Source organism: Muntiacus reevesi, chromosome 1 (assembly GCF_963930625.1).
Source record: "Muntiacus reevesi chromosome 1, mMunRee1.1, whole genome shotgun sequence".
Lineage (NCBI taxonomy): Eukaryota > Metazoa > Chordata > Mammalia > Artiodactyla > Cervidae > Muntiacus > Muntiacus reevesi.
Genome location: NC_089249.1, coordinates 220,138,028 through 220,210,116, shown reverse-complemented (window position 1 = coordinate 220,210,116; position 72,089 = coordinate 220,138,028). Strand labels below are relative to the sequence as shown.

Sequence of the window (72,089 nt, the reverse complement as noted above, 5' to 3'; positions counted from 1 at the left end):
GTCTTCCAGTTCCCCCTTCCTGACAAAAGCACATTGGTTTGGGTCTAGGTGGCTTCTCGGTGGTCTGTCCAGTTTTCTTGGTTCTCCAAGGTCCCCTCGAGGTGGTGGGTGAATCAGAACAGCCAAGAGCTGCATTTTCTTTATTACCTCTTATCCTTATTGACTTCCTCCATCAAGTTTCAGTAGTTACAGACCTTAAAGGCCTCCTCTACCAAGGTTGATGATGGGGTTTGGGACCCAGCCTCAAGCTTTTGTAATTTTCTCTGGATATCAGGAGTAGCCTGGGTCATAAAATGCATCGAATATAGTGTCCTCCACTCTGCAGACTCAGGGTCTGTACTGGTGTAATTCCTTAATGCCTCTATCACCTGGCTCAGGAAGAATGCTGAGTTCTCATCTTTTCCTTGTGTAATCTCTCCTACTTTAACATAGTATAGTGTTCTTTAAAAAGTCATTCACTAAGTCTGTAAGTCAGGCATTGCAGCCCAAAGTATTAATACAGGAAAGTAAAACATATCCATGTAAAGAATTGTTAATATATTCAAATGTCTGCAGCAGGTTTACTTGCTGCAGTCAAAAACTGGGAACTCAAATATGGATAAACAAATGAATGGACAAATAGTGGTATATCCACAGAACGTATTTCTCATCAATATAAGAAAAAACTAACTACTCGCTGATAACTATGTCACATAAGGGCACCTGAGAGGAAGAGCATAAACACTTTATGACTTTAATCATATGCAATTTTAGACAATTAAAATTTATCTAAAGAAAAACAAATCAATGACTGACTAGAGGTCAGAGTGACATCAATGAAGGAAACAAGGTAAATATGAAGGTAGATAGGTTTTCTATGGATGTGACAATGGTTTCATGGATTTATATGAATGTCAAAACTTATCAAAATATGTATTTTAACTATGTGCATTTTATTGCATGTATTTTTATGTTATTGAAACAAAATATTTAAAATAAAATCTGTATTTCTTACTATTTTAAAAAAATCTCCTATATTGACTTCACCACTTTCTTCCTCATGCCTTGGGAGGGACACCTTGCCTCAATGGTCAAAAATATAAGTAAGCAATGAGGAGTGTTCCCAACATGACTCAACAGGAATATTGTCACAAAGTCTGTTATTCACTGAAAAGATATCCCTTCTCTCTATCCTCCTTTTTCTGTCTGCACAGAAATGACCTTTAGGAGGATAGCCCAGAGAGGCTACAGAAACCACAAAATTTTCAGATTATTTTCTCTCATAATGCCCTTTGCTAATACAAGATGCACAATGTAGGAGGCCTGAGAATTTCTGTACATGGTCATTCTTCACAGCCACAATGATTGGAATGCTGTGAAGGCCCCTTTAAATGGGCACATCCAACCAGCTTGTAATCGTGTCCTCTTCCCACTATTAATCCAGTGTTTTCTGTAACAATTACCATTTCCCCTATAATCTTACAACTAGTGATGCTACCTATAGAATTCTGCACATGAGGGCACATGGCTCTGCTGCAGGGCCTGGGAGAATATGTTCCTCATCATTGCTGAGTGCAAGGTGATAGCCCCTGTGAACAAGACAGCTTCATGTTACTCTCGGAAGCATTGAAGGTTGTCACCATGACTACTCCTTCCTTAGGTTGATCTCTGAACCCAGAAAACATGACCTTCAGGTCACACAGTGGAACCCAGAAAATTTTGTAGTCTTTCTTTGGAAGCCTTGGGCAAGCAGAGTTCTCTGGGCCAAAAATAGGGTCATGTCAGACCCAGAGAGAAACCACGAATTGATCTGTGGTTCAATGTGCCACCTCCTGGAAAAGAAAAGAGAGGTTTCCAGTACCTAGTCTGGTGAGTTTTATAACCAGAGAAGAAACTATTTTTAAGGATTCTACCACAAGAGAAACCCAGAAATGTACAACAGAATACCAGTGACAAAGAAAACCCCGACTAATAATAACATTATTAAACAGAACATATCAGCTGAAAATAAATAGCAAAGATGTAAGTAGGTGTCTACTGATTCCTATATAAAAGCAGCAATGCAAAACTCTAAGGAATATCAAAATCAAAAAAACATGCTACTGTAAATAGTACTGCATTGTACATTGGGGTACGTGTATCTCTTTCAATTCTGGTTTCCTGGGGTTTATGCCCAGCAGTGAAATTGCTGGATCATATGGGAGTTTTATTCCCAGTTTTTTAAGAAATCTTTGCACTGTTCTCTATAGTGGGTGTACCAGTTTGCATTCCCACCAACTGTGTAAGAGGAAGCAACTTAGATGTCCATTGACAAATGAATGGATAAGGATGCTGTGGTACACAATGGATTACAACTCAGCTATAAAAAGGAATACATTTGAGTCAGTTCTAATGAGGTGAATAAACCAGGGATCTATTTTACAGAGTGAAGTAAGTCAGAAAGAGAAAGGCAAATACTGTATATTGATGAATATATATGGAACTTAGAAAGACAGTAATGATCCTACATGCAGGGCAGCAAAGGAAACATAGATGGACTCAGTGGGAGAAGGCAAGGGTAAGACAATTTGAGAGAATCGTGTATTACCATATGTAAAATAGATGACCAAAGCAAGCCTGATGCGTGAAGCAAGGCACCCATAGCCAGTGAGTGCTCTGGGACAACCCAGAAGGATAGGGTAGGGAGGGAGGTAGGAAAGGGTTTCAGGGTGGACACATATATACCTTTGGGTGATTCATGTTGATGTATGGCAAAACCCATCACAATATTGTAAAGTATCCTACAATTAAAACAAGTTAATTAAAAAAAATAAAATACAGAAAGAAAAAAAGAATTAAAAAAAACCAGAATATGCAAAGTGAAAATTAGAATTCTTCTTCTTCTTGTTTTTTTTTTTTTTTTTTTGCAGTTAGGTTGTTTTTTTTTTTTTTTTTTTTTATCCAAGTCTGAAATAGATCTTTGAAAAGGCAAAGGGAAAGCATGGTTCAACATAAATGGTTTTTGCTTCCTGTGGTTTTCTCAGGAATGACAAATGTGATAAAGTGATGCTAAACCACATTGGCTTTGTCTTTGTTGATGCTGTAAATAGTACTAGTCACAATAAATGGATCTTATTTTGTTGTGTAAAATATAATTTGGATGCTAAATAAACAATTTTCACATTGCTGACCAAAAAGAAAAAAAGAAAACACGAAGGGAAAGACAGTAACTCTCTAATAACTGAACTAAAAAGAAAAGAATCTGAGATCTCCTGATAAAGCATTGAAAATTGTTCTTTTGAAGACTTTCAATGAGTTACAAGGAAACTCAGAAGACAATTTAATTCAATCACAAATAATGCATTTTCTGGATAAAATTTTTACCAAAAAGGTAAAACTCATAGAAAAAAAGAGGCAGAAATTCTGAATAATAAACAGCTCAATGAATGAAATGAAACATGCAATAGGGAGCATCTACAGTAATATACAGTAATATACAGTGAGTTAGATGACAGAAAATGAAATTATTAAGGTGGAGACAAACAAATAAAAATGAATAGAAAGGAATGAATAATGCTTATGTGTTATACAGGAATCTATCAAAAAGTAAATATGATGGTAAATACTATTCCATAAGAAGGGAAGAAGAAATAACCAGAAAATTTATTTAAAGAAATAATAAATAATACATAAATAAAGTTGAGGGCTTGATGGATAGCTCAGTGGTGAGGAATCCATCTGCCAAGGCAGAAGACACAGGTTTGATCCTTGATCCAGGAAGATTCCACATGCTGCAGAGCAGTTAAATCCGTGCACCACAACTACTGATCCCAGGCTCTAGAGCCCAGGATCTGCAACTACTGAGCCCATGTACCTCAGCTACTAACACCTGCACATCCTAGGGTCTGTGCTCTGCAACTAAAGTCACCACATTGAGAAGCCTGCACACCACAGTTAGAGACTAGCCCCATTCTCTGCAACTAGAGAAAAGTCCATGCAGCAATGAAGATCCAGCACAGCAATAAATAAGTAAATAAATACAAGTATAAAAAGAAGAAATAGGCTCTCAAGAGGCTTTTCCGATGCCACAGTTTGAAAGCATGCAAACTGATGATGACATCATTCTGTGACCTGGGATTAGTAGCAGGAGCTCCCAAGGCTGTAATTTGAAGTCTCACTCATGGGATGGATACACAACCCAGGACCCTTTTTCCAACTGGGACTCCAGACTGCTGTTACTCAGGACTTCCCAGCACTGTTCAAGACTGGATATAGATTTCAGTCCAACTTGGTGATGTATACTCTATTACTTCTATTTCTTTTTAAAAATAATTGTATATATAAATTAAGTCAAATAATCCTCTATTAAATATTGAAATTGCTTTTTGTGTGTAACAAGTGGTTTCTTTTGTTAGTGAATCCTTAGAACCTAAAACAAAGGTAAAACTTTTGGCAAAACAAACATTCCACTCTCTCTTGGTCTTTGTGATTTTTGCTAAGAAATTCACTAGAACTACCAGGCAAAAAATTTTGAAATAAGTCTTAGAGCTGAAATGAAAAGACACTAACTTGCAACAAAATACTATGCAAAATTAGTGTAAACACCAACATTTTCCAACTGGACAAAAAATTGAAGAAGAGGAAACATTTTTAAACTCATTTCATGAAACTAGCACTACCCTGAAACAAAAGCCTGATAAAGACTCTACAAGAAATCTCTAGACCAATACCCCTGAATAATATACATGCAAATAAAAAAAAAAAAATTAGCAAGCCAAGTTCAACAATATATGAAAAAGATTATACATAATGAGTGGGATTTATCCATGGGATATAAGAATGGTTTAACATAGACAAATCAACAGATGTGATACCTCAGTATTCTGACCTGGAGAATTCCATGGACAGTGACCATGGGGTCACAAAGAGTCAGACACAACTGAGCAACTTTCACTTTCACTTTCATAATTAAAACCTTCAATAAATCATATGTAGAAGAAATATACCTCAATACGTGAAACATCATATATGACAAACCCACAGCTGACATACTCAACAGTAAACATTTGGAAGAATTACTTCAAGATCAGGAAAAAACCAAGGCTGCCCACTCTCAAAAATCGAATTCATAATAATGAAAGTTCTAGCCACAACAATGAGGCAACACAAAGAAATAAATGACATTCAAATCAGAAAAAGAGAAGAAAAATTATCCTTTTTTACAGTTGATATGAATTTATATAGAGAAGATCCTAAAGATTCAACCAAAACATTGGTAGGAGCACTTAATTAATTCAGTAAACTTAACGGATATTAAATCAATGTACAGAAATATGACGTGTTTCTAAACACTAAAAAAAGAAAAATCTGAAAAAAGACATAAAACTAACCTGCTTTCAATAGCGTCAAAAGCAATTAAAAAATTATAATTAAATTTCCAATTGGAAGACTGGCTCTGTGAAAGCTATAGGAACTTGATGAAAAAATTGAAGAATACACAAATAGAAAATTGTGCATGTTCATCCACTGGAAGAATTAATATTGTTAAAATGCTCATACTACCATAATTCATTTATATATTCAATATGATCCCTATCAAAATTATTCAGATAAATAGGGAAAATAATCTCAAATTTTATATAGAAACATAAAAAATTGGCTCAAATGGTAAAGAATCTGCCAGCAATGCAGGAGAGCTGAGCTCCATCTCTGGTTTGGGAAGATCCCCTGGAGAAGAGAATAGGTTTCCACTCCAGTATTCTTGACTGGAGAATCCCATGGGCAGAGGAGCCTAACAGGCTTCAGTCCACGAGGTAGTAAAGAATCAGACATGACTGAACTACTGAGCATAGCATAAAGCAATCCAAATAGCCAAAGGAATCATGAGAGAGAAAAACAATAAAAACAGAATAGCATGCTTCTTATTTTATTCTATATTGAAAAGCTATAGTAATTAAACAGTAAAAACTGGCATAAAAATAGACATGTGGGGCAAAGAAACAGAATGAAGAGCCCAGGATAAATAAATCCACCCCCTCAACATGATACTGATATTGCAGCATAGTCAAGAACATTCAAAGGGAAAAATATTAGTCTCTTCAACAAATAGTGCTGGAAAAAAACCTGGTTAACTACAGCAGAAAAAGAAAATTGGATCCCTATATTTAACAACTCACAAAATTTAACTTAAAATTGATTATAGACTTAAATGTCCTGAGATAATAAAACTTCTGGAAAAAAAACTTAGAAAGCTTTTTTACATTGGACTAAGTGATGATTTATATATATATATATACACACATATATATGTATATATAAAACACCAAAAGTAAAAACTACAAAAGTAATAATAAAAAGTGGGACACTAGCAAATAAAATATTCTCCACAGCAAACAACAAAAAACAAGATGCAAACCTATGGGATGGGAGAAAATATTTTTAATCCATATATCAGATAAGAAGATAATATCCAAAATACATAAAATTTTCATGCAACCCAAGCATTTAAAAAACCAACAATCCAATTTAAAAATGAGCAGAAGAACTAAATAGACAGTTTTTCCAAAGAATGCATATGAATGGATCCAGTTCCTTGAAAAAGCTCTTAACATCACTGGCTATCAAGGAAATGCAAATGAGATATCATGTCACATCCATTAGAATGCTATCATCAAGAAGACAAGAGAAAAAAAAATTAGCAAAAATATAGAGCTATGAGAAAATACATACTATTGGTGGAAATTCATGGAAAACAGTATTGAGGTTCCTCAAAAAATTAAAAACAGAACTACTACTATATGATCCATCAATTCTATTTTAGGGTATAAAGGAAATGAAAATGGAAGTTTGAAGAGATATATGTGTGCCCATATTCATTAAATCACTCACAGTAGCCCAGATAAGGCAACAACCCAAGTGTCCATTAAGCACAAAATATTTACAATGAGATAGCACTGGAACCCTCAGTAGTAATGCTGAATGTTGAAAGACAAAGTGGGCAAGGATACCCTCCTAATCATGAGGAGAAATTATTCTCATCCTAGAAGTATACACTTAACTAAACTTCTGCCACATAAGAAGATGAAACTATGTTATTTCCAGACAAGCAAATTCAATGAAATTTTATCCAATGCACCTTGTTTAGGAACCCATTTGCGGGGAGCGGCCTGAACCAAAAAGCTGGCTCTGGGAGCTGCCTTGATCCTCAAGGGTCTGTTCGCAGACATAGCTCTCTGTCCCGCCACCCCTCTCTGGAATTTATTATCTAAGTTAATCTTAAAGAACATTTGTAAGCCTGAATGCACACATGACGCAGATGGATTAGCCTTTCACGACCACCCTTAAGATAAAAGGGATGCCTTTTGTGTTATCAGAGAGTTCTGGTGATTGTTATCTCAAAGTGATGTTTATGGAAAAATATTTTCCCTTCTTAAGATTCTCTTCTTGGTTTAGTATAAATGTAACCCTGAGAAATAAAGAATTATCGCTGACTGCAGCGATCCTCTCGACCCCATCTGTTCTGTGTCTTTATTTCTTAGCCTAAAGGAACGCGTCGTGTTGCTTGCTGAAATCTTCCGGCTGGCCCGGCACCTATTGAAGGATATGCTCAACTAAAATGAGGGAGCTGAAAAAAAAAAAGGAGGATAGATTAACATAGAGACATCAAGGGATCCAAGGGAGAGAATTAACGGTGGAGGATTCTCCCAGGAGGAGCTGTGTGCTGGTGAGCCTCAGGCAAGCAGTCTGGGTGAAGAGCAGGGGGAGAGAGGCTACAGAACAGATGGCCTAGGAAGAAGAAATCAGAAACATTCTAAAGTATTCACAATATCCAGAAAATACTTATTAGTAATAAGGTACTTAAGGCAGAAAAATAAATAAACAAGTCTGATACTTGATTAATTCTGGAAAGAAGTTAGAAAAGCAATAAAACAGCATTGAAAGGAAACATAACCACAGTGCTACAAATGACTTTAATGTCAATACATATACCATCTTAATAATATAAATATTGAATGTTAATACAATAAAATTAGTGGAGTCATAATTTTTATTGCTAGGAGAATCATATGTCTGTGTAGCAGTCATGAGTGGAAGACACCTAAATCAATATCACTCGTAGTCAAATTTGTGCCAGTTATTTGTCTGTGGACACACAGCTTCAAAGCTACCATGCTTACTCTTCTCTTTGATGATGGGACAGAGATTCAGTGAATTATAGCTGATCCTTGAACAATGTAGGAGCTAGGAGCACTGATCCTCTGTGCAGCTGAAAATTCAAATATAATTTATAGTCAACCTGTATGTAGGTTCTGTTTCAGCAACAGTATATCCTGCAGTGCTGCAGTATTTACTATTATTACCCACTTATAAGTGAACCTGTTAGTTCACACAGGCATTGTTCAAGGGTCAACTGTCATTACTCTGGATTCATTACTAGTTTCATATTAAATTCTCTCAAAAGATAGTGCCAAAAAGATCAAAAGGAAAGAAGACAAGGGAAGAAAGTTCTGTGGTTATCTCTACATCCATCTTATTCTTTCAACACTTCAGCACCTATATGACCAATTCCATGTATTAATTTTCTTCTTTTTGAAAAAGATTGTTTATGTATACACTAAATTATAAGCCATGTGAAGGAAAGACTTTTTTTTCTCTGCATTATACTGTAACCCCCCAGCACAGTACCTCATAGTTAATAAAATTACATGAACGGTTTTGTAGAGTAACATAGAAATTGTTTCATTACTATTAATTACATTATATATAATTATGCTCTTTCTGTATATAATTGCTAGTTACAAATTTAAGACAAATAAACGAATCATGCTGTTCAATAAAATAAGAAATCCCAAGTTACCATTTACATTTTTGTCACTCTAAGTTTACGTTTCTTACTGTTTTATCTTATGAGGTAGATTTATAAATATTTGTAAATTTACTGTATGTGGACCTATCTACTTTTAAGTATGACATAATCAAGTCATTTCTTGAGTGTATCATTATAGCGTGGATATCTAATTGAGATTAAATGTATTAGAATGTATTTCTTTACACATATTTCTAGTTGAAGGAATAAATATTTGGGCACAGAAATGAGAATACCTATGGACTTCCAGGGTAAACACTGCTTTAGAAATTCTGATAAACCTCAGGATTTAGAACAGAATTCTATGTGAAATTAATGCAAGCATAGAAATCAACTGTGATGACTTAATTTTTTTGTCAACTTAACTGGGTCATGGGGTGCCCAGGTTAAATATTATTTCTGAGTTTGTCTGAGAGTCTTTCTACATGAGGTTGGCATTTGAATTGGTGGATGAGTAAAACATATTGCCTTCCAAGATGAAAGTGGGAATAATTCAATCCATTCAGGACCTGAGTAGAACTGAAAGGCAAAGGAATGAAGAACCCACCCTCTGACTGACTATTTGATACAGGACATTGGTGTTCACCTGCTAGGATTAGGATTTTTACCAGCAGCTCTCTTGGGCCTCTACTTTGTAGATGAGAGATTATGGGAGTTCTCAGCCTCTGTAGACATGTGAACCAGTTTCTTAAACTAACTCTTTCTTTATCTGGCTCTCTCCCTCCCTCTCTCTTTCTGGACAAGTAGATAAAGGGAATATCTACTTGAAATACTTCTGTATATATGTGTAGAATATCTCTATCTCTAGCTAGCTATCCAACCTGTATTGGTTTTATTTCTTGAAAGAACCCAGATTAATGCACTAATACAACTAATACATAAACTCTTTGAATGCTTTCATAAAAACCTCAAAATACCCTGTACCAACAGATTGACTGATTACTGCAAAGTAACTCCTGGAAACTGAGAATCTTTTCTATTAACGTTAGAACATATGCCACACCAACTCTGGATATCTAGGTCAGGTGGCTTAAAAACACTGCATTCCCAACATTTGTAGTGATCTGCACTTTGTCTCAGATTTCTATGACTTCCCAGAGCGCTTAGTTTCCTGTTGTCATTTCTTACCTCTTACTCCTTGTGGTCCAGATAGCATTTAATATAAAATATTTGATTCCTTCTTTTATCCAAACATTTTTAGAGTTGGAGGATTCCTTTTTCTAGTCAAAAAGATACGTTTTTGTCCCTGCCATCATGTCTTCATTCCAGTGAACCCCATGTTATTGCTTTTCCCTGATTCACATACACATATACACAAACTTACACACTTTATGCAAGACAATTTACTAAGCAATCAAACATACATTCATATAAGGACTTCCTTTCATATGTAAAGTTTAACTAAAATATAAAATGCATAAAAAATGCAAAAATGTTGGTTATACCATAAATTAACACAAAGTATATATTCTCATTTATTCACCACTTGAATTAAAAAAAATGAAAATATTACCAACACTCAGAAGTTCTTCTCATGTGCCACTGAGTCATCAAATGTAATTAGGATCCTGACTTATAGCTTGGCTTTCTCCTAAGTGTTAAGCTTCGGTATATGCTCTGTACACACCCATCTGTTCATCTGAGTGTATGTTAGAGGAAATGTGTCATGCAGCCTACATTTGGGTCTCTCAGCCCTCTTGTCCCAATGCCACCTCTGCAGAGGTTTCCAGCTGGCTCTGTTAATCTTTTTCTCCAAGACTGGTTATCAGCTAGAGCGTAGTCCTCATCCCAGGCCACTGACTTTCCTGGCATCGGGAGCATAAAGCATTGGGGCACTGATACTTGATTATCAAATAGTATGTTTAAGTAAAACATACTAATCATTGGCAAATTATTTTGTAAATTTAAAGGTTCATATGAGAAAAAAATTTAGTGACAACAAGATAGAATTCATGCAATGAAATCATACACTTCCATTTTAAAACTATAAGTAATTTTTAATGATGTCTTAAATATGCATGCTGGAATTGTATTCAGGTAAAATAAATGTGAAGCACTCAAAAATTTTATAGAACAGAGCCACAAATAAATCTACTCCAAAAAATCCCTTTACCAATGTAGTATTTTGTATAACTTTCTTTTAACTAAAATAAAAAGAAGGCACTTGCCTTAGAAATATATTTAAGCCAATAAACTTCTCTTACATTGACAATTACAGAAATATATCTGGAGAAAAAGAGAAAAGAAAAAAATATATTGTATCTTTCTAATTACCTCTAGAGTAATATGAAGCAAAATTGAAGCAGACCAGAGCCTGGTGGAGAGGTCAGCTATACTAACTCTAATAGATTATTGACAGCTCACAGCTCAGGATTCTTACTCAGAACCACTAAGAATATTATCATTCCAATTAATCTTTCCTCCTCCCCAGTGTGTTGACATATAATGAGTCAATTATTTCAGTGAAGAGTCCAGGCACTGAGGATGGTACACTGTCCATAACCCCTAGGACTCACACTCCGTATATCACTCTAGAGCTTGAGTCCTTAATTGCAATGGACCCTGGGCCTTAGGGACATTAATAATGATGATGACACTGATGATAACAACGCAAATAAGAACTATGATCCAGGAAAAATATCTACTTATATTACACATTTAATGCTTATGCAAATAAAGAAACTGAATCACAAATAGGGTATTACTATACCCAAGCTGTAAAGTTGGAGTTGAGATGCTTATCTATGCTCTGAAAGACAGAAAACTACTTCCTCTAATGATGATGTTAACCAAAAATCTACTTAATGCAGAAAAATGTTTAATAAAACAAGTAAAGCAAAATCAGTATCAATCTTCCAAAAATACCCTTAGTGTTATTTTATTTTTTAAAATTTTATTTCCCTGCTTTAAGGAATACATCAAGGATATAAGGTGTAGCTTTAGAATAATGTCATGTTGTTAATTATCCACAAGGTGGCAGAAAGATAATGCCAAATTTGTTCCATAGTAACACCTTTTGGTGGTCTCCATAGAATCTGAACATAATTCCTTGGGGATTAAAAAAAAATTATCCATATTTATTTCCTGTTGAGAAAGATCAGTAAGCCAAGATGTAACAGGGAGACATACGAAAGTCTGATACAATTACAAACAGTTCTTAGTTTATTATTTCTGGAGAAGGAAATGGCAACCCAATCCAGGATTCTCGCCTGGAGGATTCCATGACAGAGGAACCTGGTGGGTTACAGTCCATGGAGTTGCAAAGAGTCAGACAACTGAGCGAGTAACACAATTAGTTTCTTACCTGACTATAAGCTACTTCATAAATTAATAGAACCTCCTGGTATGCTTGGCTTCCCTGGTGGCTCGGCAGTAAAGAATTCACCTGTGATGCAGGAGACATGAGTTCAATCCCTGGGTCAGGAAGATGCCCTGAAGAAGGAAATGGCAACCCAGTCCAATATTCTTGCCTGAGAAATTCCATGGACAGAGAAGCCTGGCGATCTCCACAGTCCATGGGGTCGCAAGGGTCGGACACAACTTAGAGACTAAACCAGCACCTGAAACTCTCACTAGAGTGCTTTGGGACCAGAAGTCAAAGGTAGGAGTTCCATTATCTCACTAGGGAAAAATCACAGACTCAGACAACCTCAGGTGTAAGAAGCTTCTCCCTCTTCTTGAGTGAAAAAAAAAAAAAAAAAAAAAAAGATTGGTATACAGCTGGTTTACAATACTGGGTTACATTCTGTGCATAAAAAGTGAATCAGTTATACATATACATATATCCAGCTCTTTTAGGTTCTTTCCCATGTAGGGTCATTACTTAATATTAAGTAGAGTTCCTTGTGCTATACAGTAGGTCCTAATTTTTAGGTTATATATTTTTATTAACAGTAGTGTGTATATGTGAATTCTAATCTTCCAATTTATCAGTCCCCACCTTTCCCACCTAGTAACCATAAATTGTTTTCAATATCTTTAAATCTATTTCTATTTTGTAAATAAGCTATTTACCATTTATTTTAGGATCCCTAAAAGCAATATCTTACAATATTTCTCCTTCTCTGAATTATCTCACTTAGTATGACAATCTCTAGATATATCTAAGTTGTTGTAAATGACATTATTTCATTATATTTTTTGTGGCCAAGCCATATTCCATTGTATATGTGTAAAAAATCTTCTTGATTAATTCCTTTGTTGATGAACATTTAGATTGTTTCTATATCCTCACTATAGTGTTGCAATGATTATTGGAGTGCAAGTATCTTTATGGTTTTCTCCAGGTCCATGCCCAGGAATGGGATTGCTCGATAATATGGTAGCTCTATTTTTAGTCTTTTAAGGAACCACCGTACTGTTCTCCATATTGTCTGTACCACTTAACGTTCCCAACAACAGTGTAGGAGGATTCCCTTTTCTTCAAACCCTCTGTAGCATTTATTGTTTTTAGATTATATAGTGATACATCATTGTAGTTTTGCTGTGTGTTTTGTTAATAATTAGTGATGTTGAACATCTCATGTGTTTATTGCCATCTGTATGTCTTCTTTAGAGAAATGTCTAATTAGGTCTTCAATTCTTTTTTAAAATTGGGTTGTTTGTTTATTTTTTGATATGGAACTGCATAAGCAGTTTGCATATTTTGGAGATTAATTCCCTGTTAGTTGCTTAATGGGAAAATATTTTCTCCAGTTTTGTGGGTTGTCTTTTTGTTTTTGTTATGGTTCCCTTTGCCATGTAAAAGCTTCTGAATTTCATTAGATCCCATTTGATTTTATTTTTGGCTTAAAACTCAACATTTAAAAAACAAAGATCATGACATCTGGTCCCATCACTTCATGACAAATAGGTGGGGAAACAATGGAAACAGTGAAAGACTTTATTTTATTGGGTTCCAAAATCATTGAAGATGGTGATTGCAGCCATAAAATTAAAATATGCTTGCTCCTTGGAAGAAAATCTCTGATTAATCTAGACAGCATATTAAAAAGTAGAGACATTACTTTGTCAACAAGTGTTCATTTAGTCAAAACTATGGTTTTTCCAGTAGTCATGTATGGATGTGAAAGTTGAACCATAAAGAAGGCTGAATGCTGAAGAGTTGATGCTATTGAATTGTGGTGTTGGAGAAGACTCCTGAGAGTCCTTGGACTGCAAGATCAAAACAGTCAATCCTAAAGGAAATCAATCCTGAATATTCATTGGAAGGACTGATGCTGAAGCTCTAGTACTTTGGACACCTGATGAGAATAGTCAACTCATTGATAAAGACCCTGATGCTGGGAAAGATGGAAGGCAGGAGGAGAAGGGGATGACAGAGGATGAGATGATTGGATGGTATCACTGACTCAATGGACATAAGTTTGAGCAAGTTCTGGGAGACGGTGAAGGACAGGGAAGCCTGTCATACTGAAGTCCATGAGGTTGCAAAGAGTCAGACATGACTAAGCAATGGAACAGCAACAATCACATCAATTGCTTTGCATCTTTAGAAGAATCCTTGGAAGCCTGGGATAAATCCTATTTGATTGTGGTGTATGATCCTTTCAATGTGTTGTTGGATTAAGTTTCCTGGTATTTTCTTGAGGATTTCTGTGTCTATGTTCATTAATGATACTGGCCTGTAATTTTCTTTTTTTTTGATATCTTTGTCTGATTTTTAGTATCATGATGATGGTGTCCTTGTGGAATATACTTGGGAGTATTCCTTTCTCTGAAACTTTTTGAAAGAGTTTCAGAAGGATAGGTTCTAACTCTTTCATAACTATTTGATAGAATTCTATGAAGCCTGGGCATTTTTGTTTGAATTTTTAAATCACAGTTTCAATTTCAGTACTTTTGATTTGCCTATATTTTGGATTTCTTCCATGGTTTTGTCTTGAAAGGTTGTATCTTTCTCAAAACTTGCCCATTTCTTTTAGGTTGTCCATTTTATTGACGTATAGTTGCTTGTAGTAGTCTCATGATCCTTTGAATTTCTGTGATGTCCATCATAAATCTTTTTTCACTTCTAATTTTATTGATTTGAGTCCTCTCTTTTTTTTTTTTTTAAATTAATGGGTCTGGCTGAAGGTTTATAGATTTTGTTTATCTGCTAGAAGAGCAGCTTTTAGCTTCACTGATCTTTATTACTATTTTTTCATCTCTATTTCATTTATTTCCACTCTGATCTTTATGATTTTTTTCCTTCTGCTCGTTTTGGGTTTTGTTTGTTGTAATGTAATGGTGACAAGGTGACTTGAAGGAATTGATCAAAAAATATATTTCTGTATGCCATCAATAACTGCAATAGTACAATTCTAGGTATGGGAATGAAATGTTGTTTCTGAATCATGCAAAGATGCCGGGGTTCTTGGCCTCCAGAGGAGAAGAATTCAATCTGGGGCCAGAGACAAGGCTGGATCGCTCAGAGCTTTTGTGCAATAAAGTTTTATTAAAGTATAAAGGAGATAGAGAAATCTTCTGACATAGACATCAGAAGGGGGTAGAAAGAGTACCCCCTTGCTAGCTTTAGCACTGGAATTATATACTCTCAAATTAGTTATTACAGTGAATCAAAAGAATGTCTAGTAATTGTAAAGACCTCACTAGACCTACTCCCATGATTTACATTCTGAGATAACAGAATTAGCCAGAAGGGTTTTTCCAGAGACTGTCCTCAAGCAGGATACATTATTATTATATAATCCTAAGGAATGCAGAGGGGAAAAAAGTTTGTCCTTTCTTCCTCCTTGAGAATTCCAGACCGCTCTCTCCATGGGGACCCCTAGATTTCTTATCAACCTGCCTAGGAATTGACTCTTTCAAGAAGAAGCAACAAGGGAAACTATCTCCTGGATCTTAATAGGTTAAAAGATAGAGGATCCAGAGAACCTTTTATTAACTATCAATGAACCTGATCTGGATATTAACACCTGGAGTGATATATCAATAAGAACTTTTGCCTGATCTGAGATGAACCTCCCAGCAAGCACTGAAGGGAAAAACAAAAAACTCATGAAATGTTTCCCAAATATGGTTTAATTTCTGACCATGGGGAGGGACTATGAAATGAAATATTTCCTTCTATATCAGTAAACAAGAACGGCACAGCCATCAGGGGTTCCAGCACAGAAATGTAAATTTCTGTGCTCAGGAAAGCAGTACTTGACTATCCAGCTGCCATCAGTCTCTTCCCCTCAGTAAGGTCTGAGGAGCGGAAGGGCAGGGGATAGTGAGAAGGAACAAAAGGCAGCTATCTGCCCCATCTGCCATCCCTTGTATTAAGCAAGGAATTAAGGCTATGAACAATCAAGAAGCAGGATCTGATCCAGGTAACTGAAATGCATATGAAAATAATTAATTTGGTGAGCTAAGGTGCTTGAATCTTCTCATACATAGAAGAGTGCTGAATTCCTTGAGATATCTGGTTTTTCTAAATTAACAGACTGCTTCCCTCACCTCCGCCCACCTGTTGCAACCTTCTGTGTATCCTGAATTCTTTCTACCCTCCTCAAACAAGCCTCTCAGGGTCACTCGTAATGCCCACACCCTGCCACCCTCACCCCAAATGTTGCCTCCTGTTTCTGGGGACCACTGATGACCATCTTGTTAGGTCTCCTGTTTGGCTCCTGTCTATTTAATCTCTGAGAGGAGCAAACAGTTTCAAACTAAAATGCTGTTATTACAAAGGTGAATGCTGGTTTCAGTCAAGGCAAAAAAAATACCTTGACTTGTATCAGGTAGAGAGAGACTTCTGCTCTACTAGTCAGGCCTATGCCCATGCACAGCAGGAAGAAGTTACATGAGAAGGAGACCTCCACCCCAGCTCCCAAGAAGTATCTTGAGTATAAAGTCTCTTAGGGGGAAGTTGTTAGGGGAAACACACTGATTGAAACCTCCCACCCTGGCCAGGTACCATAGTAACCATTTGCATGAGTTGTTTTACGACATGAGGTCCTGGTAAGGAACAGGGAACTAATAAGCCTCCACCAACCAGAAGAGTTTGGGAAAGGTCAAAAGGAGACACTACCTGTCTGACCACCTCACATAATCCTTCTCTCTGGCATCCATCTTGGCTGAACAAGGCCTGCACCACCAGGAAGGACACTGAGTCAGAATTATTGGCTAAAGACAACCTGAAAACTAATCCCATCACCATAAAACCTGAAACTGCAAGCCATGAGCACAGATGTTCTCCTGGGTTCCCTTACCCTCCTGCTCTCCACCCGGGTGCCCTTTCCCAATAAAATATCTTGCTTTGTCAGCATGTGTCTCCTTGGACAATTCTTTTCTGAGTGTTAGACAAGAGCCCAGTCTTGGGCCCTGGAAGGGGTCCTCCTTCCTACAACAAAAATGCCCCCAAAATAAAACACTCTCTACTTTCAGGTTATGATTATATATTTTAGTCAACAAATGTGAGTATATAACAAAGAGTAACTCTAATAAGTGTGAATTCTTACTGTTTGGTCTTTCCATTTGTGCCTTTGGAAGATATCAATGAAACTTTTGAGTACATTGTGGAAAATGCAGAAGAAAACTTCAATGACCTAATGGATTATGTTGAAGATTTGGGGAAGCATATGTCTATGCCAGGTATGGCATAAACAGAAATGACCGGAAGTTCTAAGATTTCCATCAGAAACTTAGAATCATTATTATACTGGCACTGAGTGGCAATCTCAGGATAAACAATGCAGGGGAAGGTGGTACAGAAAATTTTAAGAGTTGATAATAGTGCATCACCCTTCAATTTAGAGATTTATTGAAGTATTGTAAGACAAACAGCAAGAGGATAAACAAATTATAACTCATGTTCTTGTTGATCATACTTAAATATAGCCTACAACTTTATGATGATACTGACAAAATTAAATTTGCATAACCAGGAATTATTAACAGATATAACAAATATATAAAGCAAATAATCAGCTTTACATATACTTGAGAGCAATTCCTCATCAACTTAAAGAAAACCTTGCCAAACTTCATGAGGAAGAAGAACAAGAATAAATGTGAAAAGCAAAATTTATCATGACTATAATAAAAATAATGTAAATAAAGTTTTTACAAACTGGAATTCATGTATTATTTGGCAAATCATGGACGAAATGTCTCAATGGATGCTTTGGACAGAATCCAATTTCAAGAACCATTTTGACATGGACTGATTATCCCAATGGATATTTTAGAAAGGACCAAATATAAACATTTTGGTGTAGATTAACATCTTAATGTTTTGAACGGGACAAAATGTTCTGCAAAAAAAGCTTAGAGCTTATGGTAGAGACACTATTTTGCACCAAATGAGAATCCGAATTGTCATTAGAGAGGCCATCACAAAAAAACAGATTAATGCCTAGATGTGTTGGAGTGTGTTGTTAACTCCTAAAGATAAATAATTGTCATGTTGGTGGGACAGGATGTTACTCAATAATTACAAATCACAACAGGTTTTATAGTAAGCTCTGTTACTGCTACTGCTAAGTCACTTCAGTCGTGTCCAACTCTGTGCGACCCCCATCCCTGGGATTCTCCAGGCAAGAACACTGGAGTGGGTTGCCACTTCCTTCTCCAATGCATAAAAGTGAAAAGTGAAAGTGAAGTCACTCAGTCATGTCTGAGTCTTCGCGACCCCATGGACTGCAGCCTACCAGGCTCCTTCATCCATGGGTTTTCCAGGCAAGAGTACTGGAGTGGGGTGCCATTGCCTTCTCCAATAGTAAGCTCTAGATGAACTCAAGTGTTGGTTATAAAGCCTTTAATGTCACAAAGAGAACAATTCAGTGAAACAAACTATAACCAATTATTCTATGTTGCAAAATTTAAGTATTAAAAAACATAGATGAGTACAATATGTTTTATTAATACTTAGATTATTACTGCTAAGTCTGTAGAAATAGTGATGGCAATTGTTTTTTTCTGTTCCCCTTGTCATTGTTGTTGCCATAATTAACTGTAGGTAGCACATTGCATGCTTACTATTTGCATGTTACCTTGCACTTATTGGACTATCTTGAGGTACACTTATTGGACTATCTGACAAGCATACTGATGATAAATCTATAAATCAATCCCAGTTGAGAGTCTTAAGCATACCCTACAATCTTAATATTTCTCCCTTTCTTATTTACTGACCTGCATCTCAAAAATGCCTTCTTCACATCTCAAATTTTTAACAATCCTTCTGTTCTTGTGAAATAGAAGCTTTCATTGATTTTAAATACACTGAGAAAATAGAAGTTATCAGAAGAGATATCAGAAGATGAGAGCCATTAAAATGACTCTCTACTTTTAAATGGCTTTCTATGCTCTTTAATATCTCAAGAGTCATCACTCTGGAAGAAGCTTCTTCTATTTTTTTTTTTTTTTTTTTGTCTATTATTAATTTACTTTTTGTATCTAATTGTTAACTTAAACATACCTGAAACATCTCACAACAATAACAAAACACATTTAAGCCTCTTTCTAACTACTGCTCTTTTTATCTGATCAAATTTTCAAAACAATAAATAAATAAAGGAGAGAAACTTTATTTATACACTACTCATGTTGTCTCGGGCTTTCCTGGTAGCTCAGATGGTAAAGAATCTGCTTGCAAAGGAGGATACCCCTTGGTTTGATTCCTTGGGAAGATTCCTGAAGAAGGGATAGGCTACCCATGCCAGTGTTCTTGGGCTTCCCTAGTGGCTCAGATGGTAAAAAATCTGCCCATAATGCAGGAGACCTGGGTTCGTTTCCTGGGTAGGGGAGATCCCCTGGAGGGCAAAGCAATCCATACCGGTATTCTTGCCTGGAGCATCCCCATGGACAGAGGAGCCTGGTGGGCTACAGTCCTTGTGATCGCAAAGAGTAGGACATGACTGAGCGACGAAGCACAGCACTGTCTACTTCTAGTCCTACTATTTTACTCTGAATTTTCTCTGAGCACTGCTATTGAATTTGCTATTTGTAGATGAGTGCAGAGAAAAAGAGAGTGAGCCAGGCAGTCAGGCAAGAAAAGGGAAATTTATTAGAGGGAAATCGAAAGGGTGACTGGCCCTTAAGGAGAACTAGCATTCTCCCTTTCTGACAGGGTCTCTCTTAAACCTCACCAATGAAAAATTCTCTGAAGGAATGGTTAATTTTTAGCCTGTTGTTGAGTCCTGTGGTCATGTAGCCAGAGATCTGGAATCTGGTGGTCTCATAGCTTTGATAAGGTAGGCACCAGTGAGAAAACAGAATGCCATTTGGGCAGTTTGGTCAGTCTCAAGGATCACTGTGATTTTATTCTTTGTTTGTGAGGTCAACATAATGAGCCATCTTAACAATGAGCTCCCATGTAGACCTTATCACTATTATTAAATTCACACGTGTTTTCCATATTGCCAAATACAATGGTCAACACTCAGTTCTTGTAATTCAGTATGAAACTTTACTCAATGGATTTGATTGCTCTTCGGTTTTGAACAGTTTCTTCATCTGTGTCTGAAATATTACTTTCTACTCCACTGACCCCTATCTCCTGTCTCAACAGAACACAGGTCCTTTGGGTCTCAGTCTCAAACTTTACTCTGACTTAAGTGATTTCAACTCATTTTATGTCTTTAAATATCCTTTCTACTCTGAGGACTACCAGAGGCAAAATATGAACCCTGATTGACTTCACATGTCTAATAGACATTTCAAAAGAGTTTCAACAACAATCAAGTTCTTGATTTCTCCTATTGAAACTAGCCATTTTACAAGTTTTCACTTCAGTTCAATCTCTCAGTCATGTGGCTCTTTGTGATCCCATGGACTGCAGCATACCAGGCCTCCCAGTACGTCACCAACTCCTGGAGTCTACCCAAACTCATGTCCATTGAGTCAGTGATACCATCCAACCATCTCATCCTCTGTCATCCACTTGTTATCCTGCCTTCAATCTTTCCCAACATTAGGGTCTTTTCCAGTGAGTCACTTCTTTTTATCAGGTGGCCAAAGTATTGGAGCTTCAGCTTCAGCATCAGTCCTTCCAATAAATATTCAGGACTGATTTCCTTTAGGATGGACTGGTTGATCTCCTTGCAGTCCAAGGAACTCTCAAGACTTTCTCTAACACTCCAGTTCAAAAGCATTAGTTCTTTGGTGCTCAGCCATCTTTATAATCCAACTCTCACATCCATAATGACTACTGGAAAAATCATAGCCTTGACTAGATGGACATTTGTTGGCAAAGTAATGTCTCTGCTTTTTAATATGCTCTCTAGGCTGGTCATATTTTTTCTTCCAAGGAGGAAGTGTCTTCCAATTTCATGGCTGCAATCACCATCTGCAGTGATTTTGGAGCCCCCAACAATGAAGTCTGAAACTGTTTCAATTGTTTCCTCACCTATTTGCCATGAAGTGATGGGACTGGATGCCATGATCTTAAGTTTTCTGAATGTTGAGTTTTAAGCCAACTTTTGCACTCCCCTCTTTCACTTTCATCAAGAGGATCTTTAGCTCTTCTTCACTTTCTGCCATAAGGGCGCTGTCTTCTGCATATCTGAGGTTATTGATATTTCTCCCAGCAATCTTGATTCCAGCTTATTCTTAATCCAGTCCAGAGCATCTCATGATATACTCTGCATATAAGTTAAATAAGCAGGGTGACAATATACAGCCTTAACGTACTCCTTTCCCTATTCAGAAAACTAAGATCATGGCGTCTGGTCCCATCACCTCAAGGGAAATAGATGGGTAGACAGTAGAAACAGTGTCAGAATTCATTTTTTTGGGCTCCAAAATCACTGCAGATGGTGACTGCACCCATGAAATTAAAAGACGCTTACTCCTTGGAAGGAAAGTTTTGACCAACCTAGATAGCATATTAAAAAGCAGAGACATTGCTTTGCCAACAAAGGTGTGTCTGGTCAAGGCTATGGTTTTTCCAGTGCTCATGTATGGATGTGAGAGTTGGACTGTAAAGAAAGCTGAGTGCTGAAGAATTGATGCTTTTGAACTGTGGTGTTGGAGAAGACTCTTGAGAGTCCCTTGGACTGCAAGGAGATCCAACCAGTCCATCTTAAAGGATATCAGTCCTGGGTGTTCATTGGAAGGACTGATGTTGAAGCTGAAACTCCAATACTTTGGCCACCTCATGCGAAGAGTTGACTCACTGATGCTGGGAGGAATTGGGGGCAGGAGGAGAAGGGGATGACAGAGGATGAGATGGCTGGATGGCATCACAGACTCGATGGGCATGAGTTTGAGTAAACTTCGGGAGCTGGTGATGGACAGGGAGGACTGGCGTGCTGTGATTCATGGGGTCGCAAAGAGTCAGACATGACTGAGTGACTGAACTGAACTGAACTGAACTTCCCTATTTGGAAGCAGTCTGTTGCTCCATGTCCAGTTCTATCTGTTGCTTCCTGACCTGCATACAGGTTTCTCAAGAGGCAGGTCAGGAGTTCTGGTATTCCCATCTCTTGAAGAATTTTCTAGTTTGTGGTGATCTACAAAATGGCAAAATGGTTGTCTGAGAAGGCCTTACAATTAGCTGTGAAAAGAAGAGAAGCAAAAAGCAAAGGAGAAAAAGAAAGATATTCGCATTTGAATGCAGAGTTCCAAAGAATAGCAAGGAGAGATAAGAAAGTCTTCCTCAGTGATCAATGCAAAGAAATAGAGGAAAATAACAGAATGGGAAAGACTAGAGATCTCTTTAAGAAAATCAGAGATACCAAGGTAACATTTCACACAAAGATGGGTTTGATAAAGGACAGAAATGGTATCGACCTAACAGAAGCAGAAGATATTAAGAAAAGGTGGCAAGAATACACAGAAGAACTGTAGAAAAAAGATCTTCAAGACCCAGATAATCACGATGGTGTGATCACTGACTTAGAGCCAGACATCCTGGAATGTGAAGTCAAGTGGGCCTTAGGAAGCATCACTACGAACAAAGCTAGTGGAGGTGATGGAATTGCAGTTGAGCTATTTCAAACCCTAAAAGATGATGCTGTGAAAGTGCTGCACTCAAATTGCCAACAAATTTGGAAAACTCAGTAGTGGCCACAGGACTAGAAAAGGTCAGTTTTCATTCCAATCCCAAAGAAATGCAGTCACAAAGAGTGCCCAAACTATCACACAATTGCAGTCATCTTACACACTAGTAAAATAATGCTCAAAATTCTCCAAGCCAGGCTTTAGCAGTACTTGAATTGTGAACTTCCAGTTGTTCAAGCTGGTTTTAGGAAAGGGAGAGGAACCAGAGATCAAATTGCCAACATCTGCTAGATCATCGAAAAAGCAAGAGAGTTCCAGAAAAACATCTATTTCTACTTTATTGGCTATGCCAAAGCCTTTGACTGTGTAGATCACAATAAACTGTGGAAAATTCTGAAAGAGATGGGAATACTAGACCACTTGGCCTGCCTCTTGAGAAACCTATATGCAGGTCAGGAAGCAACAGTTAGAACTGGACATGGAGCAACAGACTGGTTCCAAATAGGAAAAGGAGTACATCAAGGCTGTATATTGTCACCCTGCTTATTTAACTTATATGCAGAGTACATCATGAGAAACGCTGGGATGGAAGAAGCACAAGCTGGAATCAAGATTGCCAGGAGAAATATCAATAACCTCAGATATGCAGAAGACACCCCCCTTATAGCAGAAAGTGAAGAGGAACTAAAAAGCCTCTTGATGAAAGTGAAAGAGGGCAGTGAAAAAGTTGGCTTAAAGCTCAGCCTTCAGAGAACTAAGATCATGGCATCTGGTTCCATCACTTCATGTGAAATAGATGGGGAAACAGGAAACAGTATCAAACTTCATTTTTTTGGGCTCCAAAATAACTGCGGATGGTGATTGCAGCCATGAAATTAAAAGACACTTACTCCTTGGAAGGAAAGTTACGACCAAACTAGATAACACATTAAAAAGCAAAGTAATGTTTTTTAATTTGCCAATAAAGGTCTGTCTAGTCAAGGCTATGGTTTTTCCAGTGGTCATGTATGGATGTGAGAGTTGGACTGTGAAGAAGGCTGAACACTGAAGAATCGATGCTTTTGGACTGTGGTGTTGGAGAAGGCTCTTGAGAGTCCCTTGGACTGCAAGGAGATCCAACCAGTCCATCCTAAAAGATATCAGTCCTGGGTGTTCATTGGAAGGACTGATGTTGAAGCTGAAACTCCAGTAATTTGTCCGCCTCATGCAAAGAGTTGACTCTTTGGAAAAGACCCTGATGCTGGGAGGGATTGGGGGCAGAAGGAGAAGGGGACAACAAAGGATTATATGGCTGGATGGCCTCATGGACTCAATGGGCAGGAATTTGAATAAATTCCGGGAGTTTGTGATGGACAGGGAGGCCTGGCATGCTGCGATTCATGGGGTCGCAAAGAGTTGGACACGACTGAGCGACTGAACTGAACTGACAGAGTAAAAGGCTTGGCGTAGTCAATAAAGCAGAAATAGATGTTTTTCTGGAACTCTCTTGCTTTTTCGATGATCCAACGGATGTAGGCAATTTGATCTCTGGTTCCTCTGCCCTTTTTAAGTCCAGCTTGAACATCTGGAAGTTCATGGTTTATGAATTGTTGAAGCCTGGCTTGGAGAATTTTGAGCATTACTTTACTAGTGTGTGAGATGAGTGTAATTGTGCGGTAGTTTGAACATTCTTTGGCATTGCTTTCTTTGTGATTGGAATGAAAACTGACCTTTTCAAAGTTTTCAGTCTCAGTAAATAGAAATTCCATCTTCCTTTGTGGGCAAATTAATAAGATGGTGCCAGTCTGGCTCTCTCACCACACGCTTTCACACCCTCTGGCTCTATGTTCTGTAAACAATGATTTTGCAGGGTTATGTAACAGCTGAGCTCACTTATGGCATCATATGTGTGCGTCATGCATGTGCTTGGCCATGGGACAATTTTGTTCTGTACAGGTTTACAAGCCCCACCTTAAGACACCCGCTTTGGTTGTTGCCTGCAGAGAATAAACATCTCTGCCATTTCTACAGCTCTTCAGGTTTTCTTGCAGCTTCCTTGCTCGTGCCCTGTATATACTGGGTTCAGTGAATAATGTGAGAAGCAAGACAGCTTTCACTTGAGACCAAGTCACTGAGTTATCTTTTATTTCACACTTTCTCTTTTTTAATTTAATTTTTTCTTTTTATATAGTTTTTATTGATATGCAATTCAAATCACATGAAATAAAATGCACCCATTTTAAGTACACAGTTTGACAAATTTTAACAAGTGAATACATCCTTTATACTACCAATTATACAATATAAGAACATATCTACTAACCTTTGTAGTTCATTCTTAACCCACTGATGCACCAAGTAATCACTGACTTATTTTCTGTTACCTACAGATTAGCTTTGCCTTTCTAGAACTTTATATAAATGTAATAATATAGTATATTATCTTTTGGATCTGATTTATTATTCAGTATTACATTTTTTTTCCATTTATTTTTATTAGTTGGAGGCTAATTACTTTACAATATTGTAGTGGTTTTTGCCATACATTGACATGAATCAGCCATGGACTTACATGTGTTCCCCATCCCTATCTCCCCTCTCACCACCCTCTCCATCCCATCCCTCTGGGTCTTCCCAATGCACCAGCGCTGAGCACTTGTCTCATGCATCCAACCTGGGCTGGTGATCTGTTTCACCCTTGATAGTATACTTGTTTCAATGCTATTCTCTCAGAACATCACACCCTCACCTTCTCCCACAGAGTCCAAAAGTCTGTTCTGTCATCTGTGTCTCTTTTTCTGTTTTGCATATAGGGTTATCATTACCATCTTTTAAAATTCCATATATATGCGTTAGTATACTGTATTGGTCTTTATCTTTCTGGCTTACTTCACTCTGTTTAATGGGCTCCAGTTTCATCCATCTCATTAGAACTGATTCAAATAAATTCTTTTTAACGGCTGAGTAATATTCCATGGTGTATATGTACCACAACACAGTTTCCTTATCCATTTGTCTGCTGATGGGCATCTAGGTTGCTTCCATGTCCTGGCTATTATAAACAGTGCTGTGATGAACATTGGGGTGCATGTGTCTCTTTCAGATCTGGCTTCCTCGGTGTGTATGCCCAGAAGTGAGATTGCTGGGTCATATGGCAGTTCTATTTCCAGTTTTTTAAGGCATCTCCACACTGTTCTCCATAGTGGCTGTACTAGTTTGCATTCCCACCAACAGTGTAAGAGGGTTCCCTTTTCTCCACACCCTCTCCAGCATGTATTTCTTGTAGACTTCTGGATAGCAGCCATCCTGACTGGCGTGTAATGGTACCTCATTGTGGTTTTGATTTGCATTTCTCTGATGATGAGTGATGTTGAGCATCTTTTCGTGTGTGTGTTAGCCATCTGTATGTCTTCTTTGGAGAAATGTCTGTTTAGATATTTGGCCCAACTTTTGACTGGATCATTTATTTTTCTGGAATTGAGCTGCAGGGGTTACTTGTATATTTTTGAGATTAATCCTTTGTCTGTTTCTTCATTTGCTATTATTTTCTCCCATTCTGAAGGCTGTCTTTTCACCTTGCTTATAGTTTCCTTTGTTGTGCAAAACCTTTTAAGTTTCATTAGGTCCCATTTGTTTACTTTTGCTTTTATTTCCAATATTCTGCTTTGCTTTTATTTCCAATATTCTGCTGTATTTCACACTCTTTCCTAACAGTCTTTCCACGAGCGTAATCTTGTGTGTCACTAACCTATCCAATCCAGCCTTTTCTTTCATTTGAAGCCACATAAATTGTCTTCCTATATCCAACCTAGCTCCCTGCTCTATTCTCCAAAATCTAGACATAGAGATCCCTCTGAAAATGTATGTCTTACCAGTTCAGTTCAGTTCAGTTCAGTTGCTCAGTCATGTCTGACTCTTTGCGACCCCATGAACTGAAGCATCCCAGGCCCCCCTGTTCATCACCAACTACTGGAGTTTACCCAAACTCATGTCGGTGATGCCATCCAACCATCTTATCTTCTGTTATCCCCTTCTCCTCCCGCCTTCAGTCTTTCCTAGCATCAGGGTCTTTTCCAATGAGTTAGCTCTTCGAAGCAGGTGGCCAAAGTATTGGAGCTTCAGCTTCACCATCAATTCTTCCAATGAACACTCAGGACTGATCTCCTTTAGGATGGACTGGTTGGATCTCCTTGCAGTCCAAGGGACTCTCAAGAGTCTTCTCCAACACCACAGTTCAAAAGCATCAAATCTTTGGCTCTCAGCTTTCTTTATAGTCCGACTCTCACACCCAAACATGTCTTACCAAGTTATAGAAAATGCTTCAAGAAGTTTCCATCTCTGAACCAAAGTAAAATTGCACTCAAGTCATTTCATCAAAGCACACATATATTGGCAATGTATAAGTTCTTCCCATGAAGTTAATCTTTCCTAGAATTTTGCTGTTAAAATAACATGAAGAAAGCACCCTAGAGCTCTGTGATGTGAGATATTAGAGGCTATTCACTTTGAGTAGTCATGTAGAGCTCAGACATTCACAAACTCACACTGTTTAGCTCACTTTGTCCACTACTCACTGTGGCTTATAATTTGAAAGTCCCTGTTTTCAGCACAAGTGATATGAAGGTGATTACAGAATCTTTAATTCACTGAGGCAAATCCAGTAATTAAAGAGAATAGGATTAAAATTGTAGCTATATTCTTTTTTATTTGTGAATCAGTAGTTTTTTTAAAATACTGATACAATAATAATCACAGGGTGTTTGTCACCAAACTTTTGCAGCTTTAGAAGATTTTTTTTTGTTTGTTTAACCATGGGGCAAGTGTGAAGGAAAAATGAATTGATTTGAACTCTAATATCTGCTCTTCTTCTTTTTTTTTTTTTTTCTCTTTTTTTTCCTAGAGGTAAGAACTAGGATCAGAAGAAGCTTTAACTTACTTAATAATACATAGTTTTTGATAGTTGGCCATAAAGCTGTCTATAACTAATGAAATATTTTTTATTACCTTCATCTGTGAGGAAGAAAATAGCCAAGGTAAATTCTCTTACTTGTGAACACTAAAAAATCTTTGATAGCTGACCAATCTCTTATGAAACACGACACAGAGAAGGTTATTAGAACAATCTATTCCCAGCTTACTGAAACTTTTGTGAATACTTTCTGTGCGGATAAGCATTGTGCAAATATCTTTTTAAATGCTGCCATGACATCCTTGTTTCTGAGGCTGTAGATGAGAGGATTGAGCATGGGTGTGACAATGGTATAGAAGGCTGATACTACCTTGTCCTGCTCAGGGGTGTGAAATGTCTTGGGCAGCACATAAGTGTAGAAGGCAGCCCCATAGAAAATGCTGACTACAGTCAAGTGGGAAGAACAAGTGGTAAAGGCCTTTTTCCAGCCCTCAGCAGAGCGCATGCGGTGGACAGTTAACAAAATGAGGGAGTAGGAGGTTGAGATAATAGAGATGGGGATGAGCAACATGAGCACACAGCAGATGTACATTAAGGTTTCATACAAGGATGTATCAGCACAAGCCAATCTGAGAACTGCAGGGATCTCACAGAAGAAGTGATCGATCCTGTGGGATCCACAGTAGGGGACATTCATGGTGATAGGGGTGAGCAGAAAGCCATCCAGGGATCCACCAAACCAGGCACCAGCTGCCAGAAGAAGACACGCTCTGCGGTTCATCAACACTGGGTACCTAAGAGGGTTGCAGACAGCCACATAGCGGTCATAGGCCATGAGGCCCAACAGGAAGAACTCTGATCCCATCATGGTCAAGTAGAGGAAGAGCTGGATGCCACAGGACACAAAGGAAATGGTCTTCTCTATGGAAACCATGTCCACCAGGAGCTTTGGGACAATAGTACAAATGAAAAGGGTGTCCATGATAGACAATTGGCTGAGCAGAAAGTACATGGGGGTATCAAGATGGGAGTCCATGTGAATCAAGAATATCATGGTCAGATTTGCAGTTACAGCCACCACGAAAATAGCCAAAATAACTGCAAAGACAATCCCTGTAAATTTACTGTTGACCAGAAGCCCCAGGAGGATAAAGTCAGAGGTTGAATTTCTATTCTCCATTTCCGCCATCTATGACAATGCCAAGGAACAGGATGTCACAAATACCAGAGGGAAAAAAGAGACAGAAAACACTTTCTGTAACTGAGAAACTCACAATGGAGATGACATCTAGAGGCCATGGTTCAGATAAAATTTTCCAGTCATAATGCTACAGAAAATCAGACCCAGAGATGTCTTAAATCAGTAGCTAGAGATATGTTTCTTCTTTTTGGAAAACAACCCATTTTATGCTGTGCTCATATATATGTTATGATACATAGTTTATGCAAAATAAAATCTGTGTTTGCTCATATCTAGAGTTTTAATTATATCTGCCCTATTTATTCTGCATTTTTAGCCTTCAGAATCTTGTTTGTCTCATAGTTGGGTTAAATGAACACTGTGTCAACTACAAATTGGCATTAGTCATGAACACTTGTGTTTCCCTGGTGGCTCAGACAGTAATCTCCCTTCAATGTAATAGACCCGGGTTTGATTCCTGGGTTGGGAAATTCCCTGAAGAAGGGACTGGCTACCCACTCCAGTACTCTTGCCTGGAGAATTCCATGGACAGAGAACCCTGGAGGGATGCAGTCCACAGGGTCACAAAGAGCCAGACAGAACTGAGCGACAATGACACACACACAGACACTTGCCTTCCACCTCTATAAGGACTAAATCATGTGCTACTGTTGGTGCTGTTGTTGACCTCCAACACCCCTTGAAGTAGTTCAGAGTAGAGAGCAGAAATGAAGCACTCTGTGCTCTGGGAAAACTGGCAGGACAAGTCTTCAGATAGTTAGATATTCTCAGGAACTGGTTTTATGAGCCCAATTCTTGTGTCTTCTCATATCTAGAAAAGCACTAAAATTCTTCTGGATGATGATTGCTTCTCAGGACTAGGAGAAGCTTCAGAGACCAGTAGAAACTTTCTGCACAAAGTATGTGCTTGATTGCATGTGCTTAATTGCACTCTCCTCTTTACCAAAATCATATATATATATATATACTATCCTTTCCCTCTACCTTTTAGAGCAGTTTCTCAGAGCTATCTGAGGTGCTGTCTCCCAGGCAGCAGTCCTTATTTCACCCCAATAAAACTTAACTTGCAATTCTCACATTGTGCATTTTGTTGTTCAGTTGACAACTAGTTAGAGAAAAGAATGATTGAATCATTGCTTATTTGGATGTTTAAAGGTGAGCAGAATGAAAATCTTGAGTTGCAACCAGAGTAAAGGAAAGAAGAACCAACCTGTGTGTATTCTCTACTCTCAATACTTTCATTTCTGAGACTCTGGCTACCAAATATGTGCGGGTTCTCCCCTTTACCAAAAGGGGACACTAGCTTTGTGTCATGCGTGCATGCTAAGTTGCTTCAGTTGTGTCCAACTCTTGCAACACTATGGACTGTAGTCTGCCAGGCCCCTCTGTCCATTGTATTCTCCAACAAGCATACTGGAGTGTGTTGCCATACCCTCCTCCAGGGGATCTTCCCGACCCAGGAATCAAACCTTTTACCTCTGAGCCACTGGGGAAACCCTGGTATCTTATAACACTATCTACCTGTATCTGATAGCTCAGTTGGTAAAGAATCCTCCTGCAATGCAGGAGACCCCAGTTCAATTCCTGGGTTGGGAAGATCCCCTGGAGAAGGGAAAAGCTACCCACTTCAGTATTCTCGCCTGGAGAATTCCACGGACTATAGTCCATGGGGTCGCAAAGAGTCCGACAGGACTGAACGACTTTCACTTCTTCACTTCACCTGTATAATAGTCTAAGAGTCCACAGGTTAAGGGTTCAGTCCCCTAAAAGTGACCTCATTTCAGATGCCAATCACAAGTACAGGTCATCTCCAGTGCTTCTAAATTATTGGCTGCATATTGGAGTTTTCACGATATTCTCTAAGAATTCAATTAAATTCTCCAGAATGTTTCAGAGAACTCAGAAAAGCATTTTACTTACTAAATTAACTAGTATGTACCTCAGGAATAACAAGCTGGAAGAGATACATAATACAAGATGTGTAGGAAGAAGCCATTAGTCATTTGTCATTAATTAAACCTCTAAACCCTCTTGTCCTTGCAGATCTAAGAGGTAGGATTTTGAAAGTTATAAATGGCAGAAACCAACATGACAATGAAAAACAATTTTCCTTCAATTAAAAAATAAATTAAAAAAAATTTTTTAAAAAATTCCAAAGCTCTAATGGTATGGTTAGTTAGTTACTTAGTAACCAACTCCCATTCTTGGGGGGGTGGGGGGGGGTGGGAGTCTTCCTAGGAGTGCTAGTGGTAAAGAACCTACCTGCCAGTGCTGGAAACATTAAAGATGAAGGTTTGATTCGTGGATTGGGAAGATCTCCTGGAGGAGGGCATGTTAACCCATTCCAGTATTCTTGCTTGGAGAAGCCCATGGACAGAGGAGCCTGGCAGTCTGCAATCCATAGTCAGACACAACTGAAGTGACTTAGCACACAGGCACCTTCACTCTTCTGAATCTGGTTTGTTGTGACAGCTCTTCATTCATTATGTCCCAAATAAAGTGTAAAAGATAACTGTACTTTCAGATGTTATTATCTACCTAGAGATTATATTGTGAATGCTAATAATATAATTTGAACTCAACTTAGTTACACAGATAAAAGTGGAGAAAATAATTCTGCATGATTTTTCTTAGCATCAAGTTTTCACTATTATCAGAAAAATTGTGTATTAATAATGCACAGTGGATTAATTTTCAAAATATACAGCTCATGAGCCTTAATATAAAAAAAAATCTAGATCAAAAATGGACACAATTCCTAAATAGATATTTCTCCAAAGAAGACATATAGATGGCTAAAAAGCACATGAAAAGATGCTTAACATCACTAATTATTAGATAAATGTAGCTGAAAACTACAGTGAGTTATGTCCTCACACTGATCAGAATGGCCATCATAAAAAAACATTACATAATGGAGAAGGTATGGAGAAAAGGAAACCCACTTGCTCTGTTTGTGGGAATATGATTTGATATAGTCACTACAGAGAATATATGGAGATGCCTTAAAAACTAAAAGTAGAACTACCATATGACCCAACAATGCCATTATTGGATACATAACTTGAGAAAACCGTAATTCCAAAAGATACATACACCTCAATGTTCATTGCAGCACTATTTACAAAAGCCAGGACCTGGAAACAACTTAAATGTCCATCACCAGAGGAATGGATAACGAAGATGTGGTGCATATACACAACAGAACATTACTCAGTCATAAAAAGAAGCAAAATTGGGTCATTTATACAAACATGAGTGGATGTTTGTATGTCATGCAGAGTGAATGACATAAAGTATGTCATGCAGAGTGAAGTAAGTCAGAAAGAGCAAAAATGAATATCATATATTAATGCATATATGTGGAATTTATGAAATTGGTACAGATGAGTTGATTTGCAGTGCAGCAGTAAAGACTCAGAAGAAGAGAATGGACCTGTAGACCTGGAGGGAGGGATGAGAGGGGAATGAACGGAGGGACTGTGATTGACGTATGTGCACTGCCATGTGTAAACCAGATAACTAGTGAGAACCTATTGCACAGCCCAGAGAGCTCAGCTTGGTGTTTTGTGGTGACTGGGATGTATGGGATGGGGGTAGAGGGGTGGGAAGGAGGTTCAAGAGGGAGGGGATATAGCTGATTCACTTCATTGTCCAGCAGAAACTAGCATAGCATTGTAAAGCAATTATACTTCAAGTTTCAAAAATATAGAATTAATTTACTGTTATATTCAGTTAACAGATATATAACAGACTTAACTTAGCTTTAAATAAAACCACTGTGCAAAACATTTCTTGAGAAAGCTGTATGCAGGTCAAGAAGCAACTGGACATGGAACAACCGACTGGTTCAAAACTGGGAAAAGGTTTACATCAAGGCTACATATTGTCACCCTGCCATTTAACTTACATGCAGAGTATGTCTTGCAAAATGCCAGGCTGGATGAAGCATAAGCTGGAATCAAGATTGCTGGGAGAAATATCAGTAACCTCAGATATGCAGATGACAGCATCCTTATGGCAGAAATTGTGTGAAGAAGAATTAAAGAGCCTCTTGATGAAGGTGAAAGAGGAAAGTGAAAAACTGGCTTAAGACTCAACATTCAAACAATTAAGATCATGGCATCTGGTCCCTTTATGGCAAATAGATGGGGAGACACTAGAAACAGTGGCAGACTTTATTTTCTTAGGCTCCAAAATAACTGTGGGTGGTGACTGCAGCCATGAAATTAAAAGACCCTTGCTCCTTGGAAGAAAAGTTATGACCAACCTAGACAGCATATTAAAAAGCAGAGACATTACTTTGCTGGCAAAGATCCTATAGTCAAAGCTATGTTTTTTCCATTAGTCATGTATGGATGTGAGAGTTGGACCATAAAGAAAGCTGAAAGTCAAAGAATTGCTGCTTTTGAATTGTGGTGTTGGATAAGACTCTTGAGAGTCCCTTGGACTGTAAGGAGATCCAACCAGTCAATCCTAAAGGAAAGCAGTCCTGAATACTCATTGGAAGGGCTGATGATTAAACTAAAGCTCCCACTTTGGCCACCTAATGTGAAGAGCTAGCTCAATGGAAAAGAGTCTCACGCTGGGAAAGACTGAAGGCAGGAGGAAAAGGTGTTGACAGAGGACAAGATGACTGAATGGCATCAATGACTCAGTGGACAGACGTTTGAGTAAGCTCTGGGAAATGTTGAAGGACAGGGAAAACTGGTGTGCTTCAGTCCATGGGGTAGCAAAGAGTCATACATGACTGAGCAACTGACACTTTCCCTTTTTACTGCAATCTCCTTATATACTTTGTATCCATAATGCATATATACATTCAGATATAAATATCTAATCATAATATAGGGGGCTTCCCAGGTGGCTCAGTGGTAAAGAATCCATCAGCAATGCAGGAGCCAAAAGAGACATGGGTTCATTCCCTGGGTTGGGAAGATCCCCTGGAGGAGGGCATGGCAACCAACTCCAGTATTCTTGCCTGGAGAACCCCCATGGATAAAGGAGCCTGGAAGACTGTAGTCCATGGCATCGCAAAGTTGAACATGACTGAAGCGACTTGGCATGCACGCAAACATAATATATATATATAAAACTTTTGTATGTGTACAATAGCAGATGTTATTCGGTATATTTTTTCATCTCTTTACTAAAAATATTCTTATACATATAATCTGTAATTATAGAGAAATACAAAATATATATAAGAACATGTGTATCACTAATTATCACTAATATATATGTGATAAAAATGTGTATACACAAGCATATATATTTTTAATGTCCTTTTGTATATGCATATATATGTATGTACATATATATGTGTGCATACATGAATAATTATGAAGTAAATCAAAGTGTCACTGATGATGATTTGCCAGTGACATCTATTTGACCTTGACTATATTTTCTGTCTTACTACAATCATTGATTATATCTGTAAAAATGATTTAATTTTAAGTCAGGAATAAGCCTCCATTTACACCTTGATCAAAAATACCTAGAATTTTCCTACTCTTGGTTTTTAAATATCAGTAAGGTGACTAAGATGTATTAAATTTATTCCAGAATCCTACCCACATCTGCCCCTATATTTCAGAACACAATTCACCTAATTGCTTCTGACTCTTAATCTTCCATACTGTAAGATTTCATCTGAAGTATGTGTTTCTGGGGGCTTCCCTGATAGCTCAGTTGGTAAAGAATCTGCCTGCACGCAGGAAACCCTGGTTCGATTCCTGGGTTGGGAAGATCCACTGTAGAAGGGACAGGCTACCCACTCCAGTATTCTTGGGCTTCCCTTGTGGTTCAGCTGGCAAAGAATACACTGCAATGCGGGAGACCTGGGTTTGATCCCTGGGTTGGGAAGATCCCCTGGAGAAGGGAAAGGTTATCCACTCCAGTATTCTGGCCTGGAGAATTCTATGGACTGTATAGTCCATGGGGTCACAAAGATTCGGACACGACTGAACAACTTTCACATACATATATACATGTGCTTCTGGCCTTATAATATACACTTTAGTCTCTCTAAGTTACATTCATAGGGACTCACATCAAAATCCTCAGAAAATGTGAATTTGTAAACATATAACATATTAGAAAAAGTTAAAAGAGGAAATTATCAAAGATGGGAGAAATATAAACAAATGAATTCCCATAAGTGATAGAGACTTTTTCATTGGTGTAAACAATTTTTTTTGCTGTGTAAATTTCCCTGTTTTCTACAATCACTTCAAACTCTTAGATATCAGTTTACCCTTTGCTCTTCATACAGTTTAACCTGAACTCTATATAGAACCTGTACTTCACTGATCTGGGTGAAAATCCAGTATCTGTCATTTACTAACCATATGACACTGCAAGATTCCTTTTTTAAGTTTGTTATTCATCAAAAGTGCATCAAAGCAGCCCCTATCCTCAGGGATAGTGCAATGACTTTGTGTAAGGCCCACATAACAGTATCTGGCACCTAATAATGTTATGGAAATGTATATATTCACTTAATTTTATGTTCACTTAAAATAAATAGCTCCCCACTTTGGTAATTGGGGAAAAAGAACAGGCTCTAGAATGAAAAATGGTACTGCTTTCTGAATTTGGAAGTGGTCAGTATATATAACTGTTTTAAAGTCATTTTCATCCCTTTAGTCTAATTCTCCTTGCATTTAATGCAAACATTAGAGTTAAAAGAATTACACAGTTTCTAGATTGTAAATCTAGTACTATAAAAACCTTTATTTTTAATTAAAAATGGCACCAAACCAGTTCTGTCTTGAGACTGAGACCATCTAATCCATGCACAGTGTATGTTGCAACCTTGTTCTTAAAAAATACAAATATAAACATATTTATAATCCTTCTATTAGAAAGAACCACTATTTACAGGAAGCTCATTCTTACTTAGATTTGAATTCACTTTTGTCTCTTGAAAGTTTTCCCTCAATATATCCAGGGATGAAGGGAAACATCTCTTTGTTGCAACTTCATCAATTCTACAGATGGCGAGGTTCAGAGACATGGAATTAACTGTTTTCAAGCCTATTTCCATATTTTATCTTTCTAAGGTTATTGGCTACTGATTAAAAATCACTGTTTTTTTGTGGAGAAACACTGTGGAAATTCAGGAAAAGAACAATTTAGATAATGTCAATTGATATGTGTAATCATAAGACTTGTTCTAACATCTCAAGTTTTCAGCCAATATAGAAAAAAGCATCTTTCTGTCAAATGCCTAACTATAACACTTACTTCTTACTGGCTCCAAAAGAGGATGGATATCTATGAAAAAATCAGCAAAAACTAATAATGTCTTTTTGCAGGTTCCATAATTTTAAAATGCTTTAATAGAAATAACATCAGAATTGGTGAAGCTGGAAAGAATTTAAGTATGGTTCCTTCAGTTTCAGCTTTACCCTTGATGGAAAATTCTGTGTAAAAGCTACCTCATTTCTTTAATTTTCAGTTTTCATTGTAAATCTTCAAATCTGGAGTTCCAAGAAAGAAGAAAATAGATAAATTACATAACCATTAAAATCTGTATTTTCAAGTATGAAGCCTTCTAAAATTAAATGACATTCATTCATTCACACTAATAATATTTTGCTTCAGGAAAACTTATTGGTACTTGAGATGCATCAGAGAACAAAAATCAAGATACTTGTCCTTGCTTATGTGATCAGGAAATCTAATAAAACTGAATAAACTTAGAAATCTAGAAAAATAGTCTAGGCTATACATATTCATCACCATTATATTTTGAACTAATTATCTAAAGATAATATAGTTAAAAAGAAAACATACATATTTCTAAATTAAATTCTCTTGGATTCTGAAACCACCATGTGTTTGGTATATATTTGGCAAAACCATGATAAACATGCTGATTTAATCAGACATATCCTCAAAAGAGTTCCAACTTAAAAAGAAAATTAGAAATAGTCTGGTTTGAGGAAATTACATGTGAATCAGTCTGTTGAGTTGAATAAACTTTCAATGTCATAAAATCATCCCTTGTTACAATTACCCTGCCTCATGTAAATCACTGATTTTCAGAGTGATTTACATGAACAAAGCCATTGTCTGAAGTTCTAAATGTTTCATTTCACATGGCTATCAGAACTGTTAGCAGGACATTACTTTATACAAAATGAGTAGTCTAACTTGACGGGACTGTACAGTCATTCTTTTGGCAACAAGGTCTGCATTCTTTTCTCCACACTATTAAATAAGTATTTTCAGTATTGATGATCATTCTTTTATGTCTGAACACTTTCTTGGTATTTAAAAGGATTTAATAGAGTATTTACCAAGTAGACTACATATCATCTGCTATTACATTTTTCATATTACACAGATATGCATTTTAATTCATTTGTGTAAAATAAATACATGGAAGAAATGGTTCAGCTAAATTTATGACCATAGCCCTCACCTGTAGAAAGACTCTAGATAGAATCTGCATGCCTCTTAGCCTGGAACATCAGGTCCTTGGTAGACTAACCTAGTTGGCACACGACAGATATTGAACATAGATTTTATCTGCATGTTATTCACAGAGGGATTTTTTCCCTCCAGGTCATTATCAAGATTAGCAAGTTGGCAGTTTCATATTGTGTCACATGCTTCCCTCCTTTGGAAACTGTCTATCGAAGAATAGCAAGGTTTGGCACAAAATCACAAGACAGAAGTCAGAAGATATGGTTCTGAGTCTCTCATCCGCGTCTTGCTTAAGCGAGGCTATAATTTGCTCTGAACATAGCTTCTGTATCTCCCATGAGGCTACTGCCTTCTCAAAATACTTGGTAGAACTTGTGAAGATCAGAATCAAAATCAGATAATGCAGTTGAATATGCTTTGAAAAATGGGAAATGTTTTCCTTTCATGTTTTCCCAATGATTAAGAACAGTACCTGAAGTCTTGCAAGTATGCAACTGGTATTTGGAAGTGAAGTGAAGTGAAGTCACTCAGTCATGTCTGACTCTTTGCACCCCTGTGGACTGTAGCCTACTGGGCTCGTCTGTCCATGGGACTTTCCAAGCAAGAGTACTGGAGTGGGTTGCCATTTCCTTCTCCAGGGAATCTTTCTAAACCAGGAATCAAACTTGCATATCCTGCATTAACAAGTGGGTTCTTCATCACTGAACCACAAGGGAAGCCCCAGAGACAAGTTTAATCATTCTAAAAGAACGTTCAATAACCTAAAATTAGAGTGACCAAGTATTTCTAAATACTAGAGGGAGAACTAGAACTGAGCACACATACACAGCACTAACACTGAGACTTGGCTAAAATTCTGCTTAAAAACCTATCATTTCCCAGATCCTCAGACTCCATCAAGCTGGAAATTTGCTCTTCCTCTGCCTGACACAACACTAGCACTTTGTTTATGTAGATGTTGAACAAAATGTACTCTGGTTTGGAAAAACATTCATGCATGGCTACATCAGTAGAAAGTCGACACACTGAATTATAAGAAGCCCCAGTTGGTTTTCCCTTCTTTGGTTCTGGAAATTCTGGCACCCTCCCCGCACCCCCCCCCCCACCCCCCCACCAAAGAGTCCTTTCAGAGGAAACAGATCATTTCAAAGAAGATAGCTAGAAATACTGATGTTTGTCATTCCCCAGGTCAGCAATGTGATACCATATACTGAGACCATAGTTCAGTGAAGTCTATCAGTTGTTAAGGCTTTGACCCAGAGACCCTCCCAACAGCAGAGAGTCAGGGAGCACTAGTCTTGAGAAAAGTTTTTAAGATAAATAACATAAATCAAAACAAATAGTAATAAGTTTTGTAAATATGACAGAATATGCTGTGAACAACTGAAAATAAATCAGTAATTTACCACTCAGAGAAGTCAGAATAGATATTAAACTGGAACAATTTGTTCAAAAAAGAGTTAAACTTTGAAGCGAATTAGCATCATGGAGTTATAATGAATCCCTCTTCTTATCCCAGTTTTAAAACAATGATTTATATACCTATTCAGAAAGAAAAGGACATTTGTGGATGTTGCATGTTATAGCCCCATGCACCGAGGTGTCTGGGAGGATTCTCACTCATTTGTGAATCTAATAATAGACAGTCAGAATTCAGAATGTACCAAGGAAAGTAGGGAGGAAGGAAATTCGCCCAGATCCCTCTCACTGTGGTCAGGATAAAATCTGGAATGTTTCAGTTCAGTTCAGTCACTCAGTCAAGTCTGACTCTTTGCGAACCCATGGACTGCAGCATGCCAGGACTTCTCCATCACAAATTCCTGGAACTTGCTCAAACTCATGTCCACTAAGTTGGTGATGCCATCCAGCCATCTCATCCTCTGTCGTCCCCTTCTCCTCCTGCTCCCAATCCCCCCCAGCATCAGGGTCTTTTCCAATGAGTCAACTCTTCGCATGAGGTGGCCAAAGTATTGGAGTTTCAGCCTCAGTGTCAGTCCTTCCAGTGAACACCCAGGACTGGTCTCCTTGTCTAACTCTATGGGACCCTATGCACCATAGCTGCCCTATCTATGGGATTCTCCAGGCAAGGATACTTGAGTGCATTGCCATACCCCTCTCCAGGGCATCTTCCCAACCCAGGGATCAAACCTATATCTCTTTTGTCTCCTGCATTGGCAGGTGCGTTCTTTATCACTAGCACCACCTGGGAAGCCATATGCAGAGTACATAATGTGAAATACCACTTAATTATAAAATTGTTAGAGAAACTAAAATGGAGAAGTCTTATTCATACTTCAGAAGCAGGAGAGCAGGTCCTGACCTTGCTTCAGGCCTGCCTGAACACTGACTGGATTCCCTGCCTGTCCACAAGCTCAGCAAGTCAGGAGGAGCTTTAGATAAGAAAGGGAGTGCATCTTAGAATGGCCCCTGGAGGTCTGGCTGATTGCTTGGGGCATAATGAAATCTGTGATTCACAAGGTAAAACAAACAGCTTTGTAAAAAGCAAAAGTTTAAAGTAAAATCAGAACTGCATGCTTGCACACAAACTGATGATGATATCATTTATCGGAGTGGGATTATATGAGGGAACCCCTAAAACTGAAATTTGGAGTCTTGCCCCTGGAGAGGTCACACTGCCCAGGATCTGTTCCCTACTGGGACTCCAGATTGCTGTCAGCAATGGACTTCTCTACACTGTTTAAATCTGAATGTTGGTCTGCCCAATTGGGAGGTGTTATGCTCTTACTCTTTTCTTTTGTTTCTATTTATCTTTTCTTTTAATGATTGTTAGTGAAATTAAGTCAAATAATCCTCTATTAAATACTGAAATTGTTCATCATGTGTGTGATGAATGGTTTCTTTTGTTAACAAATCCTTGGAACCTAAAACAAAAGTAAAACTTTCAGCAAAACATAAATTGGCACTAAGAGCAGAATTTGTGAAATAAAAGGGAAAAGAAAGAGGTTAAGACTATTCAACGTCTTTTCTTCCTTGATGAGAAAGTTTGCCTTATTGCTCATGAGTTACTGAATGGGGCATATCCACTGGACTATGTCAGAACTGGGACCCCAAATTAAAGTGGGCCAAACCTTTAGAAGTTATTGAATGTTTGCCACTTGTGCCACTTGAAGAAGAAGAATGTACCACCATGCTGTGTTGGAGAGATTGGATCCTCCTCTCTGCATACTGTAAGGTACATGAAGCCAAATTAAAATTGATTGAAAAGTTAAAACTGGAGAAAGAATTATGCGATCTGCAAGGATGACATTCCACATTACAGTGTCAAAATTAGATTTTAACTGACCATGTCTCTGCTTTCCAGTCGGTAGCTGAAAAAAACCACAGTAAAGATTGCACAAGCTAAATATCAAAAGTCACATAGCTAGGTTAACAAAAAAAAAAAGCAATAGGTAAGGAAGGATAGACTTGGACCCTGATGCTTGGGATGAGAGATTAATCCCTGGAAAATTCAGGAGTTTGCTCAAGCTGTAAAGTTTTTGATAATACAATGGATTAAAAGACATAGAGTGATTTTATCTAAGGTCAAACAGAAAATGAAATTTAAAACTCTCCAGACAAAAAGGGAGGCTCAAAAAATTTATAGGGCCATTTGGTTTCTAATGACAGTATATTCCACAAATGGGCCAGATGGTAAGTCCATTTTACAAAGTAACTTGATGTGAAGAAACTTTTAAAGAAAGAAAATCTAAATGAGATAAGAGTTTTTAGATAAAGTCTATTAAGAATAACCATACTTGAGAAATGTCTACCTAAATAGTTTCTCCAGATTTTGATCACTTGAATTTCTAGGGTTGTGCTAAGTTAAGTTAAATGATGGAAGTTTATTAAATAATTAGGCCATTTCCAAATAAGAAGCTTTAACATTACTAACTAAACACTGGCTTCCTTTTATAGAGAAACAAAACATTTAGCACTAGTAATGCATATGCTTGATACCATCCTGAGGTGTTCTCTATAAGAAAGGAAATATTTTTATAAATTATCACTGGTATTTATGTTTGCCAATCTATAGAATGCTAATATAAAGGATAGTTCATGGCTTATGGAAAGTGTGTTTTTAGTAGAGAAGGTATGAGGAATGGAATTGAATTTTGTTAAGGGTGCAGAAAGTAGGTCTGATTTACAGGTGTCTATTTCTGAATGGGAAAATGATAAATATAGAAAGTGTTAAAAATTTTTTTTTGTGGAGAGTGGATCCTAAGAAAAGAATTTTATGCATGGTACACGTTTTCTTGGGATGTTGAACTGCCTTTGATGACAGATTTTACATTTCTTTGCATCTTAAGTGATTTGATCTGTATTTGCCTTTGAAATATTTTATTATCTCTTTGGCTGACTAAATAACTGTTGTTTCATAGTAACCTGTAATCTTATCTGACTGAGTATTCTAAACTTTGTTTTTTTGACAGAGCTTCCTAAAATCAAATTCTAATGAAGCTCTTTTGACTTTTAGCTAAGTTTGTAGTGCTTCAGAGGGTCTCTGAAGCATCCCAAAGAAAGATACTGGACTAATTAGGTTATTTGGTATGTTAAAGGTACATGGGAATTTCTATCAGATAAGGTTATGTTGTATATCAGACTGGAATTTGTTTTTTTCTCTCGGTTAAGAGAGCAAAGTTTTCTTGGGATGTACCTTTTGATAACAGACTATGTGAATTTCTTTACCTTTATACTTGTTTTTAAAAAGCCTTTGGTACTTTGGTAAAGTATATGTGCTGCCGAAGCGAGCACATGGTACTTTGGTAAAGTAAATAAATATTATTTCACAATGATCTATGAAGATTGTACAGACAGATAAAGGTCATTCTGCTTCTACAGAAAAATTAACCCCTGATTATCACTTTCACTATCCTGATATTCTTAGGACACAGCAACAGTCTACTCCTAAATCAAGGATTTAAAGATGGATAAACAATAGTTGGAAATCAGTCAGGGCTATGGGAAATCCAAGAAGGCTGCTTGGCTTTTTCCTGTGTGCTCATTTGCTTCAGTCATGTCTGACTCTTTGTGACCCCCATGGACTGTAGCTCGACAGGCTCTTCTGTCCACGGGATTCTCCAGGCAAGAATACTGGAGCGGGTTGCTATGTCCTCCTCCAGGGGACCTGCTCAACTCAGGGGTCAAACCAGAGTCTCTTATGTCTCCTTCGTTGGCAGGTGGATTCTTTACCACTATTGCCTCCTGGGAAACCCTTGCTCCCTCACAAAGCTCATTTTTTATTTGATAGGATAAAGCTTTCCCTGGCTTCAGGGTTAATGCCCTCACATACACAGAAATAAAAGTAAATAAAATTTATGTTTCACTGAATTGTAAATTCTAGTTTTGTTAATTGAAATCTATGTTGACTAAGACTTACTTCCCAGGTTTACTTCTTTGCTGTTATGTTTTATTGCTAAAATTTTGACTGAGTTATTTTAAAGTTTATCTCAGTAGTCTATCTTTGAATAGAGATCAAATACCCTCTGAGCTACAGCCAGGAGACACAAAATTAAATGTATCTATCTATATGCTAATTGGAGCTTATGGCAAAAACAAGACAAAAGAGTGCCCTTGGATTTCTGGAGTAGGATATTTCCAGAGGTCATAAAGAATTATACTAATAGTGGTCATTTTGATGAATTATAAGTAGCATATCAGATTGTAAAACAATAAAATTTAACGGAATGCCATATACGTATACATATATATGTATATATATGTATGTATATTATTGGTCAGAAAGCAATGAATTGGCCACTTGGCTACCCCTGTGGGTAAAGAATACCTGGGAAATTCACTCCAAAGAGCCATGGGGAAAGGAATTTTGGTCTGACATTTGGGAAATTGTTCACACTACTGATGCTTCAGTCCTTCATGTGGACGCTCATGGTGAAATCGTTAGGTTTCATTTCCAGGGCTCTGAAGAGTTCCAGCACCACAGGCCTTTATGTCTCAACAGTGGAATGGAATTTAGCGAGTAGCAAAGTAATAGATAAGAAGTGATTTATTAGAATGAGATGCTTGTAAGGTTAACAAATGGGCAGGCAAGAGTGGGGCTGCCCCCAGGACTCAGTGGGTTATATTTTTATAATCCAAGGAAGAGAGGGGAGGAGGAGATCTTCTTTGTCTTCCTTGAGTAGATGTGTATTTCCATCTTCCTCCCCCAAGTAAGGCAGAGAAGTTTTCTTATCTCTATATGGTCAGGCCAGGACTGTCATAGCACTTTCGAAAACTATTTTCAAGTCTCAGTACAATAAGTGTCTTTCATTCTGAAAAGTCACCTTTCCATAAATGATTGTTTTTTGTGTGCACAGAGCATGCATGGGGGGTCATTACTTGATGATACTACTGGGCAAGTCTTAGGTCTTATTCTTTACTATTGTTTTTTTTTTTTTTTTTTTTTTGGTGGGGGAGTGGGGGCGCTGGTATTGTGCAAAGAATGTGTCATAGGGGCCAAAAAGCATGTTTTAGGAGTTATTAACTTACTGAAATCACAGGGAAGGATGTGAGTTTCATGACATCATTGTTTTATTTTTTAGGGGCAGGTGTTGTGCTTCTGTTGCATGTATTTCTGCTAAGCAAGGTAGCTTGATTTTATTGTTAAGCAAGCCAATCTGACTTTAATGCTAAATGACCTGTTTTGCTTAGTCAAGCAAGCTCATCTTATTTTGTAGAATAGCTTTTTTTGTTAAGAGTCATTTCATTGTTTAGGAGGGATATAACATTATTGCTATCATTTTAAAACTTTTTGAATACATATTGTTAGACCCTCAGTGTGAACTACATTTTCAAGACCTGGCATAAAGATGTTTGCTAAATGATCATACCACTGAAACACAGACCAGCTCCATCTAGCTTGCTTCATAGGGTGGTTGGTTGGAGAGTGACTTATCAAGAGTTAATCTTTTTTATCTTTATCTTTCTAATTTTGTGATCTTGCTGTCTGAAAAAAACATAATAAATTGGTACATCAAGCAAAATCATGAAAAAAAAAAAAAAAGAAATTAAACATGTCCTTGGGCCCAAGAAAATCCTAAAGTGCATCAGTCCAGACATCCTGGTGGAAGCCATAGCCAAAGATTTTGCTGCATATCCACTGGGCACCATTTGGAGCTGTCTGATATATTCCAGGCCTTCTTTCCCAGTTCATTCCAAACCAGTTAGTATGTCTAAGAACTGTTGTGTTGTGACAGGAGTCCCTACGTAACCACCCCATAATTCTATTCAGATTTCTTTGTTCACCCAAGAGTGTATTTTTCTGTTCCCAGCACAAAAGGGCTCTGCCGTTTAGTGTACAATATACTGGAGTGAGCCAAATAAAACTGTCCTAAATTTGTAATGCATTTCTAGACCCTAAATTCTTGGTTTTGTCTTTAACTTTAGGGTAGGCTGTCCAGTGAGCCAGACATATTGTCTTATTATATAAAACTTTCACAGAATATCCAAGATCTTGCACTGGGGCCCAAGGACATATATTAACTTTTTTGAGCCATTATCTAGCCAACCTTCCTATCCAACCTATGTGTCTACCATCATCAACAATATTTATATCCTTGAAACTTGGGCTTTTGAGTAAAATCAATCTGCCAATCTTCCCCTAGGTAGCTTCTTTGGAGTTGAACAGGTTTAAATTATGGAGAGAGAGCTAGTATTGGTTTGGGGTTATTTCATAAGCAGGTGTATCATGATTTGCTGATCTGGTCCACCACCATTTTTATTCCCTTTCCCATAAACTGTAACAAATACCAAAGTGTTTTACCTCCATAATGGGTAGCCTCGTGTAAAGTTTTCATTAATTTCCCCTGTTAGGCTTGTGGAACCATAATCCTTTTATTTAGCATGTACCATCTCCTTTGATTTATTAATCCTTTACTTTTAGCCCAGTCCTCCTCTTCCTTGGTATAACAAGGTTGTGGCATTTCTTCTGCTAGGCTAGTGAATTTTAAAACTGCCTGAATATTTTTGTGTATGGTGTTAGGAAGTGTTCTAGTTTCATTCTTTTACAAGTGGTTAACCAGTTTTCCCAGCACCACTTGTTAAAGAGATTGTCTTTTTTCCATTGTATATCCTTGCCTCCTTTGTCAAAGATAAGCTGTCCATAGGTTCGTGGATTTATCTCTGGGCTTTCTATTCTGTTCCATTGATCTATATTTCTGTCTTTGTGCCAGTACCATACTGTCTTGATGACTGTGGCTTTGTAGTAGAGTCTGAAGTCAGGCAGGTTGATTCCTCCAGTTCCATTCTTCTTTCTCAAGATTACTTTGGCTATTCGAGGTTTTTTGTATTTCCATACAAATTGTGAAATTATTTGTTCTAATCACTTCTGGGCATACACACTGAGGAATCCAGATCTGAAAGAGACACGTGCACCCCAATGTTCATCGCAGCACTGTTTATAATAGCCAGGACATGGAAGCAACCTAGATGCCCATCAGCAGATGAATGGATAAGGAAGCTGTGGTACATATACACTATGGAATATTACTCAGCCGTTAAAAAGAATTCATTTGAATCAGTTCTAATGAGATGGATGAAACTGGAGCCCATTATACAGAGTGAAGTAAGTCAGAAAGATAAAGAACATTACAGTATACTAACACATATATACGGAATTTAGATAGATGGTGGCGATAACCCTATATGCAAAACAGAAAAAGAGACACAGAAATACAGAACAGACTTTTGAACTCTGGGGGAGAACGTGAGGGTGGGATGTTTTGAAAGAACAGCATGTATATTATCTATGGTGAAACGGACCACCAGCCCAGGTGGGATACATGAGTCAGGTGCTCGGGCCTGGTGCACTGGGAGGACCCTGAGGAGTCGGGTGGGGAGGGAGGTGGGAGGGGGGATCGGGATGGGGAATACATGTAACTGTATGGCTGATTCATGTCAATGTATGACAAAACCCACTGAAATGTTGTGAAGTGATTGGCCTCCAACTAATAAAATAATATTAAAAAAAAAAAAAAAAAAAAAAAAAAAAACTGCCTGAATATTATCTGTTAATTTACAAGCTATTCTTTCTGCTTCCTGATGAGCTCAATAATTTCCCTTTCTAGTTTCTGATCTAAAAGCTACTCCCCCCCCACACACACAAAAAAAATAAATAAAAGCTATGTCCCTTACAGTACATCACAGCTATTTCTTTAGGGCTCTATATGGCCTCTAGTAAGTCAAGGATTTTGTTTTCATACTTAATAGGGGAATTCTTTGAATCTAGCATACCCTTTTCCCTCCAAATAGTGGCATAAGCATGGAGAATCAAAAAGGTATACTTAGAATCCATATAAATTGTAGCTTTTTTTCCTTTTGCCAGTTTAAGTGCTTTGGTTAATGCACTAAGTTTGGCCTTTTGGGCTTAAATCCCCATAGGAAGAGGTCCAGATTTTATAGTGTAATAAACACTCACTACAAAATACAGCATATCCTGCCAAAATACAGCATAAATACAGCATATCCTGCCTTTATTTTTCCTTCCTTAATAAAACTGCTTTAATTTGTATATCATTCAACATCAGGATTATTAAGTGGAGCTTCTTTAAGTCAAGTCTACTAGAATGGTGGTGGTGGTTTAGTCGCTAGTTCAATTCAGTTCAGTTGCTCAGTCATGTCTAACTCTTTGCATCCCCATGAACTGCGGCATGCCAGGCTTCCCTGACCATCAGCAACTCCCGGAGCTTGCTCAGACTCACGTCCATTGAGTCACTGATGCCGTTCCATCATCTCATCCTCTGTCATCCCCTTCTCCTCCTGCCTTCAATCTTTCCCAGCATCAGGGTCTTTTCCAATGAGTCTGCTCTTTGCATAAGGTGGGCAAAGTATTGGAGTTTCAGCTTCAGCATTAATCCTTCCAATGAATATTCAGGTCTGATTTCCTTTAGGATTGACAGGTTTGATCTCCCTGCAGTCCAAGGGACTCTCAAGAGTCTTCTCCAACACCACAGTTCAAAAGCATTAATTCTTCAGTGTTCAGCCTTCTTTATGGTCCAACTCTTACATTCATACATGACTACAGGGAAAACCATAGCTTTGACTGAATGGACCTTTGTCAGCAGAGTCCGAGAGAACACTCACTACAGCATATCTTGCCTTTCTTTTTCCTTCCTCAATAAAACTGTTTCCATTTGTATATATTCAACATCAGGATTATTAAGTGGAGCTTTTTAAAGTCAGGTCTACTAGAATGGTGGTAGTGGTTTAGTTGCTAAGTCATATCCAATTCTTTGTGACCCCATGGATTGTAGCCTGTCAGGCTCTTTTGTCTATGGGATGTTCCAGGCAAGAACACTGGAATGGGTTGCCATTTCCTCCTCCAGGGGAACTTTCTGACCCAGGGATCGAACGCACGTCTCCTGCCTTCTGGTAAAGGGCTTCCCAGGCAGGCAGATTCTCTACTACTAAGTCACCTGGGAAGCCCTTTTCTAGAATGAACTTGTTTAATAGTCTGTATACACTCATGAAGCAAAGATTTTTCTTCCTGATTTCCTTCTATATGTAAACTGGGCATAAAAATTGCTAGCTTTAAAATTTGGCACACCTTCAGATCTACTTCTGAAATGTCCAAGGAAAGGGCTTGATACTTAATGATACGTCCCCAGCCATCTAGTGGTTTCCTTTTGCTTCAAAAACTGAAATCACTTGGTGAAGTGTGAATATTGTCATCCTCTAGCCCAGGGTCAATTTAGTAGTCTCAGTTACTAATAAGGCAGTTGCTACCACCGTCCATAAGCAAGGTGGCCATCCTGTTGCTATTTGATCCAACTCTTAGATAGATAGGTACCCAGTTGATAGGTAGGTTAACATGCCAAGAGCCATACCTAAATGCTAGATTGACACACAAAAATTCATAACCCGTCCTTCAGTTATAGAATTAAGCAACCCCAAAGCTGGAGGATCTAATAATTTTTCTTTAGAGTTTGAAAGGCCTGTTCTTCTATATTTCCTCCATTTAATGAACCAGTTTCTGTGGTTTGTATTAGGAGCTCATATAGCGGTTTGGCGTCTAGCCTGTAGCCACGAATCCAAATCTGACAATATCCTGTTACCTCTAAAAAGGCCATAAGCTATTTTACTGTTTTTGGTGGCTTTGACTTTTGAATTAATGTTATTCTATTAGCAGACATAGCCCATTTTTCCTAGGACAAACACACATCCTAGACAATGTACATTTTGTTTAGAAATTTGTACTTTAGATTTTGATACTGCATAGCCTTTTTGCCACAAATGAATTACAGCTTTAAGAGTTTTTTCATCTGATGCTCTTTTTTAGAAGAATTCACTATTAAAAGGTCATCCACATATTATAGAATGGCTCCATTTATTAATTTTCGTCCTCTTAAATCTTGTGCTAAGGCATTTCCAAAAATATGTGGGTGATCCCTGAATCCTTGCGGGAGTCTACTCACTTTGAGTTTTGTTTGTTGTTTCTTCTCTAGTTGCTTTATGTGTAAGCTTTGTTGTTTATTTGAGAATTTTTCTTATTTTCTGAGGTAAGATTGGTTGTATTGCTATAAAACTTCCCTCTTATAACTGCTTTTGCTGTCTCCCATAGGTTTTGTATCATAGTGTTTTTATTGTCATTTGTCTCTAAGTATTTTTTTATTTCTCTTTGATATTCTCAATGATTCACCGAGGTTTCCCAGGTGGCACTGGTGGTAAAGAAGACAGTTGCCAAAGCAGGAGACATAAGAGGTCTACCAGGTCAGGAAGATACCCTGGCAGCCCACTCCAATATTCTTGCCTGGAGAATCCCATGGACAGAAGAGCCTCACAGGCTACAGTCCATTGGGTCACAAAGAGCCGGACACAATTTAGCACTCAATGAACAGGCAATAGTGAAGGATGGGGTGCCTGGTGTGCTGCAGACCTTGGGGTCACAAAGGTCACAAAGTCACAAACATAGTGACTGAACAACAACAACAAACAACAACTGGTTATTTAGTAACCAATTGTTTAGACTTCATATGTTTGTGGATCTTTTTTGCGCTTTTTTTTTTTTTTTTTCTCAAAATTGGTTTCTAATCTCTTGTGCTGAGGTTGGGAAAGTTGCTTTGTTTGCTTTTAATTTTCTTAGATATACTAAGGCTTGATTTTTGGCCCAAGATATAGTCTATCCTGGAGAATGTTTCACGTGTACTTGAGAAGAAAGTGTATTCAACTGCTTTCAAATGAATTGTCCTATAAATGTCAATTAAGTGTATCTTGTCTACTGTGTTACTAAGGCTTGTGTTTCTGTATTGACTTTGTATCTGAATGATTTGTCCAATGGTGTAATGTGGTGTTAAAATCTTCTGCTATTATTTTGTTACTTTCAATTTCCCTTTTATGTTTGTTAGCATTTGGCTTATATATTAAGGTGTTCCTAAGTTGGATGCACATATATTTATAATTGTTGTACTTTTTCTTGTACTGATCCTTTGATAATTTTGTGGTGTCATTTCTTGTCTCTTATAACAGTCTTCATTTTAACATGTATTGTGTCTAATATGAGTATTGCTACTCCAGTTTTAGTTTAGTTTCCATTCACATGGGACATTTTTTGCATCCCTTCACTTTCAGTCTGTCTGTGTCCCTAGATCTGAAATGGATCTCACATAGAAAGCTTTATGCGATTCTTATCTTTATATCCTCAGCCAGCTTATCAGTCTTTCTTTTGAATGGAACATTTAATCCAGCAAGAGAGAAAAGGAAAGATATACACAACTGAATGGAGAGTTCCAGAGAATAGCAAGGAGAAATAAGAAAGGCTTTTTAAATGAACAATGCAAAGAAATAGAGAAAAACAATAGAATAAGAAAGACTAAAGATCTCCTTAAGAAAACTGGAGATATCAACAGAAGAATTTATGCAAGGATGGCCATGATAAAGGACAGAAATGGTAAGGGTCATACAGAAGCAGAAGAGATTAAGAAGAGGTGGCCAGAACACTCAAAGAACTATACAAAAAGAGTCTTAATAACCCCAATAACTATGATAGTATAGTCACTCACCTAGAGCCAGACATCCTGGAGTGTGAAGTGAAGTGGGCCTTAGAAAGCATCACTACAAACAAAGCTAGTGGAGGTGATGGAATTCCTGCTGAGCTATTTCACATCCTAAAAGATAATGCTTTTAAAGTGTTGCCCTCAATAAGGCAGCAAGTTTGGAAAACTTGGCAGTAGCCACAGGACTGGAAAAGGTCAGTTTTCATTTCAATCCCAAAGAGGGCAGTGCCAAAGAATATTCAAACTACCATACAGTTGTGCTCATTGCACATGCTAGTAAGATTATATTCACAATCCTTCAAGCTAGGCTTCCCCAGTACATAAACCTAGAATTTCCAGATATACAAGCTGGGTTTAGAAAAGGCAGAGGAACCAGAAATCAAATTGCCAACATTCATTGGATCATAGAGAAAGCAAGGGAATTCCAGAGAAGCATCTACTCTGCTTCACTGACTACACTAAAGCCTTTATATACACAGCATATATACAATTGTGTGGATTACAACCAACTGTGGAAAATTCTTAAAGAGATCAGAATACCAGACCACCTTACTCGTTTCTTCATAAACCTGCATACAGGCTAAGAAACAACAGTTAGAACCAGATGTGGAACAACTGATTGGTTCAAAATTATGAAGGGAGTACAAGGCTGTATAATGTCACCTTGCTTATTTAACTTATATAGAGAGTACATCATGTGAAATGTTGGTTTAGATGAAGCACAAGCTGAAATCAAGATCGCCAGGAGAAATATCAACAATCTCAGATATGCAGTTGATACCACTCTAATGGTAGAAAGTGAAGTGGAACTAAAAAGCCTCTTGATAACGGTGAAAGAGGAGAGTGAAAAAACTGGCTTATAACTCAATATTCAAAACACTAAGATCATGGCATCCAGTCCCACTACTTCATGGCAAATAGAGGGGGAAAAAGTGGAAGCAATGACAGATTTTTTTTGCGGGGGGGCTCCAAAGTCACTGAGGATGGGGACCTCAGCCATGAAATTAAGACACTTGCTTCTGGGAAGGAAAGCTATGACAAACCTAGATAGCATATTAAAAAGCAGAGAGATCACTTTGCCAACCAAGCTCCCTTTAGTCAAAGCTTTGGATTTCCAGTAGTCATGTATGGATGTGAGAGTTGGACCATAAAAAGGACTGAACACCAAAGAATTGATGCTTTCAAATTGTGGTCCTGAAGAAGTCTCTTGAGAGTCTCTTGGACTGCAAAGAACCAGTCAGTCCTAAAGGAAATCAACCCTGAATATTTATGGAAGGACAGATGTTGAAGCTCCAATATTTTGACCACCTAATAAGAAGAATGGACTTATTGGAAAAGACCTTGATGCTGGGAAAGATTGAAGGCAAAAGAAGGATGCAGCAGAGAATGAGATGTTTGATAACATCACTGACTCAATGGACATGAATTTGAGCAAACTCTGGGAGACAGTGAAGGATAGAGAAGACTGGCATGCTGCAGTCCATGGAGTCACAAAAAGTCAGACAGGAGTTAGCAACTAAACAACAACAACAACTGTATATATATATGTATATATATATATATATATATATATATATATAATATAATATAATATGCATAATATAATATGTATATATTTATATATGTATATATTATGTATATTATATATATATTATATGTAAAATACCTTATGATGTTCCTAAGTCATAGATGTTCTTAAATCAAATCCCTTATTATTCAGTGACAAATAGACTGAAGGGTTTAGATCTGATAAATAGAGTCCCTGTAGAACTATGGACAGAGGTTCATAATATTGCACAGGAGGTGGTGACCAAAACCATCTCCAAGAAATAATAATATAAGAAGGAAAAATGGTCATCTGAGGAGGCCTTACGTATAGGTGAGAGATGAAGAGAAGTGAAAGGCAAGGGAGAAAGGAAAGATACACCCAATGGAATGCAGAGTTCCAAAGAATTATAAGGAAAGATAAGAAAGTCTTTTTAAGTGAACAATGCAAAGAAATATAGGAAAACAATAGAGTGTAAAAGACTAGAGAAGAAAGTTGGAGATGCCAAGGGAACACTTCATGCAAATATTGGCACAATAAAGGACGGAAACAGTAAGAACCTTACAGAAGCAGGAGATTAAGAAGAGGTGGCAAGAATACACAGAAAACTGTACTCTCTCTCTCTCTCTCTCTCTATATATATATATATATATATATACACACATATATGTATATATATATGTATGTATGCACATATGTATACCTTCCTATATAAATGAGTTTTCTAAAGAAAATCAATCCTGAATATTCATTGAAAGGATTAATGCTGAAGCTGAAGCTCCAATGCTTTGGCCATCTGATGCAAAGAGCCCACTCATTAGAAAAGACCCTGATGCTGGGAATGATAGAAAGCAGGAAGAGAAGGGGCAACAGAGGATGAGTTTGTTGGATGGTATCACCAAATCAATGGACATGAGTTTGAGCAAACTCTGGGAGATGGTGGTGGACAGAGAAGCCTGGCATGCTGCAGCCAATGGGGTCACAGAGTCAGACTTGACTGAACAACTGAACAACAGAAACAAATACTAGGGAAAAACACACAGACCAAGAAACATCATAAATCATTAGTTAGAGATATGATTCTTCTAGCTAAAAGAAAACAGTGCTTTTTATACTGTGTTCATGTTTATGTTGTCATACATCGGTTATGCTAATTGCATAATAACATTGGTGTTTGCAATATCTGGAATACAGTTCTAATTATATCTGTCTTATTTATTCTGTGTTTTTGGCCTTCAAAAATTTGTCCAGCCAATATAGGGCTAAGTAAATACCAGTTGCAGAAATGGATGTTTGATTTATTGATTATTTGGATGACTAAAAGTAAGCAGAATAAATAACTTGGCAAGTGAAGGGCGCAATGGAAAGAAAGACTTTTGTGTGTCTTCTCTATTTTCAATACTTTCCTTTCTGACACTTTTGTGTGGAGGTTTTTTTCCCTTAAAAAGCAGTCTTCAACTCTCCAGACACTAGGTTGGCATCTTATAATTTAATTCAGTTCTCACTCTATCTCCTTGGAAAAAGCCGAACAAACCACAGGTTAAGGGTTCAGTCTCATAAGACTGACACCACCTCAGGTGACAAATACAAGCATGTGTAATCACCTGTGCTTTTAATCTACTGTCTTAAATTGGAGTTTCCCATGATCCCTTTCAAAAATTCAATTACATTTTCTAGAGTTTCTCAGATAACTCAGGAAAATATTTTACTTACTAAATGACTAGTGTATAACTCAGGAACAACCAACTGGAAGAAATATTAATACATAAGTGATATATATAGGAAGAGGCCATCAGTCATGGGTGATTAATTAAACCTCTAACCTCTCTTTTCCTTGGAGATTTAAGAGGTAAGATTTCAATAATTCCAAATTTCTATTCGTATGGTTAGTTTCCTGGTAATCAGCCTCCATTCTTATGGTTTTCCATAAATAACCTCGTTAAAATATAAATTCAGGCATGGCTTAAAGGGATTCTTTATGAATAACAAAAGACACCTGCAAGGTTCTTTACATTTAAGTAATTCTAAAGCCTTTAGAATCTCTGTACCAAGGAATGGGGATGAAGACCAAATATATATTTCTTATTAACATCACAATATCTCAAAATGTTAGAAAAAATTTGGGCATTAAGATAAAATGTTTTTTTTTTTTTTTTCCTATTTTAAAAATTTTTTTCCAGTAGCTTTCCCAGCATTTACTTATTCTTTTCTGGATGCCTTCAATCTGATCTCAGCAAAGTGATCTTGAGAAACTTGCATCAGATCAGATCACTTTATGCTCAAAACTCTGTCATCACACTTCACATGCCACTTTAAGACCCACTGTATTATGACACTTTGACCCTCAAGTCATTTTTTCCTGCCTCCAGTGCATTTACTCTGGTGCTGCAGGTCCTATTATCTGCTGGTGATCTTCTGCCCCTATTTTGTGGAAGTTCCCCAGTCCAAGTCCTTTGCTTCTACCCTAACCCAGGCCTGGTTCTCATCCTTACATCTGTGTGGTCCTCTGTTTCAGGTCTTTTCTCAAAGTCTAACTTCTCAGAAGGATCTATTCTGTAGGAATTGATGAATTAATATTTTTCATATTCCTTAACACTATCAGTCATACATATTCATTTTATTATGTTTCTCTCCTTCCCACTAGACAGTAGGATCAATATGAACAAGAGCATTTGCCCATTTTGTTTTCTATGTAGTTCCAAAATATAAAATCATGCCTGACACAACGTACTTTTTGTTGAATATTTAAATAAATGATTATTAAAGAGTCAATATACAGTCAATAAAATGAATTGTTTTGGTTTTAAAGATGATGCATTTTTAGTAGAATTCCTATAAAATATAGCCATATATGTTCTATAAAATGTTATAGCAGAATTTTTACATCTAAATATTTTTTGGGCTTCAAAAATCACTGAAGATGGTGATTGCAGTCATGAAATTAAAAGACACTTATTCCTTGGAAGGAAAGTTATGACCAACCTAGATAGCATATTAAAAAGTAGTACTTTGCCAACAAAGTTCCGTCTGGTCAAGGCTATGGTATTTCCAGTGGTCATATATGGATGTGAGAGTTGGACTGTGAGGAGAGCTGAGTGCAGAAAAATTGATGCTTTTGAACTATGGTGTTGGAGAAGACTCTTGAGAGTCCCTTGGACTGCAAGGAGATCCAACCAGTCCATCCTAAAGGAGATTAGTACTGGGTGTTCATTGGAAGGACTGATGCCGAAGCTGAAACTCCAATACATTGGCCACCTGATGCAAAGAGTTGACTCATTGGAAAAGACCCTGATGCTGGGAGGGATTGGGGGCAGGAGAAGGGGATGACAGAAGATGAGATGGCTGGATGGCATCACCGACTTGATGGGCATGAGTTTGAGTAAGCTCCGGGAGTTGGTGATGGACAGGGAGGCCTGGTGTGCTGTGATTCATGGGGTCGCAAAGAGTCAGACACTGATTGAGCGACTGAACTGAACTGAACTGAACTGATGTTCTATAAAATGTGCTAAAGTGATATAAAACTTAAATGCCATGCTTGTGTTTATCTTCAATCTGAAATAATATCCCTATAAGATAGAACTCACACACATTTTCTAATAAATAACTTATTTCTAGGATCTAGACATATATCAAAATTACCTAAGATCCAACAGCAATACAAATTTTACATCTTAATTATTGAGGTTTTACGTGTAAAAATCTGAGAAAATCACTTTTGAAAAATTAATATTATTTTCAAAAAGAAAACTCACCACTATCTCTCCTCTGAGTCTGGTTTGTATTCATTATGTCCCAGTTATAGTGTAAAAGATAACTGTAACTTCAGATGTTATTTTCCATCCAGAGATTATATTGTGGATGTCAATGATATAGTTTGAAATCACCTTGTGTTACACAGGTAAAAGTACAGAAAACTATTATGCATGACTTTTACTTAGCAGCAAGTTTTCATCTGTTATAAGAAAAATTGTGTATTAAAATGCACAGTGGGTTAGTCTCCAAAATATATAAATAGCTCATGAGGCTCAACACCAAACAAAACAAAACAAAACAAAACAAAAAACCAGTCCAATCAAAAATGAGCAGTCCTAAGTAGATATTTATTTAAAGACATACAGATGGCCAAGAAACCCATGAAAAGATACTCAACATAACTAATTATTAGAGAAATGGAGATCAAAGCTACAGTGATATATTACCTCACAATGATCAGAATGGACATCATCAAAAAACCTGCAAACAATAAATGCTGGAGAGGATGTGGAGAAAAGGGAATACTGTTGCACTGCTGATAGGAATGTAAATTTGATAAAATCGGTATACAGAACAGTATGAAGGTTCCTTAAGAAACTAAAAATAGAATTACCATATAACCCAGCAATCCCACTATGGAGTATATACACTGAGAAAAGTATAATTCAAAAAGACACATACACCCCAAAGGTCATTGTAGCATTATTTACAATAGCCAGGACATGGAAGCCACCTAAATGTACATCAAGAGCTAAAAGGACAAAGAAGTGGTACATATGCACAATGGAATACTACTCAGCCATAAAAAGGAATGAAATAAGATCATTTGTAGAGACATGAATGAATCAAGGGTCTGTCATACAGGGTGAAATGTCAGAAAGAGAAAGACAAATATTTTAATGCACATATGTGGAATCTAGAAAAAATGGTAAAGATGAACCTATTTGCAGGGCAGAAATGAGACACAGACATAGAGAACAGAAGTCATAGAGGTGGGAGGGAGTGTGGGATGAATTGGGAGATTGCTATTGAGGTATATGCATTGCCAGGTATAAAACAGCTAGTGGGAAGCTGCTCTATAGCTCAAGGAACTCAGTTCTGTGTTCTGTGGTGACCAAGAGGGTTGGGATGGGATGAGGGGTAGGACAGGGGGAGGAGTGAGAGGGAGAGCCAGAGAAAGGGGATGAAAGTGAAAGAGAAAGTTGTTTAGTCACGTCCGACTCTTTATGACCCCGCAGAATTCTCCAACTCAGAATACTGGCTGTGGGTAGCCTTTCCCTTCTCCAGGGGATCTTCCCAACCCAGGGATCGAACCCAGGTCTCCCGTGCTGTAGGCAAATTCTTTACGAGCTGAGCTGCAAGGAAATCCTGAGAGGGGATATATGTATACATATAACTGATTCATTTTGCTGCACAATATTATAAAGCAACTACACCCCGCGCCCCCAAGCTACTATTAAGTTATTATTTTGTTAAATTAACAAATACGTAATAGATTTAATATAGTTTTAAATAAAACAAACTGTGCAAGGCAGAGAAACTTTCCCATCCCAAATCAGATTCCTCTGTCCTAATCCCCAGCATATAAATATGTTGCCCTACTTGAAAAAGATATTTGCATTTGTGATTAAATTAAAGGCTGTGAGATGACGCAGTTATTCTGTAATGTCTCTTGTGCCTAATCTATTACAAGGGCTCTTTTTAGAAGGAGACAGGAAAGAGGGAGGCAGGAGTCAGAGGATGAGAGATGACATTATGAACAGATGCTGGTTTTGAAAATTACAGGGACCATAAGGCAAGGAATTGAATAGCCTCTAGAATCTGAAAGGCTAGAAAATAAAATTTCTCCAAACAGTTACAAAAAGATGTATAACCTCCTGACATTTTAATTTTAGCCCAACATGACCAGTTTTGGATTTGTGGTCTTCAGAATCATAATATATTTGTCATTTTAAGGTACTGAATTTTTGATCTTTGAGCAGCCACAATGAAATTATATACCTTAAATAATTTTGTCAGATTTTAAGAAAAGTATAACTGAGATATGTTGTTGACTGTAAAATAGCAAGCATCCATGCAGTGCTTACTCTGTGTGAGGCAACTTTCTGTATGTTCTAGTGTTTTAATGTAGTAACTCTTCACAGCTCCTCTTTGATGCAAATTATTGTAATTATCACCATCTTATAATCACACTCAAGTGATCTTATGATCACTTGTCACACTCAAGGAAAACTTGAATTTCTGGTCAAAAGATGTTAACAAAGTTACAAAATAACAAAATGAAGTCAATTATTTTCAGAAATTCTTTTTTTTAAAAATTTTTATTTGAAGATAATTGCTTTATAATATTGTGCTGGTTTCTGTCACACATCAACCCATATGGCAGAGCATAGATGTTGAGCATCTTTACAGTCACAGCTATACATATGTCCCCTCACTCTTGAACCTCATTCCCATCTTCCACCCCATCCCACCCCTCTAGGTGGTCACAGAGCCCTGGGTTGAGCTTTTTGTGTCACATAGAAATTCCCACTGGCTATCTATGTTACCTATGGTAATGTACATATATCCATGCTACTCTCTCTTCATTCCACCCTCTTCTTTCCACACTGTGTTCACAGGTCTATTCTCTATGTCTGTGTCTCCATTGCTACCCTGCAAATAGGTTCATCAGTACCATCTTTCTAGATTACATGCACATGCATTAATATACAATATTTATCTTTCTCTTTATGACTTTAATTCACTCTGTAAAATAGACTCTAGGTTCATCTACCTCATTAGGACTGACTCAAATGTGTCCTTTCTTAAAGCTGAGTAACATTCCATTCCCCTGGAGAAGGAAATGACAACCTACTCCAGTATTCTTGCCTGGGAAATCCCAAGGACAGAGGAACCTGGAGAGCTACAGTCCAAGGAGTCACAAAGAGTTGGACACAACTGAACGACTAAGCAACAACAACATTCCATTATATGTGTGTACCACAATTGCTGTATCCATTCATCTGTTGATGGACATCTAGGTGACTTCCATATCGTACCTACTGTAAAAACTGATGTAGCAAACATTGGTGTACACACATCTCTTTCAATTATGATTTTTTCAGGGTATATGCCCAGTAGTGGGATTGCTTGGTCATATGGTAATTCCATTCCTAGTTTTTAAAGGAATCTTCATACTGTTCTCCGTAGTGGTTGAATGAATTTTCATTCCCACCAGGAGTACAAGAGGGTTCCCTTTTTTCCACATCCTCTCCAGCATTTATTATTTGTAGATTTTTTAATGATGCCCATTCTGATCAGTATGAAGTGATACCTAATTGTAGTTTTGATTTGTATTTCTCTAAAAATGAATGATATTGAGCATCTTTTCATGTATTTGTTGGCCATCTGTATGTCTTCTTGTAGAAGTGCCTGTTTAAGTCTTCTGCCCATTTTTTGATTGGGTTGTTTGTTTTTCTGGTATTTTGCTGCATGAGCTGCTTGTGTATTTTGGAAATTAATCCTTTGTCAGTTGTTTCATTTTCAATTATTTTCTCTCATTCTGAGGGCTGTCTTTTAATCTTGTTTATTGTTTCCTTTGCTGTATAAAATCTTTTAAGTTTAATTAAGTCCCATTTGTTTACTTCTGTTTTTATTTCCATTACTCTAGGAGGTGGGTCAAAGAGGATCTTGCTGTGATATAATGCCAAAAAGCGTACTTCTTATGCTTTACTCTAAAAGCTTTATAGTTTCTGGCCTTACATTTAAATCTTTCATTCATTTTGAGTTTAATTTTGTGTATGATGTTAGAACCTGTTCTAGTTTCATTCTTTTACACATAGTTGATCAGTTTTCCCAGCACCACTTGTTGAAGAGGCTATCTTTTCTTCATTGTATATTTTTGCCTAGTTTGTTAAAGACAGGTGTCCATGGGTGTGTGGATTTATCTCTGGACTTTCTATTTGGTTCCATTGATCTGTATTTCTGTTTTTGTGCTAGTAAAAAATACTGTCTTGATGACTGTAGCTTTGTAGTGTAGTGTAGTCTGAAGTTAAGAAGGTTGATTCCTTCAGTTCCATTTTTCTTCTTCAAGATTGCTTTGACTATCTGGGGTCTTTTGTGTTTCCATACCAATTGTGAAATTATTTGTTCTAGTTCTTGAAAAATATCATTGGTAGTTCGATAGGGATTGCATTGAATCTGCAGATTGCTTTGGGTAGTATAGTCATTTTCACTACATTGATTCCTCTAATCCAAGAACATGGTATATGATATACCTAAAAACAAATCCAAGAATATGGTATATTATATACCTAGAAGCAAAAATACTGAGAAACAAACGATAATGAAAACACGACCACCCAAAACCTATGGGATGAAGTAAAAGCAGTTCTAAGAGGGATTTTTTTTTTCAATTAAAAAAATATTTATTTTTTAATTGAAGGATAATTGTTTTACAGAATTTTTTGTTTTCTATCAAACATCAACATGAATCTGCTCTAGGTGGGCATATGTCCCATCCCTAAGAGGGAAGTTTATAGTAATACAAGCCTACCTCAAGAAATAAGAGAGACATCAAATAAAGGACCTAACCTTATACTTAAAGAAACTAGAAAAATAATGCAATGGTGAATGGGATTGTTCCCTTAACTTCTCCTGATTTTTCATTGTTAGTGTATAGGAATGCAAGGGTTTTCTGTGTGCTAAGTTTATATCCTATGACTTTACTGTATTCATTGGTTAGCTCTAGTAATATTCTGGTGGAATCTTTAAGGCTTTCTATATGTAGTATCATGTCATCTGCAGATAGTGAAGATTCACTTCTACTTTTCTGATTTGGATTCCTTGTATTTCTTTTTCTTCTCTGATTGCCTTAGCTAGGATCTCTGTGACTAAGACTTCCAAAACTATGATGAATAATTGTGGTGAGAGTGGGTCCCCTTGTCTTATTCCTGATCTTAGAGGAAATATTTTCAGTTTTTCAACATTGAGAATAAGGCTTGCTATGGGTTTGTTGTATATGACCTTCATAACACTGAGGTAGGTTTCTCCTGTGTCCACTTTCTGAAGAGTTTTATCATAAATGGGTGTTGAATTTTGTCAAAAGATTTTTCTACATCTATTGATATGATTTTTTTTTTTAGCAGAAACTCAATACCAAAGGGAAAGTCTAAAAAGCATAAAAGGAGAAATTTACAGTAGCACAATAATAGTAGGGGACTTTAACATCCCACTTACACTAGTGGACACATCATTCTGGCAGAAAATTAAAGATTAATAAGGAAATACAAGCCTTAAATCACACATTACACCAGATGAACCTAATTGATATCTTCAGAACATTCCATCTCCAAACAGCAGAACATAGTTTTTTACTCAATTGTACACAGAACATTCTCCAGGATAGATCACATCTTGGGTCACAAATCAATCTCAATAAATTTAAGCAAATTGGAATTTTATAAACCATCTTTTCTGACCACACACTATGAGACTAGATATCAACTATAGGGGGAAAAAAAAGAAAACTGTAAAACACACAAACACATGGAGACTAAACAATACACTCTAAATAACCAACAGGTCACTGAAGACAGCAAAAAGGAAATAAAAAAAATACCTAGAAGCAAATGACAATGAAAACGTGGCCATCCAAAACTTATGGGATTAAGTAAAAACAGTTGTAAGAGGGAAGTTTATAGCAATACAAGCCTACCTGAAGAAATAAGAGAGATGTCAAATAAAGAACCTGACCTTACTTTAAGGCTACTAGAAAAAGTGAAAGGCTGTTGCTCAACCATGAAAGACGCTGGGATTCTTGGCCTTCAGAGGACAAGAATTCGATCCAGGGCAAGAGATGAGGCTTGATTGCTCAGAGCTTTTGTGTAATAAAGTTTTATTAAAGCATAAAAAGGATAGAGAAAGCTTCTGACATAGACATCAGGAGGGGGCAGAAAGAGTGCCCCTTTGCTAGTGTTAGCAGTGGAGTTATATACTTTTTAATTAGTTATTACAGTGAATCAAAAGAATATCTGGAGTTTATAAAGAACTTACTAGACCCACTCCCATAATTTACATTTTAAAATAACAGGACTAGCCAGAAGGTTTTTTTCCAGAAACTGTCCTCAAGCAGGATACATTATTGTTATATAATCTTAAGGAATATAGAGGAAAAAATGTTTGTCATTTTCTCCTCCTTGAGAATTGCAGACCTCTATCTCCTTGGGGACCCCCAGACTTCTTGTCAACTTGCCTAGGAATTGGCTTTCTCAAAACAAGAACAACAGCAACAACAACAAAAAAGCTCTGAAAGCTCAAATTTAGTAGTAGGAAAGAAATCATAAAGATCATTGCAGAAACAAATGAAAAAGAGATGGAGACAGTAGCAATGATCAATAAAACTAGAAGTTAGTTCTTTGAGAAGATAAGTAAAATTGATAAATCACTAGTCAGACTCATCAAGAAAGAAAGGGAGAAGACTCAAATCATTTAGACTCAAATAAATCATATTCAATATATTTATTCTTTCAATCCAAGAATATGGTAATTTGCTCATCTCTATCATCTTTGATTTCTTTCATCAGTGTTTTATTAGTTTCTCTACTTGAAGAGATTCATCCATCCAAGCCATTCTTCCATCTCTTTTCTATTTGTTTATTTGTTTCAGTGTAAGATCAAATCTGGGGGAATCTTCCAAGGCAAAATGAACCCTGGATTAGCATATTGATGAGAATGAGATTTCCTTACATGAACATCTATGAAGGATAGAGTTTTCACTTTGCATTGACACTATAATGACATACAGTAACTTATTCTCAATCTTTGCGAATTACAAAATCACCCAAAAATGATCCCAGCACATTCTAAGATTTTGATTGTAAGAGAAAATAAACACCAGGTGAATAAAAATTTATTTGTCATACTTTAGTACCTTGCACATAAGAAGGAAGCTAAAACTGAGTAGGAAAATGGATGGACAGTCCTTAGTGACTGTGGTCTTTTAAAATAAACATTCTATTGTATCAGGATCCTGTTTCTATTAAAGCTTCACAAATAACCAAAAGATAATTAATAGAAAAAATAGTACCAGTGTACTAGATGAAAACTTTTACAATAGGAGAATTGACCAAGGGAGCTGATTTAACTAACAAAAGGTCTTGATTTATTCATGTTTTGTTTCATAAGTCATTTTATTAGGGAATAAATGAAAGTTACTAAAGGATTATAGCAATGTCTATCTTAATAATAGCAGAAGTCAAATCCAGTCAATCAGTAAATATTTACTGATTTCCAGACACATAATGAACTCTACATGAATAAAGTTATGATAACTGTTTAAATTTAGAGATTAGAGAACACAGACATTTATAAAAGGTAACAAAGAATGCTAAACCCCAAACCCAAATGTTATCCTTACAAAAATTTTCTAAATAGAGGTGCTACATAGACTATAGTCATCGGAAAATATTTAATTTGTATTGAACATTTGATTTTAAATCAACAAGGAGATGAAAATTTTTCCTTGCATTTTCTATTCAAAAGTTTGTCAACAATACAGACACAAAAGACACATGAAAACATATAACATAAAAATATCCATTCAGGACTTTCAAAGGGATGTTTGGACTGACTGGGATGATTTATAATGCTACCTGAAGAAAATGCTCTCTGAGAGATGTCTGTCAGTGAATCCAGACAAGTGAGTTGACTGTTGCTGAGATACTGGCTGTGTTCAGCTATAGTTCTTAAGTGTTGGTGTCAAAAGAATTATTTTGCCTCATATAATTCAGGATTGTGAAAATGATAGTGAATATTTTTCAGAACCAACAATATATTTTCTAGAATGACTGTGTGCCAGTAGCCACAGTACCAAGAAAGTTTGTACCCAGCTCCCTCTAGTATTTCTTGGACACATCCCCTGCTCTGACTTTCTGGGAGTATGTACATCTCCCCTGTATTCTCCTTAGAGCTGTAGCCACATCTTTATTTCTCAAGCTGTAGATGAGTGGGTTGAGCATTGGAGTGAGGATGGTGTAAAAGGCGGATACAATCTTGTCTTTCTCTGGTGTGTGATATGATTGGGGCAGCACATTGGTGTAGAAGGCTGCCCCATAGAAAATGATCACCACCATAATATGGGATGAACAGGTAGCAAATGCTTTGCGCCGGCCCTCAGCAGATTTCATCCGATGCACTGTGAGCAGGATGCGTGTGTAGGAAACAGAGATGATGGATATAGGGATGAGCAGCATCAGCACACAGCAGGCATACATCAGGGTCTGGTAGAGCGATGTGTCAATACAGGACAGCTTCAGTACTGCTGGGATCTCACAGAAAAAGTGATTGATCTCTCGGGACCCACAGTAAGGGAAGCTCATGGTAAAGGGAGTCAGCATGAACCCATCCAAGGAGCCACCAACCCAGGAACCCACCACCATAAACAAGCAAATCCTGCGGTTCATGAGGAGAGGATATCGAAGAGGATTGCACACAGCCACATACCTGTCATAGGCCATGAGGCCCAGCAAGAAGAATTCCCCTCCAATCAGGGTCAGGTAGAGGAAGATCTGAAGTGCACAGCCCAGGAAGGAGATGGTCTTTTCCTTGGACAAGAGGTCTTGCAACATCTTGGGGACAGTGATGCAGATGTAGACAGTGTCCATGATGGACAGTTGGCTAAGCAGGAAGTACATGGGCGTGTGGAGGTGGGAATCTGTATGAATGAGCAGAATCATGACCATGTTGGCTGTTACAGCCACCAGAAAGATGGAGAAGACCACTGCAAAGATAAATCCAGGGAATGTGGGATGTGTGATGAGGCCCAAGAGGATGAAGTCAGTGGAATTTTGAAGAACCATCTCCATGTTTACATCACATAATAGCTCCTAGAACTGCAAAGACAGGAAGTTGTTAGGTTAATTAATAATCCAAAATTTAAGGAGGGTCTACCATGGATAGTATGTCAGAAGCAGAGTGGGATAAAGGAAAGAACATCAGTTCATAATCATATTGAATCCCAGTTTTGGCATTAATTGTCTATGTAACATTGGACAGAAAAATTAATCTATAAACTAACTCAGTTTCATCATTTGTGAAAAGTTATCATAGGTCTATATCTCTGTAGGCTGATATAAGATATAAATGTAATAATTTATACAGTATCATTTTCAAATTTTTCTTTATTTTTATTTTGAACTATCTTCTGTATATATTTTATAATCTTATTTTAGAATGAAAATTTCTTCAATTTGATAACTGTGACTTACCCTTCATATTGCTTTGCAATCAATATGTATGTGTAGATTAAATTTAAATTGCCTCTGCCATTTAATATTGCATTGTTAACATCATGGACATCCATTTGTGATTTCACAAACTGATAAAAATTAAGCATGAAATGGATAAATTTAGATAAATTTAGTCTTTTGGCTGCTGTTATAATTAAGCTGCTTTGTGAATGGTTGGAACACCAGGAATTAACAAGGCAGTACTACAAACTTTAATTAATGGTCAATATCTGTGGCTTATGGTTAGATGTTTTTCTGCCAAGGAAGGCCATGTTTTAGGCACAGGTCATTTTAAGTACTTGGATCCGTTTTTTTCTCACAGAAATTTAGGGTCATAAATCTCAAATGAGTACACCTTAAATATATTCTACAAGCAAGGCTTTGGGTTCTTCATCATTGTGGTCTTTCTGATTGATACCACTGAGTGGACTGAGATTTTATGACTTAGAATGGCCTCCTATCATTTCATAGTGACCTAAGCAACTCTTTAATTATTGTTCATCCAAACATTAACAGTTTTTCTGACATTCGGAAATTATTAAAATGTTATATTGTCCTAGGAATCCATTACTCTTGCTTTGTTTTTTATTTTTAGTTTCTTAACAATTATATTTCTACATTGTTATCTATCCCCTATGTTTATAAGTAAAGATAACTCTAGATGGAAATGAGATTCTTGAATTTAGAGGGAAAAACTCAATTGAACTAAATGGAATGAACTCTTATATTTTTTATTCTTGAGAAATGTAAAATTGCATTTCTTAGATTTATTCAGGAATATTGAGGAATGAGTTTATTATTACCATTGTTTTATAGTGTACATTTCTGTAGTGTACATCTCTTCATTTTAGTGACAGAATTACTGAAGAAGTATATTTCTATAAAATATATTAGTTACTAATACTTTATCTGGATTTTTAAATAAACATATAGTCTTTGAGGTATCAAGAATGATACCTCAGTTTATGCTGAAGCAGAACTATTAGGAACAATAGTGAGACTTTCTGAGTGTTCATTAAAGATGTAATTACATTATAGACTAGGTAAATGAGCAAAATTCCAGAGGGAGAAAATAAAAAGCAATTTTATGTTGGTCTGTGTTGAAACTTTAATATACGTTTTCAATTGAGAAAAAAAATAAATGCCTGGGTAAACCAGCATAAACCCTACCTAAATATCAAATATCAGCTTTCAATAAGTCTGATAAAAGTCAGCTACTTCTGCCTTTTTAAATATGTGAAAGATTTCCTTGTGAAAGCCATAGTTCTGAATCATAGACACAGAAACTAAATTTAAGATATTAGAATTAAAACTGTGTTCATGGGGCTCTGCAATAACTGGTTAGAATAAAAATATTCATGCAGGCAGACAATAACTTTATTTTGACTAACAATCCCTTTTTTCACTTAAACACATTGTAGATTTTATATGCACTACTGACAGTATCAAATTCACTCCTAATCATCACTTTGAAAATGCACTGAAAAACTGAGATAGCCAAATAATCTGAAAATTGTATAGGGAAAAGTTGCTTTGCAATCAAAATATGGGTCAGAGAAATTTATTTCACACATACACTCAGATTGGAGTCTACAGATTATTCAAAACGGTAAACCATTCTCATTGCCTCAGAATTCTTTGATTAAGGAATGCAAATTTTTCAAACTCCAGATCTTTTCTTAGAGTATTACAATATTAAATATTAAATATTAAAATAATAAAGCTGAATGAGCAGAAGGATATGTTGTCAACTGACTTTATTTCTAAAACAATTAGAGTTTCAGTGAATAAAAGAACCTCAATTTGGATCCAAGCTGCTTCTCTGTGTATATGTGAGTGAGTGTGTGTGTGTGTATGTGTGTGTGTGTGTGTGTGTGTGTGTGTGTGTGTGTGTGTAAGAGAGAGAATATTTAAGAGTAGGGAATAGATCCTGCTAGAGGAATAGCATACGAAGAGGCTTAGCACAAAAGTGTATGTGTTACTTTTGTCAGTGAATCAAATATATAAAACTAATGTGACACACGATCAAAATATGTAGTTAACATTGTACTGTGGAATATTTGGCATGGCAACATCTACATTATGAACACAATGACATGTTATGATTTAATCTATTTGCATCAGTTTTCAGTATCTAATTTTAACATTAGTGTTAACAATACTGACTAGTGTTTAATGTAATGTGTGATTTGATTTACACATACAAGATACTGGATTCCATTCCCCATTAGGTAACCTTTCTATCACTATCATCATTATTCCCTAGTCTCAAGATTTCTACCGTTTCCTTCTTTAATTACGATCCTTCTCAAATTTAGAAGAAAAAAACGAAACCTTGTCTCTGCATGGCCCCAGGTTCAGGCTTTTCTGTTGTTCAAGACAGAGAATGCCCCACCTCCCGAACTGACATAACATCATCTAGTATAGCTACATAACCACCTGGTGTGGCAGGGGCTAGAGAATGGGAAGATCCAGCCAAGGCAAGAAGAGCACTGTGAGTGGAGACTCTGGATCTCTGCCATGGGAAAGGATGGGTAAGTTTTGCAAGAAGCCTTGATTTTTTCTCTGATATGTCATGTGGAGAGTAAAGGTAAGGAGATGAAAGAGAGTTCCTGTGCAAGGTGCTAGCTGGCAGAAGCTGAACGTTTCAGGACAATAAGCCTGCAATTATTCTGAGAGAAGCCACAGAAATCTGGACACAATTTAGATCCTTGCAACATCTTGTAAAAAGAGGCCTTCAAGTGAGATCAGGGAGAAGGATTACCGAAGATAAGGAGGTCTTGGACCGATCCTTTCTGATTCACTGTATGTACAATTGACAGGGAGGAGGTCTGATTCCAGATAGTTTAGTTTTCATATCAAAGACATGCTAAGACTTTTGCTATCTCCAATAAGTGACTAGTCCAGAGAGTGGCAGTCTCTCCACAGCTAGAAATGTTAAGGTGTCAAAACATCACAAGATACAGAAGATTTAAATATGTACATATAGTTATCATAAAGTGTTAGCTCTAATACCAGGTGCCAACTTACCTAAAGCATACTGTTAAGGGTATACCCTGATGATAAAAAATTGAAGGCAGAAGGAGAAGGGGATGACAAGGTTTGAGATGGCTGGATGTGACCACCGACTCTATGGACATGAGTTTGAGTATGCTCCAGGAGTTGGTGATGGACAGGGAAGCCTGGCGTGCTGCAGTCCATGGGGTCTCAAAGAGTTGAACACGAGCGACTGAACTGAACTGACTGAAAGGTGTGGTCAGTGGCTGGGAAAAAATAAATACATCTGGCTTCCTGGAATATTGCATGAAGGGTCTAAATTTAAAGCTGTCAGATGCCAGGACAGCTACTTATTTTGATTAATAGAGATATATCCTCCTGAGTAGTGGTGTCAATTTGTGCAGTGGTAAACAAAAATCAAAGGATCAGGCACAGGGGACATCTACTCTCTACTCTGCTAGTGCTATAGGGGAGTAAAGAATCAGAGGAAATGAGCAACTGCACAAGACCAGAAATGACAGAGGAATATATAAAGCTGATACCTGGAGCTCTAAATGTAATGTACTCATTATTGCATGATGCGATCTAAATTTCTGACATGTAGTCACAATCCTATTCTGCTTCAGTGATTCAGCCCAGTGGTCTCTGATAGGACCATGGTAAAATCTTTTAAGGGAATTTCTTTAAGAAATGCTGCTTGTCTATTAAAGAAAAAGATTTTATCTTTTGAGCACTATGAGAGCATATGACCATGCCTATGGAGTAAGGAAGGGAGAAGGGAGCTTAGAAAATAATAATAATAATAAAAAGAAATAATTCAATATATTTTAATCTCTCTCTAAGGATGCAAAAACCTCTACCCACACCTTTTTCCATACAAAAAGGTTAACTCTTGCCTTAAAAATATTCAGAGGGGGAAAGAAAAAGGAAAAAATATTCAGAGAGCAATCCATGCTTTTCATTAGTAATACATATCTTAGACATTAAATTCTAAAAATTACTCATCATGAATACTAAGCTAGATCTTTCAACCATCAGTTTTTACATGCCCTTTTTCTCTTTAGTAAATTCATTCAAGCACCTATAAACTAATACTAGATTCCTCTACACTTCCTATTTCAAGCTAAAGTATCCCTTTTCTGAGAACTGAATGTACAAATTTATCCTTCTAAAACTTGAAGATAGTTTCTAATAGTCTTAGAGTGATGGCTAAAGAAAACATCATAGTGTATGGGAAATGTTCTATTTGGTTTCCATGAAACTATTAACTCTTACCTCAGAGCAATTGAATCCAGGCCTTAGGCAACGTTGAAATGGCAGCCTTTTAAAATACTTGGATATGAAGGTGGGGCTAAGACAAAAGTAAGTGTTTAATTAATATTGGATTTCAGCATCTTGCAGGAGAAATCCCTAGGTTAGTAATTAATCTATATTTACTGGGCTCACCTTGTGCATAAGAGGAAGATCAGCCAAAGTCCAATCTTCTTACCAGAGAGTCTATTCTTTTCCCAAGAAAAAGTTATAATTGCTTCTTGAGATTTTTCTCATAAGACTACTTATCTAACCCTGGCATCTCTTAAGAATAAAAGAAACATGTAATGTAGAGATGAAAGTAAAGCTCATTCTAATGTTAAAACCTCACATTTCTAAAAGAGATTGTTTCAAAGTTAAAAAAAGAAATTTCTTTTTTTCCGTGTCATTGACTTATTTTGTTTGGGGAAAATTATGTTAAAAATACGTATTTAACAGAAGGGAAATGCTTTTCTCATAATTATTCATCTAGTAAGTAGTGGAGAAGGAATTCATAAGCTGTAAGAGACATGATAAATAGCAAAGAAATTAGAGAATGAGAAGAAAGAAGTTAAGGAAACAAAGAGGGAGAGGGAAAGGGAAAGGGAAGAACACAAAAACACATAAAAGAGTAAAACAAAAATCAAATATTTTCTAAAAGTTATTTTGCATAGATATACTAAGATATTAAACATCAGAAAAAGTTTCTAAAACTTAAATTAATTTTATTTATCTAGAGAAGTCTTGTTTGGGGACGTGAGCAACTTAACTAATAGCAACAACAACAACAATAATAATAGATATCATGATAGAATGTCTGATGATGGACATGTTACTTATATAATTTCTAAACATCACAAATTTATTAGACACAGACTTTAGGCTTCGTATTCTCTATATCACATGTGATAAAATTCTCCAGCCATTTAGAGTACTATTCAATAACTAGTTAATGCTTCTTAAAGAATAGTTTATATCACTTATCAACAAATATAAAAGTCTTTCTGTTGGAAATAGAATTATTTGAATATCCTTTTCCTTCCAGTGTGATACAGCTCAATACAGAGCCACCAATGGTTTACAACCAGGTATTGATGTCCCCGAAGAAGGAAATGGCATCCCACTCCAGTATTCTTGCCTGGAGAATTCCGTGGACAGAGAAGCCTTGTGGGCTTCTGTTCATGGGGTCACACAAAGTTGGACATGACTGAAGTGACTTAGCAGCAGCAGCAGCACTGATGTCTGTAGCACTAAATGGGTCTGATAATACCCGAGCAGATATAGCCACCAGGAAGTTGATTTGGCAGTCAACAACCACCTCAATTTACCCCAATGACTACCTTTTTTTTTTTTTTTTGATGTCCATGTCATGAAAATGGTTAAGTGCTGCTTTAACAAGTTGATCTTCTATTATTATTACCAGGTTTACAAAGGAAAATAACACAGCTTCTGAACATAGCTTTTGTTGGTAAAGTATCAGAGTCTAAATTATTTATATATGATAGATATTTTGTAACTTCTCAAGGTTTTCTTTCTTTTTTTCTTGCTCATCTTTCTCTTTTATCTCTTTTCCTATTAATACCCTTCCTCTCCTTTAGCCTTTTCCAGTAGCAGTCCTTATACAGAGGTAGAAACAGACCTATATTATAAGATAGTAATTCCTAAATTCTAGATGTTTTGTTTAATCTCAGATGATTTTGTTTGCCCACCCCATCCCAAAGTGCTAGCTGGCATTTAATGTGAATTCTTCTTGGACAAAATTCCAGTATTTATCACAATAAGATTTAAATTAATATATTTTTAGGAAGTTCTTTATAAATTTCTAAAGAGTTTAGCTCTCTGCTGATGTTCTTGAAAGACAGAGGCACATATCAGATTCCCTAACTGAAACTTCAAAAATGGAAGGAAAAAGTGTGAAGATACTGAGAGAACTGGGGGGAAAAATTCCAAAGCTGCCAGAATATTTAATCTAAACAATGACTCATAAATCACATAATTCACCCATCTTCTTGGGAGAATGATTAAATACAAAGCCTCAGAGGATATGCTAAATATCCCTGAAATTAGAATAAGGATAAGTCGATTGCAACTGCAGTTCTACCATTTCCCATATGTCTTTGGGAATGGGATTATGTTCTCAGGGTTTGTTTTCCCATCTATTAAATGAAAAGGTTTGGCACAATCATCTCTAAGGTTACTTCAAACTCAAATTTTCTATGATGCAGAATTCAAGTAATGTTCCCTTCTTTTCCTTTTTAATTCTCATTACTTTATTATGTTTGCTTCATCTGTAATAATCCCTCACTATAACCAAAATAGACTTAATATTATCTATTGGTTACAAATAAGACAGTGAAGAAAATCATGTTTAGAGCATTTTTATTTCTCTTGAGATTATGGAAGATGCTCTGGGATATCTCTAAACAAAGACTGGGAGTTGTTAAAATATAAGTCTATAAGTAAAAAAAATTGATGCAAATATCAAAGAAGCAGTCACAAGCAGATGACAGAAACTACCCAGAGCACACATGAAGGATCAGGCACGTAAGACAGAAAGAATGTCCAATCATAGGCTGAGAATGAGGTATCTGCTTCTCTGCTTAGAGATGCAAACAACTTTCTCTAAATTTACCTTGCTCACTGTGGAACAGTAGATTTTCAATGCTGGGGAAAATCCATCTATTTTATTTTACTTTTTAATTTCTTCAGACTATAACTTTCTTTTTTATTTACATTTTCGTTTTATTATGGGTCACAGTTGATTAACAATTTTGTGTTAGTTTCAATGATTCAAGAAAGTGATTCAGTAAAATTGAATACATATATATGTATCCTTTTTTGAACTCTTAGACTAAAAATTACTTTGAAATAGCAGAACCAAAGAGGCCTATTGAGCACACAATTAAGAAACTACTATTAGATTTGTCTACATTTTCCATTATGCAAACCTTCTGGCTTCATTTAAGT

The 72,089-nt window shown here is 37.0% G+C and overlaps 2 protein-coding genes across 2 annotated transcripts; both read right to left on the bottom strand.

Annotated features, from left to right (window-relative positions):
* Positions 1-27,855: 27,855 nt before the first annotated feature.
* On the bottom strand, positions 27,856-28,821 carry LOC136157916 (olfactory receptor 2T11-like). Its single transcript, XM_065919695.1, has one exon. The coding sequence runs from the start codon at positions 28,819-28,821 to the stop codon at positions 27,856-27,858; it is 966 nt and encodes a 321-aa protein (XP_065775767.1).
* Positions 28,822-63,443: 34,622 nt separating this feature from the next.
* On the bottom strand, positions 63,444-64,412 carry LOC136157908 (olfactory receptor 2T2). Its single transcript, XM_065919684.1, has one exon. The coding sequence runs from the start codon at positions 64,410-64,412 to the stop codon at positions 63,444-63,446; it is 969 nt and encodes a 322-aa protein (XP_065775756.1).
* Between the last annotated feature and the right edge of the window lie 7,677 nt (positions 64,413-72,089).

What these genes read in the sequence shown, in the direction of transcription:
- LOC136157908 (XM_065919684.1), bottom strand. Translation starts at nt 64,412, where the DNA reads ATGGAGATGGTTCTTCAAAATTCCACTGACTTCATCCTCTTGGGCCTC.
- LOC136157916 (XM_065919695.1), bottom strand. Translation starts at nt 28,821, where the DNA reads ATGGAGAATAGAAATTCAACCTCTGACTTTATCCTCCTGGGGCTTCTG.